The following is a 67,267-nucleotide window of genomic DNA, read 5'->3' as shown; positions in this document are numbered from 1 at the left end:
TTATTGCCTCTTTGGTAGGTTGCGCCGCCTCCTGAGCCGACTGCTCGGTTGATAATGTCACAGCTGTCATGGAGTTTCAAAAGTACCTTACGCCACCTTGAACGTCATTTAATGCCTTAATGAATAAGGTCAAAACAATAAAGAATAGCAGTTTCATAAAACTGCTCAAACTGCACCTAGGAGTTCGCCAGTGTCGTACGTTGGTGTCACCGTTGACCCAGCAGTTCCGATCTCCCGAATCAGGTACATTTCGGGAACCCAGCAGGGCAAAGACACATAGCGCATGCAGAAATACAGATGACGAATAGGTGAACGACAGGCGCCCATGCTCCTTTGCGTTACACCAGCAGCTCACAAACCCACACAAAGCTTTCGTGCACTACAAGCAGAGCCTGCCACAATAACCACCCCCCTCGCCAAGGGCTACAATACCACGTATGTACACAGCATACACCCATGCACATACATAAACACATCCCGCGGCGAAAGATGCACGTCATGCCGTTCATTAAAGCTGGCCGCCTGGTCGCCGGCCCAAGCCCTTCCCTCCTCTGTACCGCCTAATCGCCACAAAGGGGGCCCTAATTAAGCACCCGCACTGCGGTGGAATGGGGGAGGAGCTCCAACCCGCGCCGCACACTGATCACACACACACCCCAACCATCACCACCAAGCTCCATGACCATCATCAACATCACCACTTCAAGCCGCGTTCAAGTCGTGTTCGACGTCATCCAAAGAGACGCATACATCACCGCATCCACATCCTCCACACTGCGCCCCTCCTTAACCCCGGATCCTCCCTTCCCCTCCCCTTTGCCCTTTCCGTCACTTCCTCCCCTCCGCACCCTCCCCCGCCCTCATCCGTTTGCCTTGCGATTGCATGGCCCTCCATTCACGTGCTCCCTCCCCATCATTCGCCTGTCGCCCGTCCCTCCCCTTTCTCCTCCTCCCTCTCCCTCCTCCGCTGCCACTGCCACTGCTGCTGCTACTACTCCAGCAGTCGTACCAACAGTCCGTGTCCCTCCACCTCCCCAGGGAGGGCCCAGTGCGCCAGGTGGTGGAGGAGTGAGGACATGGGCACCAGGAAGGGGCGCAGCAGGCTGCGGAACAAGCTGATGCTGCCTGAGGGACACGCAGGACATGTACTATCAGCTTGGAGGAGCGGGGCCGGCCATGACGGTTGGGGGTCATAGGGTTGTTATATCCCGGCCCACACATGTGTGTATGTGTTTGTACACATACACACATACGCGCAAACAGGCATCTCTATCCTTCCAGCCACTATGCTTCGACAACGTAGACATTGTTCCCTTATATGAACACGCACTCCAGCTCTAAGGACACCACGTGTATGCGTACAGACGTAGGCTGCATAAAACACAGGGGTACAGGAGCCGCACCTGATCCCCCAACCTCCCCCGGGTCGGTCGCCCCGTTGCCCTGCGCCAGTTGCGCCACCACAGCCACCACGTGGCCCAGTCGTACAGACACCACGGAGAACAGCTGGGGGCCCCCGGGTTGCTGTGAGCCACCCAGCTGCACACGTCGGGTTGCCCGGGGGGGTGGGTGGGACGGGTGTGTGAGGGACGTGGAGGAAAGGGGGGGGGAGGAAAGGGGGGCGTCGGCGTGGAGTTTGGGAGAGTGACGGTGTAGGAGAGTGGGAATGTGCGGGTGCGGGTGAATGAGGCGATTCTGGAGCCCCGTCGCGGATGGGTGCTTATGGATCGCAAAGGGCACACAAAAAGGCCATGGTTTCGGAGCCGAGGGGGCCTCAGTGCCCCCCCACATCCCAGCCCCACCTGCACCTCCATCGCCAGCTCCACATCTTCCAACTGGCGGAATCTCAGAACCAACATCTCCTCAATGCCGCCTGGTCCACCTGCGGCAGCACCTGCAGCAGCAGCGCTGCCGCTACTGCGACTGGTGCTGGTGGGCTGCTGGGACGAGGGGGGCTGTCCAGGGCCCTGCAAACCCCCCTCCTCCTCCTCTTCCTCTTCCTCCTCATCGTCTGTTGACTGTCTCACCTGGGGAAGGGGTGGAGGGGTTTAGGGAGGCGATGGGGAAGCGAAGGAGGGGATCGTGAAGGGGCAGGAGTGTATAACGTGTACGGCGCAGTCTCATGCCTCTTTCCCCTCCCCCTTCCCCCACACAGGCACACTACCACGTCCCTGGACTACCACTCGGTAAGGTTACTCGTCTACCATCATGCTCCACAGCTCCCGCCTGCGGCCCATTCAGACCCTCTCTCTCTCTCTCACACACACACACGATTACGCACACACATACACACATACATACAGTCACACAAACCTGCAATAAGGCCAATGCGATGGTGGCCGCATCCCACTGCGGACACTTCTTCGTGTTTCCACGCAGTGACGGGGGCGGCAGGACCAGGTGCTGTAACGGACCCACGGAGCGCAGCTTGGAACCGACACCTCCCCCCGCCCCCTCCTCCTCCTCCTCCTCCTGCTGCTGCTGCTGCTGCTGTTGCTGCTGGTACCCTGAGGCGGCCTTCGCGCTCGGCTGCGTCTTCGGCTGCATTCCTTTCGATTTAGATGCCACGCCGCTGCCACCGCCGCCGCCGCCGCCGCCGCGGCCCCTGCCCTCGTCCTCCCCTCCCTTCCCGCCCACCACATCCCCTAACTGCCCTTTCCCCTTGCTGAACCCCTTCATCGAAACGGCCCCCAGAAGGGCCCTCAGCAGCGCACTGGCCCTCCCCTTGCCCTTCTTAATGCTGCCGCCGCCGGCGGGGGCGGCCACGGCCTCCGAGCTGCCGGCGCCACCGCCGCCAGCTGCGTGCTTCGCTGCTGTGTGCGGAGGGTCCCCCATGAATGAGTCCACGTGTACAAGGTAGAGCCAGCAGGGGCACAGCCCGGCGGCAGTCAGGTTGTCCATGGCTTCCTGAGCGAGGCGGACCAGCAGCTTCAGAGCCTGCAGCGTCAGCAGCGTGACGGCTCCCCCGGGCGGGAGCTGCAGGGCAGGTGGCCGCTGTGAGGGTGCGGGTGAGGGTGCGGGTGAGGCTGGCTTTGACTTGGCCGTTGACGTTGTCGCGGCGGTGGCCGAGGTGGTGGCTGCTGTGAGGGCTGTGAGCTGGGGGCGGTGTGCAGTGACGAAGGCGTCCAGAAGAGCCTGTGGGCGTGGGTGGGGTTGGGGTGGTTGGGGGCAGGGAGACCGACATGAAGAGAAGTGGAGAGTGGGCGCTCTCGCCGGTATGTGTAGGAAGAGGGACAGGAGAAGAAAAAGGAGGGAAAGAAAGAAAGATAAAGAGGGAGAGAGAGAGGGAGAGATGAGGGAGAGATGAGGGGGGAGAACAGGCTCACCCACCCACCCACTGCCACCCACCCTGGTCAGGTCACGTGCGGGCCCCGGGGCCCAGCCGGCGGGTACACTCAGAGCCAGCAGCACATCCGTCACCGGGTCCTCCGCCAGGTGCCATTGCTCCGAATCCAGGTGCCACTGCCGTACAGCCAACCGCGAGCGGTAAGACGTGCCGGTACGATCTGTTTGGCCGGGGAACGCACACACAACACAACACAACACATCTCTGCGTACACATGTGAGTACGTCCGCCATAGAACACACACATACATACACACATACATACACACTACTGGTATGCGGCTGCGGCGGGGATTGGTGTATTGGCTAGGAATGAGCATTCCGGGTAGTAGAGCAGTCCGCCGGCCGCTGCACACCTTCACAGGCCTTGCCACCACCACACGAGCGGCGACTCACTGTTCACGGGACCACGATGGCTTCCCGCGCCCAGGACGATGACGCCGCCAGGGCCTCGGCCTCCGCTGCGGGAGTCTCTGCCGGGACCTTCCCCGCTGCCACCACCGCCGGGAGTGTCATCGTCGTCTGACGGGAGCCCTCCACCCGTGGCCTGCAGCAGCTGCAATGAAGCAGCAGGCGTTAAGAGGTTGTGATCGGTGGCGCCCTAGGGAATAAGGGTCACCTGAATTGCCCTTGCTCTTTTCTCCATCGTTCTCTCTCTCTCCCTGTCTCTCCCTTCCCCTCTCTCTCTCTCTCTCTCTTACATATACACACACGCAAGGATGGAAGGTGCACCAGCAGGAGCTGGATGTGCCACCGCCAATGGTGCGATGGCGATATTGGCAGCGTGTTCCGAGGTATAGGTACGATTCCGGCGTACTTTCGCGCAGCTGGGTGGTTGGCGTTGCCGGTGTGCAGAGCCGCTGTACTTGGGCGCGGGTATTGCGGAGGCCGACTGCTGGGGTTTCTTGACAATATTAAAACTACCTTTCCTTTAGCTTACGCATTAGCGTGAATGTGCGGCTGTAGTGGTTGGGGACGTCAAACTGTGAGGTAGCCATACCGTGTGAGGTAGCCACATGAGCAGGACCCATTTGCAGCACTGGTTTATTGTTGCGTCCGCAAATAATCCAAATCTTACAGCCATGTGCATTATGTCAGGTGGTATCTAGGAGCAGTATCGACGCACCATCTTGTTCACATTGAACAATTGGGCTGCGAAAGTTGCGCCTTCGTGAATGTTGCCGCAGTCCAGTCTCCTGTAATCCTACCGAAGTATATGTACAAAGCATGATTCCGTCGCCGGCAGTGGTCAGGCGGATTCTGTCGAGCCTCATGTTACGGTAGCTGTCTGAACCGCATTTTGAAACCCCAGTCGACGTACTTGGTACAAAAGAAGGACGCCATTGCTCAGAGAAAGAACGAAGATTCGCATAGTACGATGATGCCTCCCGCATTGCAAGGGGAAAATAATTGCGCTAACTCTTGTTGTCGGTTACAGTTCCAGGGACGAACCTGCAGGGTCATCCGTGCGCAGGTCACACATTCCTTACATTGCTTTTAGCCGACGTTGCAGCTCCCGGCGATTCATGCCTCAGAAACCGCGCCATGCCGGTGTTCCGTACGTGCTGCCGTTAGCAGTTTGAACAAGGCACCCGATACACACAGAGCTCTGGATTAACATTTCTGTTTTCATAACTTAGATATCATGTTAAAGCTAAATGGCCAGACTTACAGATATTTAGCCCTTATTTTCTTCTTTCTGCCTTTTGATTCCTCACTGATCTAAAGCTGTTCGGCTACCGTAGGAGTGCAGTTTCACCATGTCTCTCGAATTTATCATATGGTTGTTTGCATTTTTGTTACAGGCGGCTATGCTGGGCCGGACCATGTTCGCGGTAAGGCTGACTGCTCAAAAGCCTTTGTTAGGACAGGAGTCATCCTTGCTGGAAGTGATCTCTGCGTAGCCTTCTAGCCATTGAAGGATGGCTGGAGGACTAGATTGGACATCATAGTGATCGCCGTTGCAAACTTTGCAGCTCATATCTCTGTCGGACCTGGAGAATGATTTTATCAACCCTTACGATTTGACTCTGCGGTTGAACCGATTCGTGGTAAGGCACGGGTAATATTGGTTTACCCCGGGTGGGGTCACTAAGGCGGTTCTTACTTCTTCAAAGTTGCCTGATTCCTGCAAACCATGAAGCTCGAATTTATGGATTGCAGAGTAGGCCTTACCCCACGCCACCCACACGGACCCCGAGCAACCGGGCGGCAGAACACGACGGTGTGCCACTAGACCTTTCCCAGCCCTCCCAGCCCTCACACAAACTCTTGGAGATCTCCCAGTAGCTCCTCCTACAATCAAATCATGCCCGCTTACCCTTAATAAGCGCACGCATGCTACACAGAAACGGCGGACATGGGCATGCCGTGCCCCTCTTTGCAACACTCCCAATCCCACAGGCGCTCGAATACGTGGGTCAGGTGCTAATAACTGCGTCGCTCCTCCTCACGGGGAAATGGTTCATCGGGGTGCTCCAGCTGGGCATGCTTGGGTTCCTATTGCATAACTGGTCCACGCGCCGGCACGTGGTGGATGCCACGGACGTGTTCCGGCAACTACCTGTACAGAAGAAGGTAATCACGGGATCGGCATGGAGGCCAATATGGAGGTCGGGATGGGGCTGACATGGCAGTGATAGACCGGGTCCATGGATGTGGCTGGGCCACTTAGTTTGGCGACGAAGAAATCGTATTGTTAGAGTCCAAATGTTGGGATAGATGTGCGGAAGAGTCGGAGGGAGCAGTGTAGGGGTATCCGTACCCCACCCCATCCCGTGATCAGGGCGGGATAAGAGATACGAGACGTACAGATCCTATTTGGATAAGTGTGTCTCCTCATGCCCTCCACCGCCTGTACATGATAACCCCCCCTCCCTGCCCGCCCCTGCCATGCGTTCGCATGCGGATGCACACTTGGCGTGGATCTGGCACTTCAGCGCCGGCTGATTATGTTCGGCAGCTTTCTACTATACTTTATCATTATAACATACCGGTGGGTTTTGGGTGAAGATGCCGGTTGCGTCGGGGGATGGGGCTCGTGTCGGGGGGAACGGCGGTGCAGGGACTAGAGCAGCTTGTGTCATAGTCGGAGAATCCCTCACCCGGGGAAAAGATAGGGGAAAGGGTTGGGGTCGCCTCTGTCCAATGCATCTGTTCAAGGGGTTTTGGACGTTACCATGACGCGTCTTGGTCCTTGCGTCTTCTAGGGAATACCGGGGAGAAACAATTCCAGAAAATGGCCGAACTGTATCATAATAGTGTCCGGAACTTCGATACGCAGCTCAGCTCAAGTCTCCATCCTCGAGGGCCTAGGGAGTGGCATAGAGCCAACATGACGCACCAAAGCTAGTGGGGGCCCGGGGAGGCCGGCAAGGGGCGCCTTTCGTCTCAGTGAAGCTGTAGCGCATTGACACACGGAGCAGAGGCTTCGTGGTTCGGGCGGGCGTGGGCTTCGTGGACAGTTACTCCGCAAAACCCCAATACACGCATGACTGCTCCCTACTCAGACCGGCTCATAGGCTTTTGTCGTCCTCCCTTCCCCCAGGTTGATCGAGTCTGTCATCCACGGGTTGCTGACTGACGAGGGTCGAGCGAACGCCAAGGTAAAGGTGGGGGGGTTGCACGGGCGCCTGGGGTTACGCATGGCAGCGGCTGCTGGATCAGGGTTCAAGAGCACAAAGCCCGGGCAGCTAGGGCAGGGACTAAGAGTGGAGTAGAGTGGTGTGGGCCAGTTCCCTGGGGCACCCGCGAGGTCATGGCTCATGGAGCTGAGCTGTCACTGGGGTCATCACCATTTCATGTTACACTGTTCCTTAGGACGGTCTTTTAGGCTTGCACGGGCTACTTGGGTTGATTGATTATGCGGTTGTGAGATGGGCATGCGTGGTCTCGCTTATGATGTAAGGAAGGGAGGCAGGCAGGGGGATCTTGTCGCAGCCAGTTGGGTGAGTGGACTCATAGAGTTGAGTTGGTTGGCCTGAATGAGGCCGTCCCGCGAGGAGGCGCAGGTGGTTACAGGGCCCCTGCGCTTGGAAGTTTTCACTTCGAGTGGATGTTATTGACTTGACTTTACCCACAGCCAACTCTACTGAACCTGAACCGCACCTGCACCGCTATCTCCCCTCTCCCTCCTGTCCGCGTCCCCTTCCACTACGGAACGCCCCAAACACCGGTTGTTTTCCGGCTCGGGCTGGTTGCATGTACTCGTGGTGGTGAAATCGTCCTCCGCATCTTGGTCCTCCTGGTCTTGGTCTTGGTCTTGGCCTTCCTACCTTGGGCGATTTAGAGGTTGTTCCAGGACGCGGCGGCCACGTTACACGGGTATTGAGGATCCCGCGATGGGTTTGAGGAGCACGCACCTGCCTGGAGAGCACTGCACCAGGGCACACCAGCTCTTAAAAGCCCATGTAAAAGAACTGGGCATTCGGCCTGGCCAACCTTTGGACTGCCTTCCTCTGCTGTGAACGTGTCTAGGAACGTTCTTTTTCAGTACGTGGTGGCGGTGGTGGTGGGCCACAGCGGCTCGTTACTGGGCTTAAGGGCTCCCAAGGGGCTACGGAACCAACGCCTTGGGGATTGAGTTGAGTTTTTCGAGGAGCAGGTGGACGAATGCGACCCTAATGGCCCCGCAGCTAACAGCCTTAAGGTGGACATGTTGCAATGTGCGAACAAGGCCTGAAATAGGCGGAGGACGAGGGACGCATAGGAGGGACAGGACACCGCCCTGCGTGCTTACGGGTTTGTGGACGATGGGCGGTATGTCGGTAGGACTAAATCGGTGCACATGTCCTGGGGCTGTGCCTTTCCATGGTAGGCGTACTCCGCATGTACCGCTTGCTGCAGGTGCAGCGGCTGGCTGCAGCTGCACGTTGCAAATGCTCTTTTGTTGGACGGCCGGCCGATTGCCAATGGGCCAGTTGGATCATCTCCCGACGGTTACATGAGCATGTACCTCCTGGCTGGCTGGCACCGTCAGACCTGTTGCATCAGCAATAAGCAAGGCGGCAGCGTAGGAGGTGCGGGAACCTGTGTTCCTTGCATGTTCGAGGGGAAATGCCGCAGCAGCGTGGGGAAGTGTTGCTTGACACCCAATCTGAAATCCATGATGCCGGTCTCTTCTGGAGGCGGTCACTGGCTCACAGCTGTACCTACGATACGTCCACGCGAGATCCGGGGCGGGCCGTACCGGGAATGGAAAATGGGCACATGTATGCAGGGGGCTTGCGTCCCCGTGTGGGCGCTACAGGGGGGCCCTCCGACGTGGAGCCCCGCTCCGGAACCCGGTAAGAAAATCTAGGGCCCTCATCGTGTCCACCTTGCGGAGGCGTATCTGGGGGGACCTCGCGGAGGATATGGGCCCCGCAGAAGAGGACAGGCGGTGGGTGGACAGCCGGTTGGGTCCCCGTAACACGCAAAAGAGGGGGAGGATCCGTGTTCACTGTTCATCCACTCGGGCAGCAAACGCAGCTGACGGCAAAGAAGTACCCTAGGGTCTTCCCTGTGTTGTGTGCCTTGTGCGTCCCGGCTGAGTTCGGTCACACATGGTGGAAAAGAGGTTTGTGGATGCTCGCTAACGGGCGGCGTGGAAGGTAATCACCGACTTTATTTCGCCAGTGAGACGGAACTGCGCGTGGTTCGCTGGTGGCGGTGGCGGTGCAGAGGTGCGGTGCCGCCTGTCAACGACCGGAAGGGGAGACTGGCCCCGGCCATACTGCTGATTACGAAAAGGCCGGCACAATGGCTCAGGTTCATTTGGTTCAAGCTTCCCTAAACAGCCAAACAGACCTACTATACCAGCATGGTGATCTCACAGCGTATCGCTGGAATCGTACGATTCCAGAGCCAGGGAAAAAATACGCAGAACGTGGATTTTTGAGTCGAGGGGGAGCAACGGTCTTTGCGTTGCTGCCGCCTATTTTAATCACCTGGGCTCCTGTATCCTAGTTCCAGGTTTCATACATGGGTGTTGCTTCCTAGGATTGCCAATCAACTGCAGCAACCAGCGGAGTCCGATATTAGCGTTCCGTCATGAGATAAGTCAAGGGAGACAGACCCGTGGGTCGTTGGTATCAGACCCCTGACTTTAGGCACCAGATCACTTATCTTGCTTCACCACTTCCGCTTCATATCTATCCGTGAGAACCTGATTAAATCGCAATGTTTGGCAGGATGGTCGCGTGCCGCACCTGCAGCGCTGGAATGATGATTTGCTTCATGTGACAGAGCTCGAACCAATTTCCAACTGCCATGAGTAATGATGCCGCAAAATTACTGAGGTAGGCAGTAGTGGCCCCGGCGTGAAAAAGCAAAATAGGAAGACGTATTCTGACCCTAGGAAAGCCTGTTGCTGCTGGCGCCAGGCCACGCACAAGGATGTCCGCTGCGGCGATGCCTACTCGCTGCCGCTTACGGAGTAGCGGCACGGCTGGTGGTGCGAAAATCCCTCTTGTTACTCTTCCCCTCAGACAGCTCAGCCGCGCTGATCCCTGTCGGCGCGCAGCGCCAGCGCACTTGCAGAGACAACGGCAGACGCTCCGACTGGCCGCTCTCCGAGACTATGACGAGGATGACCTCTTCAGCGGCAGCTTTGTGACTCACGGCTTGAGAGAATTGGACTTCTTTCGGAACGAGCGCATCATCAAGGTTGTCACTGGGCCCAGGACGTTAAGGAAATCTGCAGTAGGGCGACCTCGAAATGGGGAAAGTAGCAGCCAGTGCTTGAGCACAGGCGCGCGTCCAGCCGTTGCCCTCTGTGTTGTGCGGCCCCTGTCCAGCTGACCGAGACCTTTGTATAAATTGATGTAAAACATGGTAGCATGTCTATCTACTGACGATGCGATTCATTTGTAGATGCCCTAAGAGTGCCGACCACCACCACCATGCGTGTGTAACGGATATACTATACTTCTGTTGCCGGCGCTGCCACGGTTACTCCGCTGTGCTCGTGCTCGTTCTTGCAGACCCAAACGGACATGCTTCAACAACGGGACGAGGAAATCGCCGCTCTGTGTCGCAAGTTGGCCGAACAACAGCAGCAAATAGAGCAGCAACAGCAGCAAATAGAGCAGCAACAGCAGCAAATAGAGCAGCAACAGCAGCAAATAGAGCAGCAACAGCAGCAACGGCAAGAAGGCCTGCGACAACGCCCACAGAATTTTGAGGCGCTAGCGGGAAAGCTGTTCAAGGTATCTTTGCTGGCGGCCTGCGCCGGGGCGGCCGTAAACGCAGCAGCAGTAGGGGTGAGTACCTGTGTGGTGCTATGCGTGGCAGTATCGACAGGTGTGACGTGGCGTAGTGGCGCTGTTCATCCCAGTGCCGGATGCACCTCGTTGTTCGGGGTGTTGCCCGCCTAGCAGGGCGGGGAGCATGCCGAAGTGAGGGACGAGGGAAGGGAGAGGGTGAGGGAAAGGGTGAGGGGAAGGGTGAGGGGAGGGAACGTTATAAGGGAGAGCGGGTTGCGCTTTTGTGCAGTGCGTCGGGTCAAGACGGGGGACCCCTAACAAACGATTGCCTGCGCATGAGCCTGCTGAGCCAGGCGTCGAGGCTATGCTCACAGCCACCACCTCCCCGCCGTGCCCCACTTTCCGTCCCTCTGGTGTCTGCTGTTACTGCTGCTACTGCTACTGCTACTGCTACTGCTGCCGCCCGTCCCGATTGGCCGCTGCTGCTGCCGCGGAACCCTCAGGCCCTCTGCTTCATCTTGGAGCGGCGGGCTGCCTTCGCGACGGGTAAGGAGGTGGAGCTGCTGCAGGCCAACAAGCTGGATCTCAGGACCACAGGCCAAAGCAACTGCAATAACCCAGGCAACCCAAGCAGTAGCAGTAACAGCAGCAGTAGCAGCAGCAGTAGCAGCTGCGAGGGGCCCTACAGCTCATTTCCTCGTCCAGCCGCAAAGGCGGTGGAGGCCGGAGTGGGGCCTGCGCGTCTACAAGCGGTGCGCGCTGCCCTAGTAGCGCTTGTGCGCGTTTCGGACCCTAAGTCCCCTCCAGATGAACTTCGGCTGAGTGAAGTGGCCGTGGCCCGGAGCGAGTCACAAAAGCGTTGCCGGCCAACGGGCCCCCAGAACCCGGCCAACCGTATGATAACCCAATTCCCAACTGAGCTGGTAGGCTGGGCTAGGATAGACTGGCCTGTTGGCGCTGGGTAGTGACGCTTCCAAAGCTAGCGCTTTTAAGGTATGACGCCACTGGATGCACGATGACGTTCGTGGTCCTGTTGCCAGGCGCGTTGTTGCCCCTGCACCTCTTCCCGCGCCTCCCGACCTCATCTCCCCATCTCCTGTGCCGAACTTTGTCGTCCATTCCGTGTGCAGCGCGACGCCGGTGTCAGCAGAGCCCCGGCAGACATCCCGAAGGTGGCGGGGGGCAAGGGGGAGACGAGGCGCGAACTGCCCGAGGGATTCTCGCAACCGCCTGGTAACGCCCCCCCTGGAGGAGCAGTAGCGGGACAAGGGGTCCTCGATTCATCATCACCATCACCATCATCACCATCACCACTATCTTCACCCGAAGCGGGGTTGGAAGCGGCGGGGAAAGCGGAAGGCGCGGACAGCTGACCCGGCAACACCCTTTAACGAGCCGCCTCCTCCTCCTAGCCAAGGTGGTCGTCTACGAAACCAACCTGTCCGAGGAGCTTCAGATCCCGGTGGTGCTGCTCGCGCATGACGTCATCCGCAACAACCCTAGGTTAGGAGAGGAACTGGCTTTGGAGGATTCCTTGAACGGAGCGGCGCGTGGGTGGGGGGCGTCCTACATGTGGAAGTGCATGACCGTCCAGGCTAGCTCCGTGGCTTGGGTGAAGCGGATTGTGGAGCGACTTCCGTATGAGTGCAAAAGAGGGTTTTATGAGCTTTTTGTGTACAAATCAGAGGTAGGGAGTGGGCTAAGGGAAAGGGAAAGAGGGAATTGCAGTTAGGGCAGGTCGACAAGGCCGTTTTTGCCTCTTCGAACAAGAGCTGTGTTCTGCGCTTCTTTGTTTGTTGTGCTGATGGTTGGCCGCCTTACTTATGGTGGGTGTGGGTCATGATGGCTGTAGTCAATGAGGATAGATAGGTACGGGAGCGGCCCTCAACTCAAAGCAACCTGTTGTGAAGATGCAAACTTTTTGAAATCCATCAGCAGAGGCAGTTGTGGTTCAGAGACATCCACAGTCTTCACAGCGCACTTTTGACCGTCAGAAGTGCCCTTTGACCACAGCCATCACCACCACCACCACCACCACCACCACCAGCAGCACCACCACCACCACAGCCACCACCAGCAGCAGCAGGTGCTGCATTCTCCACGGCCGCTTTACGAAACACGGTACTCTATAACTGACGACCCCTTACCGCTACAGCTTCAACCCTGCTGCTGGTGCTGCTGCTGCCGCTGCTGTAGCTAAACTGCATCATGTGTTCCAAGCAGAAGGGGATCGGGCTGTTGGAAGGAGCCCGAGGGCTGTTTCAGACCCTAAAAGCCCGCAGACCGAAGGCGGGATTTACACAGCGGGAGGCTCACGTGTCTCAGGGGGGTTTCCTTAGCAGCTATAACCCCGTCGTGACACACGGCCACACACGGCTCTCCCTCTCTCCCCCTCGCGACCCCCGAGTCCCCCTAGGACTTGCGTGCCTTCTTTCCCTTCTTTCTGCCCCCCTCCTCTTCCTTCTTGCCCTCCTCCCTAACCCCCGCCGTTGTTTGCCGCCGCCGCGCCATCCCCGGCCCCTCCGTCCCCTTCCCCCTCCCGCTTCCTCTTGCTCTTGCGCTCCGCCTGATCGCCCTTTTTGCCGTTCCTTGTGCCGTCAAGCGGCGCCGAGCCATCGGCTGAACCGGCCGCCGTCGTCTTCTCCTTCTCGTCGTTGCCATTCTTCTTCTGCTGCTGCTTGTTCTTCGGGCTGGGTTGCTGTTGCGGTGGGGGCTGGCCACCTTGCGAACCTGGTCCTGCAACAACACCAGCAGCAGCAGCAGCAGCAGCAGCAGCGGCAGCAGCTGCAGCAGCAGCAGCAGCAGCAGCAGCAGCTGCAGCAGCAGCAGCAGCTTCCCCGGCTGCCTTCAGGGGATCGCCTCCGCTCTCGGCGGCGTCTCCTCCTCCTCCTCCGCGCTTCTGCCGCTTCGCCTTCCGCACAGACCTATTGGCAGCTGCTGCCGGCCCCGTCGCCGCCACTGCGCCGCCGCCGCCCGTACTCAGGCTCGCACCCGCGGCCCCAGCGTTCTCGCCGCCGCCATCCCCACTGCTGCCGCATTTCTGGGCGCTGCGCGCCCGCTTCGCGGCGCGCTTAGACGCGGGCTGAGCGGCGGCCGATGCAGAGACCACTGCCTGTGTTTTCGCGCCGCCGCCACTACGGCTGGTGACGCCGAATGCCATACCGCCGTGACAGGCCATCTTTCGAATCTTGCAAATTTTCCCGGAGCTCAGAGAGACCTGCTGGAGCAGTCCGACAGGAAGAGGGGCAATATATATTTAGGTGTCAGCCTCAGCCGTCGGAATCGAACCCGCGTCGCGCGAGAGACATCCGGCATAGTTCCTCACAACGGAACGCTGTGTGTGTGGAATACTGGCACAGGTGCGGGGCCATGCGGTCAGCCAGCGCATGACCAGATCCCTCGTCCTATCCACCCACCCAGCCAACCAGCCATCCACCCAGCCAACCACCCACCCAGCCAACCACCCACCCACCCAGCCAACCACCCACCCAGCCAACCACCCACCCAGCTACCTGTTTAAAGAAGCGCCCCAGGGAGTCCTTGTCCTGTTTCCCCGGCAGCTTCTTGAATGCTTCGTTGGCCACCGCGGGGGTCTTGAACACCAGCAGCAGCTGCGGTTGGTTGGTTGGTTGGTTAGTTGAGGGATTAACAGATGGATGTGCGTACATATACCCGCCCGCGATGGACATCCATACATACAAACGCACGTCGTGATGTGTCCCCAAGACCCCGTCCCCAACACCCGACCCAGCACACCTGCGTGGCGTGATCCGGGTTTTGCTCCAGGCGGTCGAAGCCCGGGGCCCCCGCCGCCGCCAGCACCCCCCGCAACTCCTCCTCGAGCTCCACCTGCCCCCTACCCTCCCGCAGGCCGTGTACGAGCAGCTTGGCAAGGTCGGCGGGGGAAACCCGGGTTTGGGGGGGCTCCAGGGGGCCGGAGGGGACCGCCATCTGCAGCTCCCGCATCACCAACTGTGTGCGTGTATGTATGTATGTATGTATGTATGTATGTATGTATGTATGTATGTATGTATGTATGTATGTATGTATGTATGTGGGGGAAAGCGCGGGCGGGACGGGGATGTGGGAGGGGGCGTAAGTTGACGACGTATGTGTTGATGCCTTAATGTGGGGATTGGCTGGCCAGCGGATCAACGCACGACAGCGAAGAGCACAGGGTTGTCCCCTTTAGTTCCCCTTTGGGGCGTTACGTTACGTTATGCGGTGCTGTGGGTTATGGCGGGGACACGTCAGCATGTGGAGGGGGCATGTGCACCCTAAAGACCGCAACAAGCGGCGGCGACAAGTACGACAAATACGACAGGGAGTCGCACACGCTGGCTCCACACTCTCACGTGCATGCGCACCAACACCCGTACGCGCGGTAACCGGGGGGGGGGGAGGTGGGGAAGACATGAGCGTCTCCCCTCTCCCCCCTGTCAAAATTGCTCGTACGTCACCAGGTCATGTCGTACTGTTTGCTACAGCCCACCCACCAACCCACTGGATGCTGATGTGCGTGTGCCGGGGCATACCACTTACTACGTGTATGCGCTACGCGCCTAAAAACGCACACGTACATACATACATGCATAGATAGACACACATACACCGGCCCGCCTACTCACCCTCATGGTCACGGCCGCATCCTCCCTGGAGTCGTGAGCCCCGCCCCTTCCCTTCCGCATCTCCAGCCCCAGCAGGCCCCGAGCCAGGTCCTTGAGCCCAGGGGTGGCGTTAGGTAGGCCCCTGGGTGGGGTGTGTGGGGTGTGGGGTGGGGGTGGGGGTGGGGAGGGATGGAGATGGCAATGACGTAGTGGTGCTGGCGGTGTTAGCCAGCAGGGGCTCAAGATGTGGAAAGGGCTCTTCCTTGCATGTTGGCTTAGCTAGCTGGCTCGCCAGCTAGCGGGGTGGCGGGTCGCTAGCGAGGTGGGGACGGGGATTTGAGACTCAGCCACGTCCGCAGCTAAGCGTGTCACCGCTAAAAGCTCCCTCCCCGCAGCCCGGGGTCAATACCCTGACGCACCCAAACACCCACACCCACACCCGCACACGTACGTACATACAGACATGCACATGGGCCCCTGCGCGCCTAGGCATGACGTACATGAGCGGGAATATGAGGGACGTGTCAATGACAGGCTGGTGGTCCAGCTTGAGGGCGGTAAGGTCGTGGTGGAGGGAGTGACCCACAAGAACCACGGGTCGCTCGCCGCCACCGCCACCGCCCCTGCCCGCCTCCAAACTGCCATTGGCGCCACCCCGGTCGGGTTGTAGAAGCTTCCGTACAGCCTTCTGCGCGTCTGCGGCCGTCACCGTCACTCCCTCCAAATCCGCCTCAGTAACGCCTACACATCATCAGCAGCAGTAGCAATAGCAGCAGTAGCAGCTGAGGCTGCCGCCCAATGCTCCCCATCACTGGTGCCCAGGCCAGCTACCAGAATGTCCCCGAACATACACACCCACCATGCAGCCGGATCCGCCTGTCCCCCCCTCCTTACCCGCCATGGGATATCCTAAAACGTTTAAATAACCACCATTATTATTATTATTATTATTATTATTATTATTATTATTATTATTATTATGTCCACCATTGCCCCCTCACCCGTCAACGCCGTCCTGAGGTCCTTGATCCGACCCGTGGGTCGCACCAGCTGCCGGTACACCACCTCCCCGAACTCGTCCACCACACACACACCCAGCAGGGCGGAGTCGTCCTCCTCCGTGGCGCACATCTCGCAGTCCACGGCCAGCAGCTGGGGCCGTACACCCGGGGAGAGATGGGACCTAGGGGGCGGCGTGTGTGAGAGTGTGTGTGTGTGAGTGTGAGGGTGTTTTTGTGCCGCAAGGAAGGTAAAGGAGGCTCTCCATGTGTAGGGATGTCTGTTTGTCTGTCTGTCTGCGCATGTTGCACTCATGCGAGGGTGGGGAAAGACAAAACCCTCTTCACCCCGCAGGGGCCCTCTCACCGCTTCACCCGCACCCAGCCTGGCATGTACGACGGTAGGTTGCCGTACAATGCTTCGTACTTGTCGTGCGCCCGAGTACGGCGCACCAGCGACCAGACGGAAACCTGTTGCGGCTCCACCTGCGCTTCGCGAGGCGTGTCCTTCTGCTGCTGCTGCTGCTTTCGCTGTTCGTGTTGCTGGGCTGCAGGGCTGGTGGTGGTGACGGTGGTGGCGGGTTCAGATGGCTCCAGTGGCGGCAGCACTCCGCGACCCTTGGCGGAGTCCTAGCGGCTCCGAGAGAAAGGGGGACGGGTCGGGGTTTGGGGGGCATGACAGGAGGCCATGAGGGGAAGGGGCGGAGGGAGGGAGGGAAAGCGGGGGCCGAACGAGAGAGAGGTGTGTAATGGTTGGCGGGTGGTGGGTCCATCTGCGCGGCGGAGGGCTACACACCGGCAAAGGGTGCAACCGCCACCCGCAGCCAGCATTCTCACAGCCGCGAACGCGGTCTTCACACCTGGCGTATTGCCTGGGCCCATTTCAGATAGCGCTGCGCGAAGTCCCGGGGGAATTCGGAGGCAGCGGTTGCTGCTCCCTGAGGCGGCGGCGAGGGAGCGCCATCCGGCTCCGGTGCGAGGAGATCCGCAACGTATGCCTCGAGTACCTGTGGGAGCGGAGTGGTGTGGGAAGGAGGGTTCGGGAGGGCGGGTGAGGGGGCCCCCGGCAAATTGGAGGCGGAGGAGGGAAGGGCAAAGGGGGGGGGGTCTGCTGCTGTTGGCTTGAGCTTGCAGAGAACGTCCCAGGGAGAGATGTATGTCTAGAAGCTGGCAAGCATACCGGTGCTCACCTCTCTCTTTTGCTTCTTGGGATCTGACCCGCGGCCCTAGACACGGCGAGGATGGAAGCGTCCCGGAGCCGGACACGTGCCCAATCGGGAAATTAGGAAACAGTGATTGTTACATACATATGTAAAGCTATGCAGGCTGCATTGACCGCTAGGGACGGCGGCTGCTTGGCGGGATGCGGCGGCCGCACAAGCATACCTCACGACGCGACTTTATGAATTCTCCCCATGCACCGCTCTTTCCTTTGATGTTATGCCTTTGGCACGCTTTTACGAGGCTGACAAGGTCTTCAAAAGTAGCCTCGACAACAGAAGTTGGCAACATTTTTCAGAGAAGACATTAGTTATGAATGACTCATAGCATACGAAGAACGTAATTGAAATATGAAATGCTTGCGCGATTGATGCCTCGTGACGATTGGAACTTGGAGGCTTGGTTTCCAACTGCCCAGCCGGTTAGCCAACGACTTCAGGGCTCGCACTCAAGCTGCGGGTTCACGGCCTCAAAGTGCACCTGCCGATAGATCGGGTAGCAAGGGCCAGCACTCATCACTCGTTAGGGTTCAGCAACCTTTGGATTGGACCGGGCAAAGGTTTAGAGTAACTGCGCACACGTTCGGCCAGCTTTGCGGCTATGGCAATTGCTGGCAGTTTCTTTTCATGACTTGCATAATTATGCATGAAGCTAAGAAATGCCAGGCTTTGAGGATATTGTGTTTTAGTCATTGTAGCGTGTAGTTGTACTCGTCACAGGATACCGATAGAAAGCTCAGATAAGATCATGATGGCGTGTAACTCATGGTGGTATTATTTTCATTGCGATGAAAGCATGGTACCAGCAGAAAACGTTTTTCTACGGACTATTGCAATAGGTGGAGTAGCGCATGTGCTACCGACGCCAAGCACGCTCGCTGCAGTTCGTGCTTTTCGTTGAACTTCCGCAACAGATGATGAACACATAGGTGCGCTATATCCATCCCCATAGAGCATCCTCGCAGCTGGTCATCCTTTCCATGGCAGTTTCTGGGAAATGAGAAAGGCCAAGAGGCGGCGGCGTGCCTAGGTTCACTCTCAGCCAGGGTTGGAAAACGTAGTCGGAGACCCATGCAATCCAATGCAAGTTTTGGAGCTGCGTCACTATTCATGCACAAAAAATGCTAAAATACATTGTTGCCCAGAACCGCGGCGTAAGGGGGAAGGGCAGAGGACCTGGATTCATTCCCTGGTGGGAAAACACAGCAGCAAAGTTGGAGGGCAATGTTAAGATTGGTAAAAACTTGGCTGGTTGCTGCTCCTAAAGAACCGGAGTGTCTTGTGTTCAAGTACACACGTTTCGGTTTATTAGTTGGTGCATGCACACAGAGGACCGTGCAGACCCACAGAAGCCATAAGCCCGCCAGTACATCCATCAACACGGCAAACATTTGCTAGGTTAAAGGGTGCTTCAATATAGCATGGGTGCGCCGCCGCAGCCGCCGCGGATGTCACTAGACGCCTCTAACGCATCGCTACCACCACCACTACCGACTTTATGACACCTAGCAAAGCGACCAGTCTTGTAGGTCTATTTGCCTTTTGTATCGAATCTCGCGACTTTGGGCGTCCGCGATGTTCCTTATAGTTGCCTGTGCAAGCAGAAGAGAGACGAAGACAGACGACGAAGAGGTGCGAAGAGGCGAGGCGGAGTTGGCGGGAGGTTACGAAAGTTTCGCACCTACTGGGCTTCTTCCTCATGACCCTCGGCAAGCGCTGCCCTGTCCTACCGCGGCCCGAGAGTAATGGCTGGCTTGCACCAATTTGGAAAGCTCTGAAGCTCCAAGCTGGGGTTGAGGTCTTTATCACCTCGGCCAAGGAAATGTGCGTCTTGCAAAGAGGTCTTCCGCTGTATGAGATACTTGTCGAAGTCGGAATCCCTCAGTACCGGTACATAAAATTTGGATTATGGCTTTGTCTAATGTCCAATTTTCGTGCGTTTTTGGAGTTAGAGTCTAGCTCACAAGGAAGGGAAATACGAAGGGATGCAAACAAAGCGGTCCAACTATTGCGGCCAGAGCCCAAAGGCAAGGTAGAGGAGGCAACCATTCGTGTGAGGAAACGGTGTCTTAAGATGAACTGAAGGCACCATCTTGTTATATTACCCGCAGTACCTTCACTGCAGAAACTTAAAGCATTGTGCAGCGGGGAGAGCCACCGGGCAAACCGCGCTTCGAGCCCTGCTGTGCATGAAGAGCAATTTCTGCGTGCAAGTAAATGGCTAGATAGCATTTCAGCAGTTCGGCATTTTTGCGCATTGATCACCAATGCACCCTCAGCTCTTTGCGCGCACTTGGATCTGCGCAAATGGGCAAATATGCTCGACAGTGGAATGGTCTCGCGGCCTCGCACGAAGTCCTTAATGCCTACCAACGAGGAAACGCTGTCAGGATTTGAAACGATATTATTTACTTGGTACATATAATATAGATCCTATAGTCTTTCTTCAGCTTACAGCTCTTGAATAAAACCTCACTCTTTTCTCATTGATTCGCCCGCCTAGCATTGCTCTCACTCCTACCACTCAGGTGTACTTGGTCACAGTTTTTTCGTCTGCTTCTCTGTTAGAGAAAATTATGTGTGATGGCGTCGACAACGAAGGCGTTTGCTCGAGAGTATTGTACTGTGCTTTGCGTTGCGAGCATGGAGTGCGGCAGTGGCATAATTCAGGATTCGACGAATCTTATAGGAAATCTTAACTCCTATCTTATTGTCCTACTAATAGCGCCAGCACCCAAAAAATTTACGAACCCTGTAAATCCCGTACCATCACTCAATATAGGCTTACTTTTACATCATGCATTGACGGGTGTAATAAGAAATGCTAGTTTGCTTGATTACCTATGCTGCCATAAGCATTTAACCGACCCAACGGACCGTTCAGTTGAGTTAGCGAGGCCGTACTAGTTGCATGGGAGCTTCCCGTCTCAGGCTTATTTAACAAATCTGCATAGATATTATCCATCATCGAAATAGGCTGCTTTCATATTGCAGAACATTTTAGCGAAAATGCATCGCCGAACTGAACCGAGGAGCTTGCGGACAGCAATAGCCGTCACGGCCTTACTACTCGGAACAAGCATTTTACAATGCGCTGCATTAAGTGACGCGGGTGAGCAGAATTGCTTATTAAAGTATGGCAAGGATAGTAGCGAACCGAGGTATATGATCGATGGACTAGCCAGCCACAAGGGCTGCAATCGACATTTGTAGCATGCAACTATAGATATTTGTAATGACATAAAATTATTTGCTTGATTATATTTTGGCAATGCAACGGCCTAAAAGCGGAGCCTTTTGAGCGGTTGCCGTCATGGGCAGAGGCGGAGGCGCGTGCGACACCTTCTCCCCCTAAGCATACAACCTCGGGCTTCGTTGCCAACCTATTTACGCATTATTTTCTTTGCTTCGATGCCTGTGCATGGTCTGATTTCCACCCTGCTTTGATGTATTCTGGATAACCCGTTCTGTGCCGCGCCTACCTCCTCGAACTCCGTAGAATGGGACCGTCGACAATTACAATCTGGGAGCCCGGGCCGAACTTTGCGCCCACCCCGGCCCCCCCCACATCCCTTTCCTCCACCGCCGCCACCTTTCCCTGCTGGTGCGTGCTGCAAATGAACTACGTATCTATTACACCTACATCCATACATCTTCGGTTAAGATGTATGGATGTGAGTACTGGAAATGAACATCGTCAAATAGCTCGTATCTTGTCTGGGTACGTGTCTGTTAGGGTTCGAGTGTGAGTGCGTTCAAGGATGTGCGTGTGTCTCCGTGCACACATGTGTGCATCAGTGTGCATGCTTTTTCCCCCTTTTCTGCTGTATTAGAGGAGCAAAAGAAGACGCTAAGGACTCTGGCTTCCCCATCCCCAGTCGACCTACAGCGCCTGTCTATTACCATCACTCGTCCCAAACCAGATCACCGCGATCACAAATGCCCCATCCACCTAGCCAGCCAGGCAGACATCTAGCTAGCCAGCCAGGCAGCCAGTGTTGATGGGCTGAATGTCATTTCCCCGGATGATGTCCAGACCTCCACTTGTTCACTCCGTGGAGATGTCAAGAACCCGAAAAGGCCACATCCTCAGACCCTCACTCCCAACACCGTCAAACCTGCCAACGAACCCCGCAACCACGTGCACCTCTCTTTCCCCCCTCCCTAGCATCCTATTGCACATTGAATCTTGATCTTATTATGTATATCTTGATCTTCTTCATCCTCGCTGCCGCTGTCCACCCTCCCACCTCCTACCTGCCGCCTTTGTCCGTACGCACAGCCCAATCCATTCGTACAGCTCAGGGAACCAACCAGTGCATCGATGTGGCCGGTGGTCTAGTTGTCAACGGCGCCCGGCTGGTTCAGGCCAGGTGCAACGCCAGCTCGCCCACACAGAAGTTCATCACCCTTGATGCGGGTAGGAGTACACGCAGCGCCCCAATTCCAAGATAGAGAACAACAAAAGGGCGTGCAGACTGCTGGAGAGACGTTATGAGCCGCTGGACCCCTCGTGCATGCGAGGGGCAGCAGGCGGCCCGAGGGTCATATAGCGGTGCAAAATAGCGAGCAAAGACCCTAAAGTGACTGTGCCGTGGCATAACCGAGACGCGGGGGACGGAGCCGTAGGGCATCCCTGTGCGGCAGCAATGCGAACCCTGCATAAAAGGAGGTTTTCCCCACAGCCTTCTGTTAGTGGTGGGGCGCTTTGCGGAGTTTGACTTGGTGGAATGCGTCTGGTCTTGCCGTACAAGAAACGCTCACAGCATCAAAGCGCATTGCGGTATCCGTGCTTCACACACCATGCTGTTTGATGCCGTACTTAACGTACAATGGCCATGACGCAGGCGGCGGCGTATTGCACATCTATAGCGATGTCGACCGTACACGCTGCTGGAACGCGTGGCCACTGTACGACAGGGCCCCGCCTAGCGATTACGGCTCAGGCTCCGGGACCCTGATGTTCAACGGCGCAGTTCTGATGTGGGATTGCGATTTCACGGACCCCGCCACGCAGTTCAAGCCGACGGCGCAGGGCTCAGGGTGGGTTGTGGAGCGTGAGATTAGAGTCAATTGTCTTTCCGTGTTGGTTGTGACCGTTAAGACGTTGGGGGTGCTGGTTGGGAGCTGTAGCTTGAGCGGCTGTGCATGCTGACGCTGACGCTGCGTGCTGGTTGCTGCTGCTCGGTTTCATCGGGGCACCGCTACTACAACCACCCGGGTGGCTGTATGTGGACATAATGATTCTGTTGACCCAACTGTTAACCGTCATCCCTGGCAGTGGGAACCTGCAGATGCCCCATGCACATCTCCCGACCGCCGCAACCGCTGCAGGTGGTCATTGCAACCCCTGTTTTCGAGCATCAACTGTGTGGGCCTCAACACGACCACCGTCGCGGGCAAGACCGAGACCCGGCTGGTGATGCTTCCCTGCGGCAGCAACGTGGCGGCCCAGACTCTGCTGTTCACGCTGAGTGAGTGGAGGCACCGTCGATGGATGGCGAACGGGAGCTAGCTATCAGCCGCGTGAAGAGGGGGGGGCTGAGGGTTGCAGTCTTGCAGATAGCCCGCTGTGTGTGCGTGTGTGTGTGTGCGTGTCTGTGCGTGTGTGTGTATGTGTATGTCTGCGCGTTTGTATGTATATCACATGTGCGCGTGCATATATATATGTACGCGTTTATGTGTTACATCGCACCTGATCAAGGCTAATGCTGGCCAAGAGCAATTAACCCTGTGCTATCGGAAAGACCGCCGCAGAGCAGCACTCTTATTAAGGGGGGGGGGAAAGAGGGGCGGAGGGGCCGCTGTCCCCTTACAGCTCCACCTATAGACTGCGTCTGTGAGTGGGGGTGTATTGCTTGTGAGCCCGTCCAAGTTCGCATCTTTGGCGTGAGGGTTCTCGTTTGCGATGCAGTGGATGGTAAGGCCCTTTGTGTTGTTGCCGCCACGGTAGCAGAACACCATTGGTTGATCAACTCATAGATTGATTATTCATCACTTCATAGCAGTACTCACGACCGGCATCCTGCGCTATTGCTCCTTGCAGACGCCCCATCGCCGTCGCCGCCGCCGCGGCAATCACCACCACCATCACCATCGCCACCACCGCCGCTAGCGCCGAAGCCTTCGCCACCGCCGCCGCCAGCGCCGAAGCCTTCACCGCCCAGGAAGTCCCCTCCCCCGGTGAAGAACCCTTCACCGCCGCCGGTATTGCCTCCCCCCAGCAGCCCGAAGAAGGTCACTCGCTCTCCTCGCCCAACAGTCGGCTAAATCACAGGAAAAGTGGAAACCATGTGCAATGGCGGGGCAAGTACGGGAATGGGAAATGGCCACAAAGACAAAAGCAAAGGCCAAGGCTTACAGGCACTGTCGTTCAAAGACTTTGCCATCGAGACCATTTTGCAGCTAGCCAACAACCCTGTTCTTGCTCCTGCGCCTTTCACTGTTTCGCTCTTAGACGTCCCAGCCCAGGCAAACATACGCCAAACCCTGTGTGGATTACGCATGCTGGAGATGTCCCAAGCTTTGAAAGTACATAAAAATGCACGCAAGGGGGAAAATAACGCGACAAGAGAGATAACGGAGTGGTTGGTGCTGGTTCCGGTGTGGGTGCCATGTGAGGTCGGAATCCATTGCCACCGGCGATTTATCCCACTCCTACTCCTATTCCTACACTTGCTCCGGGTGGACTTAACGGTTCCGGGCTGTGCTGGCCCAGCGGCAGTGGCGGCCCTAGGAGCTCACCCGTCTGCCCGGCAGCGGCACGGCGGGCTGGGCGCTGCCGGCTCTACCTCCATTGCATTGAGTAGTAGGACACGCCATGACCTGGGAGACGCCAAACTTACCTCGCGGATGGCGGCTGGTTGCTGGCGAATGTGCGAGTCATGGTGTTGACCTGTTATGTGCGTGGTGTTGTGTCTGTACGCATGGTGGCTGTACAGCAGATATCAGGAAGCAAACACGCATGCATTCAGAGCGCCGTTTATTGCTAACCGGCGGTACAAATAAATATACATAGGGTACAATTGTGTATGTTAATGTTGCTATGACAAGGGGACGGTTGATGCCGCAGGAGTAGGTCTTCGCCGCGGAGGAGTCCGTGGCGGGGCCTTGGACGGGGCTCTGTCCTTCGAAAGGACGTACCGAAGGGGGCTCATTGCTTTTTCGTACTCATAACCGAGTCCTGCATGCGAGCTCGAAAGCGATGAGCGCACTGTCGAACAACCGTGTAGTAGTGCTGTAGTGTTGTGTGATGGCCTATCACGCAACCCAACTCGTCGATTGCGCAGCTTGCTGTAGGTGGGAGGTGTTGGGCCCCCGAGGGGAACCACCACGGGGAACCTGCAGGGCCATCTGCCGCTGCACACTGCTAATTGATGCACATATACTCACATACACTTTCTCTCTCTCTCTTTCGCAAACACACACGCACACACATATTCTCATTGCGGGTTGCACGTGCACACGTTAAGATGCATAATCTGGAAGGTTTGGTGGTACGACTTGGGGGTATTTTTTGCGATATGTACATGACCACGTGGGACGGTTGGTACGGTCACGCGCATCTATGATGCAGGCCGCCGTCAGGCTGAGCTGTAACACGGCTGGGATGTAGGGGCGATACACTATTTGACGACTTTGGTTAATTCTAACGACCGTGGTGAAGTTTGAAGTATGAGCTAAGCATTAGTGTTCTCACAGCAGGCGGTATGATGCTGTGTTGCATCGTCAGGGGATGCTGCGTTACGCGTTTGGAAGGTTACCCGCTCTGGGTAAGACCTGCAGACGAGTCGCTGGTTGGCCGGCTGAAGGAGTGAATGCCGAGGAGTTTGCAGTGCGGGATCACATGCACATGCATGGAATCTCGGAACAAAATTCTGTGGGGTTCGCCGCGATCTGAAGTTAACATTTTCACTTTCAGTGGGCATGCTTAATACAGCGTCAAGCAGGGCATTTTGTGCTCGAAGGCTCGTAGTTGCCCTGGATTGAGGATTGAGGATTTCGGACAGTTATACCGTACTGTCGATTGGTTTAATCCGCTGCCCCTTCATCGCCCGCCTACTAGACCTCCCAGTCCCATATTGGCTGACCACTTTCCAGGTCCTTGCAAGCAGGCTGAGTACCAAAGAATGCTTCCATGCTGCCGGAGAGTAACTTGTGAAGACCGTCACATTTGCCATGTGCTGTGTATGCCAAGTCGACTCATGGCTGCCGTATATGCTGAGGGCTGTGTGTTAGTGGTGGGTGCAGGGAGAGCCTGCCCAAAGGCGAAGCCTGATTTTCAGCACGAACTTCTGTTCATAGGCTTGTTTGCGTTAATGTAAGAACAGCGGTCAACTTAGCTTCGCCATGTGCTGGGTCTGCCAAGTGCTGGGGCATCCATACAAACCAGAGACACCCGGGTTACCCTCATGCCCACAGCACACTAAACATTCATCACCCAACCGACGTAAGCAGAATTTACAGGACCTTCCCTTTCCACATCGGTCCAATATCTTGGCCATAAACGGCTTTCATTATAAATGCCATGACGGCACCATGGCCACTTCACTCACGGCATCCTCACCTGCCTGCATAAGGGGCCTCACACTTCCCCTTCTAGAACCATCAACATCATGCTCTTGAAAGGTGGAGCCCTGCAGCTCCTGGTCCGTGGCTGCCATACCTCCGTTGCTGGTATCCATGCCCTTGGAGGGGCCCTTGGAGGGGCACCATGACCTGCAGCTGGCACCATAACCCGGCCACTTGTGGCGCCATGGCTGGGAGGCGGCGGCTCATACAACGCATGGCTGGGTTGTGCAGGAGCCCCTGCTGCGTTGAAAGATTATTTGCAAGTAAATCTCAAAAACAACACAAAGGCCGTGACCATTAGAAGGGCCTGCAATGTCCAGCACCTACTCATTAACATCCAAGTCAGGATTTGAATCTCCACTAATAGCACCATGCGCAGCCGCTTTCTGTCACAGGTGTCAGTCGAAGGCAGGATGGAGTTAAAACTTACAAATGGACTCGAGATCACAGATCATATGGTAATCACCTGTCGCTCTGCGACCTTCCTGCTTGTCACAACACGAGCAAAGGGTATTTTGATGTGGAAAGGGTTACATCTCATATGTTTTGCATGGGGGCTATTACTTACTCCGCAACCCACTCTGAGCAGGTCTTGTCAATCTCCTTGGCTCACATCACAAGCACTACATTCCGTGCTCGTTAGTTGCATGACGCAGCCTACAAGTGGCAGGCCGTCCGGATAGCTGGGGGCCGCCCGACCTTCCCTTCATCCCACACAGTGCCAGCACTGGCCTTGGCCGCGCTCAACTGGAACGATGGCCCATGTTTGGAATTCACTCTTCGGCCCTCCTCGCCACGATTGCACAACATGGTGCACCAGGCCCCTCCAAAACTGCCCTGAAGCGCGGCACATGCCATATGCCCAATTAAGCTTTGGAACAATTTTGTGGCTGGAACGTTGGACGAGGAGGCCGGCTTCTAAGTTCTTGGCCCGCGGCCGCCTCTCACCGGTTAAGAGCATGGTGCTTTCTCCACTACTGCAGCCGCCGCCGCTGGGCGGGCCGCTGCTGTGCAGTGGACCTGCAGGCGGCCCCCATCAGGTGGCGAAGCTGGTACAGACCGAGGTCGGGGTTGCTGAAGTTAACGTTGCCGCTGTCGCACTGCCGAGAGGACCGACAGCTTTGCTCTATTGCTCACGGTCTTGCCAGACCACGGGCTTCCGGTGCCGGGCAAGGGGCCGCCTTAGTTACATTTGCAGGTTGGCCGTACATTATGTCATATAAATCGTCTATCTGCAGATGCCACGCGTTCGGTTTCGCAACATTGTAAGCACGCAGCGTGGCAGGATGCGTGGTATATGAATTCAACAATGGCGCGCATGTCATTCCTTCTTTAGCTTGGTGGCGTTGCAAAGGAACAAGACGAAGAAGGTTTTTCGTTTGTGTAGTTTAAGCTGGTGGCCATGGACCAGTGTTTTTTTTAAGTAATATATTACTTTTAAGGAATAAAGAGGCCTTTTTGGCCTTTGGAAATAAGGAACAAAGTGAGGCCGATCCGTACATTTTCATTCCTTCAGCCAAAAACGTCCATTGCTGCCAGATTGCTCCGTAGTGTGCAGAACTTAGTATTATCGATCATAAAATAGATATGAGGGGCCGTAAGAAGGTCAAGCCCGTGAGTCAACGCGGCATAGCAGAATGTATGACCGGTCCTTCCATAGACAAACACGCAAAAGGCAACGACTTGAACGCTGAACAAACACAAAAACAGCAAGATAAGTCTGAAGTTTTTCCTGATAAAGGCGTTTGGGACGGCGGTGCTGTTGTCGGTAATGCATCGGCAATGTTGCTGCCAGCGGTGACCGATGACGGTTCCGTGACGCACTGAGGAAGTGGCTGGACAGCAGCAGCAGGGGCCGGTACATGATGAACCGGTACAGTCCCAGTGTGCTGTGGTTTGCAGTGGCGGGTGACGGCCTTTGATTTGCTATGTAGTTGCTTGCTTTGGGCCTTTGCTTGGTCGGATTTACTTTTTGTTCACAAACAGTGCCAGAACTATCTATGCATGTGCATGAAGCGTGCGCACATGAACGAAAACGCGCCAACGCATTGCGTGCCTCTTGGTCTATGAGGGGAGTTGTAGCTTATCGGGGGGGGTCTGGGGGGGGGCGTAGCCCCCCCCAGCGCCCCACTCTTAAGGAATACATAACGGCGACGCTAGCAACTTTGTTACTTAGGTTGGAGTAAATTGAGACCCCCCCTAAATGAAAAAAAAATCACTGCCATGGACCCTGACACTTGGGACAATTCTTGGGAGGCAGTGGAGTGTCGTTAGTCCCAACCGAGAAGGGTTTTACCTTGTTCACACGCGTGGGAGCTATGCGGCGCCACGCAGGTGTGTTCCAGGGATTTAATGATTTCGTCTTGAAGTATGGTGCATTTCCTTCCGCTGGTTTGTACGGCATGTGCAAATTCGTAGATATTGCTGCCACTGGCTGCCCTCCGTCATAGGGGTTTCGCAGGTCGCAGTGGGTTCGCGCAATGACCGCCCCGTCGCAACGCCATGAGCGGAGTACGATACATATAACTGCATTGCTATTTGTTTCGGTTCGTTACCTTGGATTGTTGACGTTACCCCTTATGTTTGGTTTGGTCGATGTGCGCATTCCTAACGTGGTGCAGTGTCGTGGGTTCGTTTGCTTTGGGCCTGCAATGTGGCGTCGTGGGTCCATTTTTTTCACATTATATTGTTTGTGGCGTTATGGTGTTACGTGTTTTGATTTTGGTGTTTTGTTTGCTTACAAATATCGCATTGAAGTTCGCTAGGAAGTCATCCTGCGGATGCGGCATGGATGATTACTCGCGCTGCAATTGTGGCGGCCAAAGGAACACCACAGCCTCTCTACGGGGAGCGCTTTGCGCGGGAACATATCTCCAGTCACCTGGAAGGTGTCTGAAGCGGCCCCCTGGCGCAGGGATGCGTTTCTGGCGCTTGCTTGCGTGCTGCGCTGCACTTGGTTGAAGCTGGTGGGGTGGGACGATTGAAGCTGGAGGGGTGGGACGATTGTGGGGGTGCCTCTGCTCCGCTTGCAGGTTTTTTGGTGGTCGCCTGATCTGGGCTTTGCATCATAAAGTTCATGCGATGTACAAGTACGATGCACTGCTCGACAGCACTTTCACTGTCACAGCGGATTTCGCAGTCCAAGTAGAGGAAGACGCCGCGATGCAACAGGAGACGTGTCTCTCAAAGAAGGCTACAATACAGTTATATGCGCTGCTGCTGACGAGGCGACTAATGCATCCGACACATTGCCCGAGCACATCGGGACCATATGCCCATGGGCATGCATCTGCCTGGCCCGCAAATGCCGCTGCTGCATGCTCCTCCGTAAACACAACGACTGTCGCGCTTAGTACGGCTGCTTCAGCACCAGTGCAAAAGCATTCTTGGCCCACGTCAATGCATATGCCCATCCAAATTCCCAAGCATGCACATCGCGTGTGCGGCTGATCCTGTTTTGTCGTCGTCAAGGCAGATCAGGACCAGCCGCAGGCTTCGGACTGCGACGGCATACCCTTAGCCGTTCTGCAGTATGGCCGATACGGAAACACCACCATTGCGGATCGACACAAACCGAGCCAAACCATGGCTGATCGGCGCATACCGAGCCCGGAACGGTGTTGTACACGGAGCGCTGAGTCCCTCCACCCGCGCGTTTCAGCAGCAAGGTGGGGCAGCCCACCGCCTGGTCCAGCATCCACCTCATCTCCAAGCAGCTGCAGCTGCAGCTGAAACGCAGTCGACACAGCCACCGTAAGAGCAGCAGCAGTAGCAGCAGCAGCAGCAGCAGCAGCGCGCTGTGAAAGAAGGCCAAGCAGGAGGCTGTCAGCCATCCACCCGGCCAGCCAGTAAGCCATACATCCAGCACTCTATTTGCCCAGCACTTTGGCCTTGTCCACTCGCTCTTGTCGCGCGCGCAGGTTCTCGGTAATGGCCAGCTCGTCGTCAGGGTTGATGCCCGTCATGCGCATGTCCAATAACTGCGGGGGAATCAGGACGCAATGAGAAATGGAGGAGCCGCAGTAACAAAGGCATTAGGATCTACAGGAATAGTGGCGACAAGTGGCTTAAGTGCAAAAGGACACCCTAACAGCAATTATTACAGGGAGCCCCAGACTCCAAGGGAATACCCTATTAGGTAGGGCCATATCAGCTATTGGTTTAATGTTTATCGTGCGGGACGAAATTCATCGGTTGGTTCTTTACTTCCTCGGTATGCATTGCATCTTCACCTGTCTCCGCTTCAATTCTGGTCGAGAGAGAGTGCGACCCGCTATCCATGCGAACCTACCCACGCCATCCTTCATTCCCCTTTCCGCACGAGACCCGCAGACGGTCCTGAGGGTCCGACCGTCCATCCTTACCCGTACGGACGCATTCTGCTCTAGCGCCCTCCGCACGGCGCTGCACGGCTCCTCGCCGTAGTGGTTGCACGACAGATCCAGTTCCGTGACAGTGTTGTTGAGACGCAACAGCGCCACCACCGCCGCAGCCGTACCGGGTCCCGCCGCGTTGGCACTGATGTTTAATCGCTCCAGGGTGGGTGCGGTGCGCACGCTCTCCACCACCGCCTTGCAGCCCTCGTCGCCCATGCGGTTGAGTCGCAAGTTCACGGACAGCAGACACCGGTTGTTCTTGAAAGCACGTGCGAGCGATTTGGCGCCCTCGGTATGAATCTGATTGTCATGCAGCTCCAGAAGGCTGATGACGGAGTGGCCGTCAAGCAGCTTGGCCAGCGCGCGCACGCCGCGATCGGCGATCTTGTTGTGGGAGAGGTTGAGGTGCGTAATAGACAGGTTTTCTACAAGCCCCGAGGCCAGCATGCGAACCTATGACGGCAAGAAATTCGTTCATGGGGACGTTAAAGCTCTAGAAAGCAAGGGAGAAGCAACGACGGCAGGAAACTTGCACCATTAATTTCAAAATTCAAAAGGGGCAACCAACATTGATGTTGTGCAAGGGCAAGGGCGGCGGATCATGACGGCGGGTGACACGCTGGGGACGAGGGCCTTCCTGATTAGGACAGCTGGGTTGATTTCGCTGCCAATGGTGGATTGGCTCAAACGCGAACCGACTTAGGTGAGCGCGGGGTTCAACTTTCAGGCGGGAGCCCGATTGGGGTCGGAGCGGTTAATGAATATAAATGCTTTAAAGCTTTCCGCGGTTTAAACGATCTGGGTCGGGCTTTATCTTCCATTTCCCACTTCCATTTCGACTCCCTCCCTGGGTTCACGGTGGGTTGCCAGCTTGCTTGATGCCCCCAACACTCCCCCCCCATCCCGGAGTTCCTGCCTTGTCGTCATCCAGGGAGTTGTTGGAGAGATCCAGGTAGGTGAGCGTCTCCGAATGCTCCAGCGCCTTGGCCAGCGAGCGGCAGTCCGACAGCTTCATGCCAAACAGCGACCGGTCGTAGTCCATGCCCACCTCCTTCAGGTTGTAGGAGATGGCCAGGGAGGAGGGCGTGCTGCGTGCGCAATGAAGAGGCGCCGTGGAGTGGGGCGGACATAAGATGGATTGGGGGGAGGGCGAGAGAGGCGGCCTTGGAGCGGTAAGGTGGTTGTAAGCAGGGGTAGGAGCTAGGAGTCAATGGAATTAGGCCAGCACCAGTGGAAGGAGCAAACCCCCAAGGAATCCCCAGCACCAGAAGCCCTTCACTCACTTGACCATGCAGTCAAAGAGGATTTGCAAATCCAGATGCGACGGCAGCTGCCGGATGTGTACCGTTTGTACGAACCGCCGCGAGTACGTCAGCAGCCGCTTGAGACTGCTCAGGTCCGTTACCGCCGGATCGTATCTACGGCGAGCGGCGAGCGTGTAAGCCAAAGGAAATCAGGTTCAATTTTGACAGTTGCTCAAATTTGGAATCCCCTAGTTTCTACACGGGATAGGCCATACCAACGCAAAGGCTATTTGCTTCAAGCTGGACGCAAGGGGCCATCGTGCACTCTTTCTCAAGCCTTCGGTTTCGTGCAAGCCTCTGTGGTTAGCACACACGCGGACCCGCACTGCTATGTCCTTGCCGCCAGGAGGAACCAAAGGTGTCAGATGACGGGTGTTCATCCAGCTGAACGACTCGCAGGTGTGGATTGACACGCATGGCTTCAAGTCATTTCTGGCCGACCGATGGAAAGAAAACCGAGACTTACTGCTCCAGGAACTCCTGCAAATTCCTCTCAAAGAAGAGTTGCTTCCACGAATAGCCATGAGCGGCTACCTGTTGTAATTGGGGGCACACATATCGAGCTCTTTAGGGCTACCCTCCAAAGGGTTTCCAGAGGGGTACAGAAGTAAAAAGGGGAAGCACAGCAGGCGAGAGAAGGGAAGAGGACCCTCAGAGGACACGTCAGCGGGAAGCGCGACCTCCAAAGATGCCTTAGGTGTGTCGTCAGTCGTGCTTATGTCAAGCCGTGACACCGTGCATGCCAGGCCCTGGCAACACTGGCACCGGAAAACCCATCTCACCTCGCAGTTCTTCCATCTAGCCTGCGATCTACGCCTCCAGTAGTCCTCGTCCGAAATGAGCTACAAATAAGAGTATGATGTCAGGTGAAATGCGTGTTAAATATTTTGCCTGGAAGGGCGACCGTGTGCATGTTACGCGCCCCATACCGTGCCAACAAGCTCCAGAGGCAGGTCCAAAGGCAAGATGTCGATAATACGCTTGACATATTTATCTGGCAGCGGTCCAAAGGTGGGGCATCCCTCAAAGTTCGCTGCCACAACCTTCACACAAATGTCTTTGAGAGGTGTAATCAGCAAAGGTGCAGACATGGTGTCTCCCTAAGCTATTTGAGTGTCATATACCAGTTCTCTTTCCCTTATGCTATGCCTACTCCCTTTCGCGGAGTTCGCTGCCGAAACATGGCTTCGTGTAGGTTATAATTCATTCATCTCTAGCAGGTTTCCACAAAAACGTTCATGCTGCAGAATTGCATTAGTTCCGGACAAATGTTTTTTTGTTTCGAAGCCCTGTGGTTTCGGAGTCGCCATGATGCTTGTTAGTCAGATTGGAGCGATGTATTGAAATTTTCACAAGCCCCTATCACAGAGCGACGGCGCGAACCTAGCAGGATACATACAAGCTCAGGATCTTGCAGTTGCGTCATAATTGGTCGCTCACTTGTGCTGCATATCAACTCTCAACAAGATGTCATCACAGTTAAATGTAGCACGGCGTAGCGCTGGTGCGCGTCAATCTCGTCGAGATGGCCTTCCGTTTACTCCCTATCGGCCTTCCTCCGCAGCGCGTGCACCTGGCAGCACACCGTATGGACAGGCCATTTTTGCTTTACGCCTGCAAGAGCAACGAGCCCAATGTGGTGCACGCTGCAATGCGGCTGCTCAAGCGACGGAAGCTGCACCGGCCCCTGCATCGGCCACTCCCGACGCTGCTGCTGCCGACCCAGCGACCATGGACATCCGCATTGGCAAAATTGTAAAGTGTGAGCAACATCCGGACGCTGACAGGTATGATGGATAAGGAATGGTATGACTGGTTGACCGCAGGGACCTTGTGGTTGATTTTGCACATGATGATGTAAGCTTCTTGCGATCGTTTCAATTGCTGTGTTTAGGTTTGTGCCTATGTCGTAACCCTATGCCAGACATTAACGTATGTATAGGTCATGTCTTTGGTTTAATCTTGTACGAAACGCCGACGAACATCCTAGCCAGCACTCATACTCGCTCGCCTTGCTTTCATGCCTCCTCCCACAACCCCTTTCACCTTCCTTGCACAGCTTGTACGTTGAGCAAATCGACGTGGGTGAGCCGGAGCCGCGTACCATTGTCTCGGGTCTGGTGAAGTTTGTGCCACTGGAGGCAATGCAGGTACGACTCGCAGTGCTTGCCGAACAGCGCAAAACTGTAGCCAATCCTAAGAACTTGGGAACATTGGGGCTCCTGGAGCTCCCTCAATGATGATAATATGCAACCTGCTCAGTTTTTCCCTTCTTTGAAATTTCCCTCTTGAATGGCCCTTACGATTTCCCTACTCGACCCTTTCTTTCGGACCTCCCCCCATTCCAGGATCGGAAGGTCATTGTGCTGTGCAACCTGAAGCCTCGCAACATGCGAGGCATCAAGTCCAACGGCATGGTGGGTGGGATGTACGGCTCCATTGGATCAGCCTACTTCTAAGCGACCCCAGAAGTCAGCAGTCTGGAAGCTGATGATTAATGACAACAACGCTACTGCTGCTGGAACTGTTGCCTATAACATAAAAACGGAAGAAAACATTATAGTCCCTGCGCCCGTTCCTCCTCTGCACCCTGCCTCCCTCACTCCTTATTCCTCTCTCCCTCTCGACACCGGGTGTATGTACACCGCCCAACGGGCTCCGTCCGCAGGTGCTGTGTGCCTCCAATGACGCACACGACGTGGTGGAGCCGCTGGCGCCTCCCGCTGATGCACCCGTAGGCGAGCGGGTGTACTTCGGAGAGGGAGGCAAGAACCAGGTGCGTACGTATGTATGTACGTGTGTTGGGCTGTTCGTGGCGACTTGCTGGTGTGGACGGACGGACAGACAGACGATTGGTTCGCGCCCCCGGACTGGGGGTCGCCGCCAACTTAGCTGTCGCTTTGCATCGCCGTTTGCATCCCTGGAGGGCTGAAGGACGGCTACCTCCAACCCTTCCTTCGTTTCGATCTCCGCCTACCTTCTGTTCCCGCGACGTTGGGGCCTGTCTGACCGTGTTTTCCTTACCTCCGTCCCGTGCTGCTGTCTGCATCCCGCCGGCCGCAGGGGCCTCCCGCTGAGCCCAACCGGGTTCAGAAGAAGAAGTTGTGGGAGGCGGTGCAGCCGCTGCTGAAAACGGACGGGGAGGCGACCGCCAGGTTCCGGGATGAGGTGATGCTCACGACCGCGGGGCCGGTACGGGCAGCCACTTTGTCACATGCCAATATTGCATGATGACTTAATAATGATAACACAGCTTGATGCGTGTTTTTGTGCACAGCACGACAGCTATCTGAAGTATTGTAGGGTTCTAGAGGACGGCACGGGATCAAACACGTTTGTGTATGCGGTGAGGACGTGTGTTTCACGAGTTGTGAACGGGCGCTGCAAAGTTTGTTCCCGGAAGGGACATTGCGGTTTTGTATATTGCAGCTGGCAGTTGATTATTTGCTATTTCATTTATTTCTAGGGACGTCGATGCCGGCGGGCTGTGGCATGTATCGCATTTCTTTAAGAAGACTTTCCTTTTGGTTCGGCTTTGGTAACGTTCGATATAAGATGGGACTTGACATGGTAGAATTTATACCTTCAACGAAGTAACAGTAGCACAGTACATCTTCGTTCCGCCATACACGCACTCTCAACATAGCAGACATGTTCTGCCGCAAGCTTACCCACATCGCAGCGGGTGACCGAAACCCCCTCCAAAAGGATTCCAAAAGATTGCCGCAATGCATGCCGTAATCTTCGTTGCATGGCTAAACAAAGAAATGAAGTGCGGGCAGCAATGCCTGTCGAATATTTTTCCGTACGGCACTATCCGGCCGCATAATTCATTCGGTACGACAGTGAAGCACAAACCCCCCTTAATAATCCGCCATTCGCCCCCAATCGCTCTCTTCCTCGACGTCTACCGTCACCTCGTCACATTATGCTCTCGTACAGCTCAACCATTACAGTCGTCCGCTAGCCTTGCCAGGCTAAGCGCAATTCCCAGCGTCAATGGGTGTCGACCCACATCACCATTGCACACGCCAGCGAGGTTGGTCGTCCGCTACATACGTTATGCAGGCATAACGTTCTGCTGGAACTGGCCCATGACGTTACCTGCTCACATACAAGATGGGACTTGTAATTTTATGATGGATGCCGGGTATATTTTTGAAGCAGTGTGCGGTAAGCGATGTGGGTCGCGCGTTATTCACCTGGGGGGTTGTAGTGGCACGCGTAGACGGTACGCAGCGAGCAACCGTTGGCGGACACAGCTGTGGCGCAGCCAAGCTCAGTGGTGCCCATCCACAGCATCTGGGTGGCATGTCCGGTGGCCTCAGAAAACCCGGGGCTGCCGAAGTTGTACTGATTGATCTGTCGTGAAAATAGACGAGGTAATGGAGGGGGTTAGGAGAGGGTGATTGAAAGAAACAGCCCTACGGACGGCCGTGCTACGCCGCCTTCTTGCCTGCAACCCTGTCTCACTGCCTCACATAGGGAGAGGACTCCCCATATGTGGAGTAAACAATTGCCTGGTCCACTGTCCCCAGTCTCTTTGTTCGGAACGCACCTCCTGGTACCAGGCGCTAGCTGCCTGAGCCCAATCGCTGTAGCCTGACATGAAGTAACGCAATGCGCGGGAAAGGTACGGTGAGAATTATCCAAGACGGCAAAAAAGGAAAGAACGGCCGCAGCAGCGCAAAGATAGACATAAAGCACAGAAGCCTGAGCCGAATGACCCAGATCGCAAACTTGACCGGCATCACTGGTGCAGAACCCCAACTGCAGCTGACCCAAGTTCCTGGGCACGATGACCAGGCACGATGTACAAACTCAGGAGGCAACCATACCAAGACACATCCGTATCCAGCTTTCAAAAAGTGTCGAGCTGGCAGCGCTGCATGTGGCAATATCCAGGCGCACGTATATGCCCTTGGCGGGAAACCCTCAACCTCGACACAGGCACAGGACGCCTACCCGCAGCCAGGTTCTCCCCCACGCCCTGGGTGCCGCTGTGGTAGAAGGCGCAGCCACCAGCCAGGTTGTTGGCCCAGCTCTGTGCGGAGGACTCCAGGGAGGACGACCAGGAGAGCGGCTGTGCGTGGTGAGAGGCGCGGTACTGATTGTGAAGCGATAGAATATCGGTGCCTCCGCTGGCCGCTGGTGCGTTGGCGGCGGCTGGGGTGTCGGCGGCGGCTGGGGTGTCGGCGGCGGCTGGGGTGTCGGCGGCAGCTGGGGTGTCGGCGGCGGCTGGGGCGTTGGCGGCGGCTGGGGCGTAGGAGTTGACAGCTGGGCCGTCTTGTACTGGGGTTGGGCCTTGGCCGGCAGGGCCTGAGTGGGAAGGGCGACGCGCAAGAATAGAGAATGGGTGCCATCTGATTTGCCAGGTGGGTACATTACGGGAGTGTTCAAAGGTTAAGGGTGCATTTCCAGTGCGGATTAAGGCCAGGGATTAACCCTCTGTCCTCCATCGATACTTGCTCAAACGCCTAAGTTGTTGGCAAACTTACCTCGCCTTTTCAACCTTTGGTTCCCTTATGGAACAAAACTATGTGGTAAGCTCGTACCAAGGACTTCCGTGCCCTAATCCCTGGCCTTAATCCGCACTGGAAATGCACCCTAAAAGATTTCGCAAGGCGAATGGCTTAAGGAAAAGGAGGCGGAATTGAGCGGATTGGAGGATCTCTACGTTGGGATTCATGCCAACGAGATCGCGCTGAGCGCAAATAGAATTAAGGGAATTGCAGGGGAAGAGCCGGCTGATCGACTCGCGAGCACGTAGGAGGAGCAACAGGTAAGAAGTAGTAATAGTTACAGGTAAGGAGGCATGCGTGTGTGTGTTACATGGTTGGGGGGTGCGTGACCCCATACCTGTAAGACTACCCATACGAGCCGAAGGCCCAAGGGCAATACTACAACGCCTAAAAGCCACGGAGAAAAGGAAATGGCATGCGGCATGGATTTCACGTGGTGTAATAACATGGTTTGACTGGTCCTAACTAACCTCTATTTACGGCCGAGAGACAATTGTGTAGAGATTAGTTATGGAAAATGCATAGGGCTGCAATGTCGGTATGGAATGCCGCGCTTGGATATAGGCTCACCTCCCGGCGTGACCATCGCTTCAAGTTGTGCCAGGCCAGCACCCATCTGCGCGGGAAGACGCAAAACACATCGCGACTTAAGTAGGGGATGTAATTAAGTCCTCTTCTTGGAAGGAACTAATTAATATATAATTTTCCTAAAGAAAGGAATGGGAGAGAAGCTTATTGACGGCGAACCTGCTCGCTATGCGGACGCCCGTAATGGGATACCTAGAAAGCCTTGCAGAATGCAGAACGCCGTAACAACTTGCCTGATTATTCGACAATGCTGCACCGTAAGATTGATACCACTGTTGTCTGGATTGGAGCAGCCCCCGCCGACCGCCCACGCTTGGGGCAGCACAGCAGACCGCCGCGAACAGCGCAAGCATAGCCAAAAGCAGATTTAGCTTTATGGAAGACGGTGGCTTGTCAGCGCTTGACGCGGTGCAGGAAGCAGTCGCCATGTTGGCCGTCGGTGCGTTTTGACGATTCCGAAGCGTCGCCGTGTGCCGACAACGTAAGAACTCGGAGCCCAATAAATAGAACAAATGGATCACTCGATTTAGACTATTATTTTTTATTATTTCATAAGTGACGGCTCCTTTATATAGCTGTGAATGCAAAGGTTTCGCGCGTTTCTCCCTGTCGCCGTACAATTTCCCTCAGCATGCGGAACACCGGCCCAGTTACGCAAAATGTACAGGGCGCGAGAATTCATACGCCATTGAGATAACGCATACATGTAACGTATTACATGCTGTAGACGATCTTCCTGTGTTGCACCGCTGAGCCCGATGGGGTTCAGGAGAGGAAGTTGTGGGAGGCGGTGCAGCCGCTGCTGAAAACGGACGGGGAGGCGACCGCCAGGTTCCGGGACGAGGTGATGCTCACGAGCGCAGGGCCGGTACGGGCAGCCACTCTGTCTAGCACATCACTCATGTCAACCAAGATCGCATGATAATGTGGGTGCAGCGCGGCGCGCCCCCAAACAGCCCCAAACCATCATCTGTCCGCTCAGTCATGTATTTTATGAGCTTGAAGCCACCGTCCAAAAATTAGGTTCGGGAGGAGCACCCACGATTTTTTTTCCCTTCACCTCCCCTTTTTTCCCTATCAGGAGTCCTGGATGCAAAAAGGACTCGTCGATTGCATTTTGCTCGTTTGAATGAGGGCGGGAACAGCAAAACCCACGTGAGGACTTCTTCCTGGGCGGTGGAAAAAATGATGATGGACAGGAATATTAGAAGCGACCGGCAGGACCGCGCAGTGCTGGAACACAGGCCCATACAGGTCCACACAGGACCACATGTACCCCCACATGAAGACTAGTGACAAGGAACATCCTTGTGTCGAACGAAGTAAAGCGGCGGCACTGCAGTGCGCCCCCCTCAAGAGCAACAGATTCCATGGCGCGTCCTGGAGTCTCGTGCTGGCCACGACATAACCCAGAATCGAAAGACGCGAAAGGCAGAGGTGTAGAGGAAGAGCCCTTACAGCATGTGACCCAAATCACACTCTTGGGGGCCATAGCTTCGCGACCCATATAACAGGAGCACAGTGCAGATCGGAGCCGGTCTTGGCCGTACCTACGACACGATTTTGCGGCTATCATGATGCAAGTTAGTGGTGGTTGCAAAGTATTGGTTGTACGGAATACCGGCGCTTCCGCTGGCCGTTGGGGTGTCGGCGACTGGGGCGTTGGCGGCGGCTGGGGCGTAGGAGTTGACAGCTGGGCATCTTGTACTGGGGCTGGGCCTTGGCCAGCAGGGCCTGAGTGTTGCGGGACAGAGGATCACTAAGCGCAAAACTAGGGACCGAAGAAGCTGGGTAATCACAATTGGACCTTTTTTGGAGCGGCGCGTAACAAGAGTTATCGGCAAGGGACGCTTGATGAATGCAAGCCTGTTCACATCTGTCCAGTATTTTTTTGTCACACGTATATACGTGTATGTAACCATGTAAACCCATGACGGCATTAGACGGCATTTGACGGTATAAGAAACATTATACGGCACAGTTGAACCATTACTTTGGTACCATCGCGACTGTCGCGACTTAATGGAGCAGCCCGCCGACCACCAATACCAGAGGAGTTGGCCATCAATAGCTTAAGGATAATGATAGAAAAAGGTTATTGATGGGGATAGCTTCGCTGCGGTTAAGGCTGTACAGCATGCAGTCTCCATGGTCAGTTGTTGACCCTTCCGAAACGTCGCGCTGGGGTGATGAGATGAGCTCGCAGCCCAATACATAATTCACCTCCACTAAACTTAACTGAAAAATATATGGTATCATTTAATGATCCCAGGCATGGTTACCGTTTCTCAACAGCGTTTCGCGCGTTCCTAAGCGCTATCGTACAATTGACCTCCACATGGGGAGGGAAGGTGGCCCCAATTGAGCAAACCCGTACAGGGCCCGATATAATCATAGCGTTACAAAGCAATACTGCAAACGCAGAGTAGTCATCCATCGCAACATCCTGTTCGTTCAACCTTCTTAATACAGCTTTTATCGCAAACAAGCCGCACGATTTCTATTTGCCCAAGGTTCTAAACTTTTGCTAATTACATCGGAGACATCGCCCTGGCATTACAGACGTCTCTGTTACCCTGAATAATGCGCCGTGTGCAGTCCAGTATTCATGGGGCCGGGCAAACGGTCGTCTTGCAGCCCGCTTCGCCGGCTGCGGAAGGCCTTTTCGGCCGCCGCCGCCGCTCTTCTATGGTCTTCACGCCTTGTCCGCCTGAGACACCGACGCGTTCCAACAGTTTCCTGAAGCTGCAGCGTGCCGCTTCATCTTTTTCCTCTGCAACCGGTTGGGACAATTTCTCGCCTGCGGGCGAGGATGATGACGTTGCGCACAGGCTTCAAGCTGCCTTAGGCAGCCCGTCCAAGGTCACGCAGACCTCCTTCAGTCCGGTATGCAGCCGCGATGATCTTGAGAACAGAAGCTTCCGAGACGAGGCCAACCTCGTCAACAGCGCCGCCGCCGAGAGCATTTCCTGCTTCGTCGCCTGCTGGTCGCCCCCGCCGCGCCGTGCCGCGCCGCGCAGCTCCTTACCTGAGCTCACAACCGCGGCCGCGGCCCTACCGCATCTGCCACAGCTCAAGTCCCTCCACTCCTGCAGATCCGCGGGGGCGCACCACGCGCCACAGACAGGCAGCCGTAGCTACGGTGAGGACGCGCGCGGCGCCTCGTCGCGGCCGCTTCCCGGAGCCTGCGCCAGCGACTGGCTGGGAGCCGCTCTGGCCGCCGACATGTCGGAGGCGCCGCAGCGGGCGTCGCCGCAGCCTTGCGGCGGTGGCATCGCTGCCGACTCGTCACCATTATCGGATCGGAGGTGGCTTCAGCAAGAGGACATGTGTGCTGGGACTGGGGCTGGGCCGACTCCGCCGGCGTGTGAGGTCGTCGGCGGTGCACAGGTGCAGGCGCGGACGCCGAGCCGCCTTCACCGAACCCGACGCGTTGTACGGGACATGGACCACATGGTCGAGATGGCTTAAGGTTTCGGAGCCAAGTGAACGGACCGATTTCTGGTCTGCGCCTTTTCACCTGGGGCTTATTCGGTTATACGGTTGAGGTGAGGGGTGTCGTCACAGCTCACCCCGTGCATGCGCAGGAGGCTGGGCGCTGGGGCTGCTGTTCCATCCTGGTCCTCGAGACGGTGGCGGTGACGTGGCGTTTATGTATTCCTAGGGACGCAGGTGCAGAGGTTGGAAAGAAACAACGGAGTATGAATGATATTGGGTTCGAAAGTGAAATAGCATTACGGCATCGCGGCAGCCGCGCGACGGCCAAGCGCCGTGACGGCCAATAATTGGGTCAGAGTCCGGATTGGCGGCGCGGCGTGTGCTTCGTGTCTTCAGTGCTAAAGAGATTGTGGTGATAGTAGAACACTGCGATGAGGACCCCGACATGCATGTCCCGTCGAGGCGTAATGAGCGTTTTGCACAGCAGCGCGCCCTGTTTGCGGGTGAGTCCCTCGCGGAAGGGGAGGAAGGAGAACGGCCGGGCGGGGGAAATGATTCTGTGGAGCGGCTGTGTTGTTGGAGTTTGGGTGTCGGTCAATTAGCATTGTTAGGGTTGCTCGGAAGGAGCATGTACAAGGCGACAAAGAGTATACTTGGCCAGCGAAGAGACAGTAGTCATTGTATCTCTCCCAACAGGCATGGCGCGCACGAATCAGCTCAGTAGGGGGCAGATAACACCCCCAAGAAGTTTATCTTAAATTCTTTTCACAGCACTGTTAGGAGTAACATGTGGATGATGCGAATGCTATGGACATAGATTGCCAGCCAGCTCGCATCATCTTTCCAGAGACACATTATTGTTTTTCGATTTTTCAGCTAGTTTTCAGGAGGGCGGGTGGTAGATTGCGAGGTGGGGCTAGGTAGGAGCTAGTAGATTGTGTAGGGAATGCGCCGCTGGGTGGGCCGCGTGCCCGCCGTTAAGGCTGTGGGATTATCCACAGCTTTGGGGAAGCACGTTGTTCATGGACAAAAGTTGGCATAAGGAAAATTTTTTTATCCCGCTGCATTTCTTTCTTGTGAGGTTGTGTGTGTATCCAAATCGCGTGCTGTGGGTCCACGCAAGCACAATGAATGGTAAGGTCTACTTTTGTTGGCCATTTGTTCAGCGGGTTTGCGGTTGTGCACGAGGGTATATAATTCTCTCGGAGGTTGCAGCAGTCGGTTTCTATGGACTTTCGCAGTGAGCATGAAGCATAGGTCCGTCGCCATGCCGGAGATTTACAACCGTTCTTTTCGTGGTAGTTGTTGGCGCAGTCGTTCTGTCGTAGTACAGATTGAAAACATGATGGTCATGGCCCGGGAGGGGACGCGTGGGAAATGAAGAAACATGCAGCCATGTGGTACATGCTCCCTTGGCCTTTATTAACGTATTCTTGTATACAATCTGTACATTAATTTCCCGGATTGTTCAGGTGTGCGTACGTGGCTTGTAGAACAGGACGGTAATTCTTATTTCTGGCCTCTATTGACTAGGGCTTTGCATGGAGCTACGTGATGCGCATGCGGCCAATGGCTGAACACTGCAGTGGTCGTCGTCATGAGGTGGCATGCCACACGCCTCAAAACTGAAGGAGAATATCTTTTCTACGGGTCCGTCGACCCGTGGGGTTCTGGTGTGCTGCCGATTATACTGCTTGCGGTGCAAGCAAGAACTTGTGAAAATATGGAAGATCGCGCCCCATGATAGAAATTGCAGAGGATGATTTGCTTGAGGCTTTCCCGGCGATGTAACCTAAATATATGAAATGGTACAAACCGCGTCAATATGCTACATGTTCATAGCGGAATAACCTTGATACAGGAGAATTACAATACCGTCGTTACTCGTATGCCAAATGGAGACAAAGACGAACATCCCTTCGCGCGCTCTTAAGCCCCTGCAAACAGTCCCTCAGCACTAGTTATAACAGTGAAATGTATCGTGACGCTCACATCCGATGTGGGTCACGCTACGATATTGAGCCACTGCTGTCCCCAATCGCTCTAACCGGCACTTACGCCTTGAACTATAACCGACATAAAGCCGGTGTCACAGCGAGTGCAACATCCCCCCATCAAAGACATCCCGTCAGTCCAGTCAAAGTGTAAGCGTCACACTTCCATCCAACAGGAGGACTACAGTCAGATGGGTACAAGCGATGCGACCATTGCCCCTGTGTGCATCATCGCAACCCCCCACACGCCTTTCAGCGCTCTTGACACTGCACGAAAAGACACCTCCCTGGTCACAGGTCCATATTCAAGTACATAGTACGTGTGACTGCCCAGACAAGACGCACTGCTGTCCAGGCGACACGCTATCCAATCGTCAGCGCTCCGAGGGAACCTCACGCGGTTCTGCTACGTATCGACCGGCCGAAAGAACCTCGTCCGTCAAAAGGTACGCAGGAGTACGAATGTGATTCACTTCACGTCATGTTACAGAACACACGTCACACTCCATCCTGGAAAGCTTACACTCGTACGGCCGTAGCCAACTTGAACATGCGTGGGTGGTGCCAGGACCACTTTCCACCCGGTGCAGGGCGGCAGTACAATGTTCAGGGCTCCACATTACGCGTTATCTGGTTCGTAAGCCAGGGTGTCCGAGAGCACCGCCATGCGGTTGAACTCCTCACGTTGCTTGCTTTTCACCTGCAGTTGATAACACGCCAATACAAGGAAGCTAAGTCGAGCTGTGGGGACGTTACTGGACACGCCGAACATGCGTTCGGTGCGAAGCAGGCACAAGCATGTGAGGGCATGCTTGGCTAGACCGCGATGGACAGCTTGCCTTGTCGGCTTCTAGGCCGAGAGCTTTGGCTTTGAAAGGAGTCACCGGACATGGAGGGCATTTCATTTCCAAAGCAAGCTGAGATTAGCGTGCGGCTGGTGAAGGGGAAACAGCCTTGACGCCAACTGCTGAACACCGTGCACCGGGCGCAACACCATGTTATGTTGGCTTTCCAACGTCCCCGTCCCCGCCACCCCGCGTCTGTATCCATGCAAGACTCCCAAGGAGTTAACGCTTGGCATGTCCACGTTTTAGGTGGCTCAACGCACCTCATCCATTGCTTTGAGCGCGAACACAGTCGCCAACAGACTCAACAAGAAAGAGAAGAAGATGAACGTGGCTGCGGCACGCTCAAAGGACGTCAGTTTTGCAGGCTCGCCGTCGTACTTGATGCCCGCATCTACGGAAATGGTTGATGCGGGAGGGAGGGCTTTAATCGCAGGCGGATGCATCACACCAGGATGGATGTCATCCTAAAGGGCACCTGCAAAAACTGTCCACGCCACCACGTCCACCCGTTCAGCCGACGCTCCACCCGTCCATTCTTACCCGTGCACAAGTCCACGAACGCGTGGAAAGAGATCACCATCTGGGCCGCGTTGTATGCGAAGAATGCGATGATCAGTTCACGCTGCGCGTTGACTACGCCCGCAAGGCCAAAGATAGCAAACATGTTGTTGGCAATCGAGAGGTAATATGAGAAGCCCATGGGCGAACGGAAGTCCAGAGGGGATTCATAGCCGGCCACCCGGGTTGCAACGCTGGCCGTGTCGGACAGGTCCTTCTTTTCCTCCGCGATGAACTTGTCAAAGTAGTATGCCTGCATACGGGTTTTCGGGAGGGAACATGTCCGCGGTTTGGGAATCATTTCCAAGGGGTTGGCCAGCCCTTTCAGGAGGTGTCCCGTGTCAACTTGATTGGGCCAGGCAGCATACAATCTCCTCCGGTCAGGATATCACCAGCAGCCCCTTGCCGAGCGGTGAACAGGTACACGGTTAAGATACGCCCGCCCAACGCCCCTGCAACAAGTGCATGCCTGATCCTGACAAGGCTCCTGGCCCCAAAATTGAGCGCATATCGAGCAACACACCCTTATGTCAGGACAATCCTAAGACTAGGACTGTTGCAGTCTGCTGTTTCTTGTACTGGTAGTAGCTGCGCAAGCTGCTCTAAGATGAACAAGTCTGCAACCGTGATGGGCGGAGGATCGCGTACAATCCCCAAGATTCATTGCATGATGCCGATCTTTTGTATAGCTGTAGGATTTCCTCACCTTGTAGCCCTCATAAACTGCCAGAATGCACGCCAAGTAGTTTGGTGCCACAAGAAGGGAACAATTTAAGGGAATTCTCAAGTGAGGGAAGCCCATAAGCTTTGCAAACGACGGAGTCCGCAACCGCACCTCCCAGCAAGCACAGGCCAACTACAAGCTGAGCTGCTGAGATGCATAGGACACCGCTGCCGCTCCGCATTTTCCACATAAATAATGAGGGGGTACAATGCTTCAACACCTACTTCAAGACTTAGCGGGGAGAAAAGATAGTAATGTCAGCAGAAAGTGTTGAGGAGGAAAAAATACAACGGCGTGTTTCAGATTGAACAAGGGGGCTGTTGGACTTAAGGAATTCGTTATGTCCGTACATACGGTACCAGCGGGCTCCGACCTCCTAAGGGCTGGTTGAAAGGGCATGTGATGCTTGACGAAACTACATGATTGTAGCTTGAAATATTCCGACAAAATATTTCAAGGACATGAAGTCAAAGCGCTTGGCGACCACTTGGTGGCTACATCAACGAGCAACAAGGAGCCCAGACGGCGACGCCGCAGACGGCGACGCTGTGCCGTTGGCCTGAGCCAGTCAGCGGTTTGAATCAATCGGAATCTTACAATGCTACATTAAAAAAACGGTCGGCTAAACAGACCGTATCCTCACGTCGTAGCATGTCCTGCAAAGTTTAAGGCAAGGGTCATGCCATGCATTCACAATCACAATGAGGGACCAGAGACGGCTTTTTGTGAGAAGCAAAACATGCCCGCATTTATATGCGCTCTTACCGGCTTGCCGCAAGGACCATAGAGCCGCTGGTGGGACCGCGGCTGGTAAGTGCGTCCTTTGTCCTGGCTGCTTGGTGGGCTTTTTGTTCTGCAGAACACGGAACGAATCGCAGTATCTCTTTAGCGGTAGTCAGCGGTGGCCTCCCTTTTGATCAACCTGTCGGATTTATAACGAAGGAATGACCGCCGCCAGGTTTTAGCGTTGCATTACGTCGCATCATACTGCTGTCCGGTCCAGCCCACATTCGTTTCTCAGACTATGATGCGAATGTATGCGTGCGCGCGCAGAGGCGCTACATCCATCCATCCATTTATCTATCGATACATGCAAACGTACAGACCTGCCCGCCCACGAAACCCACTATCCAACTAACAACAAGCACAAGGCAAGCAGTCCTGCACGTCGCGCGCGGGGCTAACACACACACACACACACACACACACACACACACACACACACACACACACACACACACACACACACACACACACACACACACACACACACACACACACACAAACGCCCCGCTTTTCACGGCACGCGCTTATCCAGTCCCAGGCGGCGTACGCATTCATAGCACATTATATGAATGTAACAATACCCCTGTTCAGGCTGCAGCAACATCACAGCAGCCAGATTCCCCAAGAGCCCTGTCACTCCCCCAGCACAGATAGGAACGTCAGGTGAAGGGGGGACCAAGCAAGCACGCCGTTCATGTTTCAGAAGCGCGCATTAGGCAGTGTAACCCCTTCGACGTGGCACAATCGGATATCGTGCCACATAAAGCGCATCGCGCCGCCTTAACCTTCGGCGGGCGGCTATACCCCTCTAGATGCGGCTGTACAACCAGCCTGGCTCCCAGCTCTTAGATGTTGTCGTCATGCCTGGGACCTCACTGACAGACTGACAGACAGACAGACAGGCTCCCTCGCTCAAAACTAACCCTCAAAGGCAACCAGCAGAACAGCAGCAGCACCACCAACACCAACACGGCCTCTGCTGCCTGACAACCGATCTTCCCTAGCTTTTCAACCCGCCGACCCCCCTCGCAACTGCCGCGCATGCACGTCACGTGAGCACGTTCTCGGTCCAGGTCCTGATCGGGAGCTCGCTTTCCTGCCTCAGAAAGGTAGCCCGCCAAAGCACAAGAAGGAAGAAGGCACAACGCACAAGCTGCTCAACGGACGGGTTACTAGCAGCAGCAACAACGGCAGCAGCGGCGGCCGTAAGGGGTCGCAGTCCTACCGGCATCACAGTCAACCCGTTAAGCCCGCGCATCTCAGAACCTAGCCGCCGGAGCCTCAAAAACGTCCTGCTTTCCGTCCTTCCCTTAACACATACATACGTACATACACATAGACATACACATACAAGGTTACATGTACGGGTAGACGGATGGCGACAGCGGCCGGGGGCTGAAGCAGACGCGGCACGTGGGCCATGGGGGTCTTGGCGTACGAGATGCTTCCTTCGACCTAGCGAAGAGCCAGGAAAATTACCGTACTGGGTACGACAGTGATACGACAGAGACATCTTCCGAGAAGGCGCTGTAGCACCCACAGCCTCAGAAGGAGCTGTAGCCGCCTGTGTCTGCCGGCGTGCGGGACACGAAAAACAGCAGACCGCTGCCCAGGATGAAGGTGACCTGGAAGATGCCGGCCTGTGGAATAAACAGGCGGTCATAACATATCATAAAGGCAAGAAGGCGACAGAAGAGTTTTCATGCACGCATGTGGTAGTGGAAGGGGAGAGGAGAAGTGATGACAGGACGGCGGTACGAGGTGAAGATTCAAGTCTGACACCACTTTGCTTGTTCCACCGGTCGGGTTGGGTCGGGTTGGGTTGCGCTGCTTTCCAAGCCGCGGTGTTATATTGTGCGTGGGTCAAGGCAGGTATAGCTTCGGCTAATAGCGGCTGCAACCTCCGTAAGCTCTGCGGCCTACAGGGTCAGGGGGAGAGGGATCCACGACACGACATGGCTCACGGCACGAGCGCAAGAGAGCGCGCAGCACAGCCCACCAAGTCCCATGTCCAGTCCGCCCTCGACGATACCGGTCACGAGCTATCAAGAACAGCAAGCGCCCAGTGTTGGAAATGATCGACACTCATATACCAGGCAATTGTAACCACAGTAATAGGACCCGGCTGGGGTCCGGCGCTTTGCTGGTCTTAACACCCAGGACCGGTTGGCCGCAACAGCATGTAAACTAACGGTAAATTAATCAGCAACTTAAAAACAAAATATGACCTGGTCATGTTCACGGAACTGCTCACCGCCCCAGGCCATTTATCCGCCGAGGAGAAGTTGGGATTGTGTGCTGCGGCGGCAGCAGTGGGAACAGCGACGAGGGGAGGGATGTGGGTAGGAATTGAATAGAAGTGAAAAAAGCTGCTGCACGCTAAGTGCCTAGGGGCGGCATAGATTGGCCGCGATGGCAGCAAGCGCTGGAAAGATCCCGTACATTCGGGTGCAATGTCGGGGGTCCAGGGGCTGGCGCGTATTTTTGAACCGGAAGGACGTGCGGTTCCAGGGCATGAAGGAGCAGAAGCCCTTCGGTTTGGATTGTGCAACGTTTATCGGAGTCGTTCAGCCATCCAACCTACGTACATACATACATCATCCGCTTATCCATTACCCTTCCATTTGCGCCATCGTTCTCCTGCCTAGTGGCATCACATCATTTTCGCAGAGCACTGTGGACAGGTGGGTTTCTGACAGTGGGCCTTCTGGGTGGACGCAGCTGTACGTCTCTTCCCCTCTCTCCCCCCCCCCGGGGCAACCCTCGTCTCTGGTTTAGGCACAGGCTCACTACACAGACCTCTGCCCCGCCTTGGAGCCCCCCCCTGTAGCCCGCCCTCAGCACGGCCCCGTGGATCCAGACCCGCGCCCAACGTCCTTTCCTTCCTACACAAGGAGGAAACTGCTCTTCCAGGCACCACCACGTCGCCGGTTCGAGCCCTGTCCGGGGACTTCTTTCTTAAACCTATCCGTCCATCCAAGTCAACCGCACTGCACAGAAGCCGTGGCTGCCTCATTTACCGTAATGCGCAAGCATGACCCACACCGCCGCCACGATGGATGCGAAGGAGACGATGTACGACAAGAACAGCCACAGCCGAGACCTGCAGCGGGGCACGCGGCGCGGCACACGTTTGATTTTGAACGCCGTGTGTGCTGTTGACCACTGTTGACACATTGAGGCGCAAACGAGTTGAAGACGGTGGCTCTGAGAGGGGACCCGTGAAGGAACGCGTGCGAAGGGAGGGACGTAATGTGAGACCTGTGATGAAGGTCAGTTGCCTGCGTTGGCAAGGTGCGCGGCGGAGCACCCTGCCTGCCTCCTATACCTTGGTGCGAACCAACAAGGAGGAGGGACGCGGAGTCACGACAGCAGCACGGGAGAGGGGGAGCAGGGGAGGGTGGACCTAGATCAGCGGTTGGGGGGTACGTGGTGGCGGGGGGCTCACAGACGGTGGGGCTCAGAGGTGGAAGGCTGCAACGGGCTGCTTCTGACACCGTGTGGGGCGTGTGGAGGAACCCCGAGGCAACCTCTGATTCTCTAAGGGTTTGATCTGGCCATGTGCGAATACAAGTGGCTTCGTAACCGATTCAAACAGGAAATGCAAGCATGCACGGCTCTTCGATACGGCAATACGTACCTGCAGTACGTCGCGTCATCAAAGGGGTCGTACTCGATCATGTCATCCCGACGAATGCAGTTGATCATGATGAGTGCGAGCGTCGCGATGATGCCTGGCAGGTACTGCAGTCGTATACAGTGCACGGCATCCAGGTAAGGACGGTACGCACATCATGGCACACGAGAATCATAAGCAGAACATGTAGGGCCACGAAAAAAGGCTCTCCTCTGGAATATGTTTTTTTTGAGACGTGCTGCCGAAATCCCTTTTGACTTCGCCGCGTATCTGACCTGACCCCGAGGCCCCTTACGAGTTGGCTAGTCGGCGCATGCTGCGATCCAGCATGCCGAACTTATTAACATTCAGCACACTCGTGCTGTTTGAATTCCTAAGGCTTTTGTGGCTTGTGCGGTTGTGTATTAAGAACCTAGGCCCGCGGTCACGATGCCGTACTCGCCACACTGGAACCCGCGCCAGGGCCCAGGCCAAGACCTAGACCTCGAACCTGACATAACACGCTGCAGAGACGTATAGATCCGTCGCTTATAAATGATGTAGAGGCTTGTTTGATGTTTAGGCGAGGGTCACTGGACGCCGGGGAAGCAGCGACACAAGGTGCGTCCAACGAAGCGCCGTGGTATCCGGCCCGGACCAGGCATGATGAATGTGCACCGACCTGATCAAATGGAACTTTGTGATGGCTGATGCAGACGGCGTCAACCCAGAACCACCAGCCAGCTCCGAAAAGTGCTCCGGATGCAATGGGTCCCCACGTCCGTCCCCGCTCCTCCCACCATTGGATAACCGCGGGAGATATGTAGTATTCAGCCCGTAAGTTGCACATAGCTGTGACTGAACGTTCTACAACGCCACAAAGTGTCGTCAGGAGTAGTGTTGTGCGTGGATTGGCACCAAATCCTCAAATGTTCTAAATTGTCAATGCTCTATATCGTAAGGCTTTAAGTCTAACCTGAACATTTTTCCACCATTCGGCCATCATTCGCAGCATTGTCAGCTTCTAACTTACATAACTGTAATGATGTTGAAAAAACAAACCACATGAGCAGCCATTTTCCGCACATATTGCCTGTTTTTGCTACAATAAATTTGTGCAAAAGTTAATTGATGCAATTGCATATAGTCTGTAGATTCTTCAGGGAAGTATCATATTCTGTGCAGAGCTGCGCTGTGACCTTAGATGCTTTCCGAGTTCGTATTACAACAACAAACGTTATGATACTCAGTGGTGGCCGGCCCGTCCTAACTGGTGGCCATGCATCGACTGCACCGGCGGCTAAGCCGCACTTAAGCAGCAACCGAGTATGCAGCCAAATCGTGGATTTTAGACACCGAACACACCATATCTGTGCTTGCGCTAGCGTTCAGGCACAAACATCGACTCCGAACATCCATGGTCCATGGTTCTTGCCAGCGGGAGGACGGGGAGCCGTGCCCGCATCACCAAAGGCCGCTTGGACACCCTCACCGCAGAAACAAAGTTTAGACTGCGTCCCGAGTCTTCCGAGCGTTGTGTGCAACGCCACATCGTGGGGCCCCACAGGCAGCTCACATCGCATTACAAACTCTCGCAAGGCTGCTGTGGAACACAACTATGGAAGTGTGCAGCGCCACTCTTTCAGCTCCTCTTCCTTCTCTCCATCACCACAACCATCACACCCAGAACCTAAAGTTTCAGCAGCAGCAGCAGTAGGCGAAAGGGGTCCCCGCTGGGCGGAGCAACGCAGCGGTTCTCGGATCACGTCACATAGCGGCAAGGGCGCAAGTCGCAGCGGGCGCAATGGTGGGCGCAATGGCTCTCCTGCGGTGGTAGATCAAGAACCCCAAGCAAACGGCGGGGCCCGGGAGCGGGCACGTGCATTAGCAACTGTGTCAGCACCGCCGCGAATGGCGCATATGGCCGCTGCCACTGGCCCTGTCGCTGCCCCAGCGGCTGCGGTGACGGCAGCAGACGCTGTACCACATCAGCAACCACAAGAACAGGGGCAGCAGCCGCAGCACGAGCGGGTGGTTCTCCCAGAGGCAGTATATCCGACTTTTGTTCCCCGCAATCCGGGTATCCTTGACGGGCAGTGGAACGCCCGCGATGAGGTCATGGTGCGGAGGGCGCTGCGGGATGCGGCGGAGGTGGTCGCGCAGAAGAGCCAGTCAGAACGAGGTTGGTGAGAGGGGGAGGCACTGGTGAGGGACGCAGGGGGGAGGGGAAGAGGGAGAGGGAGAGGGATGGAGTTGAAAAGGTATGCTTGCAGCCACCTAGCGACGGACAGACTCGTGCCCCCCAGGTCTCCCCAGTTGGGTTTCGGTTTGGGTGTCGTGTACGGCACCTCGTTCTCCATGGGCAAGCAAGCATTGGCGAGCAAGCACACATGCGAGCGAGCACATCATATTCTGGTCTTTCACGGAGATGTCGACAGCGTACAGATGTACGCACTCCCGTACATTCGTGTACGGTAAAAACGTCGTTCTGTCAGAAAGAGGCGGTCGAATTCAATATCTAGTTTATGTTGCAATAAGTTATGCTAACCCTGGTGTGCTATTCCTGAGATTTTCGGAACAGAAGGCAGTATATATCGGGTGCATTGAAAGCGCTTTTGGGGCCACGTACGATTGAGCGGGTGCTCCAAAAGGACGTCTCACATACGGCATATATGTGTATTTACGATTGCAGGCAGCATCACCATCCTTGGCAGTGAATTGACCGAGCTGGAGGACCTAGCGGAGCGTTACGGACAGCCGCGATTTCGCGCCAAGCAGTTACTGGAGGGAGTGCTCAAGGGTGCCCACAGCGTGGAGGAGATTACGGCGGTGCGTACTGTACGGAGCTGTACTGTACGGAGCTGTACTGGAAAATATGTATTCTTCTTCCGGCGCCATTCAGCCCCATTCCCCTGTCTCACGCCCTGTGCACCCGCCCGCCCGCCCACCCGCGTGTGTAGATCCCGAAAAGCTGGCGCGCTCAGCTCCTAGCCGACGGAGTGCGCTCCGGCCGCTCCCGTCTCCACCACTCGGTCGGCGATGAGGACGGCACACGCAAATTCCTGCTGCAGGTGCGGCGTATAGTGGCAGACCAGGCAGCGAGGCCACCGCTGCGACGATGTCCACACAGTAGTAGGGCGGATGGCGGCTTTGCGTGTCAATAGTTTAATTGTTTTGGAGTCGCTGCTGCTTTCCAGCTCTGAATATTTCCCAATTCCAAATCCGTGCTTCTTCGCACCTCTCCCCCGCACCCTTGCATGCGAGTACTTCGTCGTGTGCTTTTGCCACGGCGGTGTTCCGCAACCACCGCAACCACCGCAACATCCACGATTTTCGCCTCATACACCTACAACTCCCTTCCCTTGTCGACTGCAAAGCCACTCGCCCCTGCTTCGCCCCTGGCACATCCCCAACCGCACATGACTGGCGGCTGATTGGCGGGCTGACCGACGGGTCGGGTCCCGCATCGGTTTGGGGCTCCATTCCTGCCTGCCTGCCTGCCTGCCCGGTGTTCGCAGCTTCATGACGGCCGAATTGTAGAGACGGTGGGCATCCCCACGGAGGATCGCCTCACCGTATGTGTGTCCTCGCAGGTAGGGGGAGCCTGCATGCAGTCCAGTCCGGACTGGCGGGCGGACAGACAGCATGTCGGACTGGCCTGTTCAGGAAACCCAGACCGCCTCGCTGAGAACACATTAATAGACAAGTGTTGGGCGGTGTCGCGGATGGGAGAGGAGGGGAAGTAAAGCCCATCAAACCGATATAATTTAACGGACAAATGGCTTTTTGTCGGGATCTGTCCCCCAACTTCAAGAACGCCTTTTGGTCAGTTCTACGTCTGGTACACTCTTGCCCTGGCAGCACCTTCACTCGTTCGTGGTTCGTCTGTCCCCCGACGCACCACCCACTGCATGCCCGGCAGGTGGGCTGCCCCATGCGTTGCACGTTTTGTGCTACAGGCAAGGGTGGCTTTGCTCGCAACCTGGCGCCGCATGAGATTCTGGATCAGGTGCTCACAGTGCAGGAGCAGCTCGGCAGGAGGGTCAGCAACGTGGGTGGGTGGCGTGGCGTGGCGCGGCGTGATGATGCTGTTGAAAAGTTGCCGCGGTTGCACTGGCTGGGGCCGAGGGGTGTTTGGGGTCACAGCGCGGCAACCCTTAAAAAACTTTTGGAACAGCTTGCACTCACCGCGCCATCTTCAGACATCATCATCTCGCGCCCTTCTCGTTCTCCGCCCTTGTCGCCGCGGGCGCCTCCCTGCAGCTGCCCATCCCATCCCCTCCGCGCCGCCTGCCCAATGCATGCGGGTGTTGTACGTCATGTCGGCAGTTTGGCATCTTTGCAGATGCTCGCATCATCATTCGATTCCCATCCACTGCATAACTGAGTTAGCTTTATTTTCGTTGCGACCCCGCTCAAAGGCCATGACTTGGCGCTGTGGTGGCGGCTGTAACTGTGGCTGTGGCAGTTGTGCCTGATGACGTGTCCAGGGGGGTTGTCCGGTCCTCTGACCCAGTTGTGCCTGATGACGATGGAATTGTCCGGTCCTCTCGTTCCCGAGCGAGCCCCGTTTCACGCGCTCCCTACCTGGCTAACCACCTGCCTACCTACCCCCATGCCTCCCTACCTCTGACCTGCCTGCTGCCCCGGCAGTGTTCATGGGTATGGGGGAGCCGCTGCTGAACCTGCCCGCGGTGGTTCGCGCCTACCAGGGCCTCAACCAGCAGGTCGGCATTGGGGGAGCCTTCATCACCATATCTACAGTGGGTAAGTGCGGCAGGCGGGGAGAGGAGGGAGGGTTAAGAGGAGGGCGGGAAAGGGGGAGTGGAGCACCTTTTGGGCGCAGCAGCCACCACCTGTGCTGATTTATGATGCCACCTCGCTTCCCCGGCTTGGACGTCGGGCAGTTGGTTCTTTGCGTCCTGCATATGTATGATTGCCTCCTCCCCTCCTCTCCCCTCTCCCCCCCTGCCCTCCCGCTGCACCGTGCTGCTCCTCGTCTGGCATCTTGTGTCAGGTCTGCATCCCTTCACCGTCATACTGCTTCTCATCCGTACATTCTCCTCTCCCCCCATTCTGGGACTCCCCACCCTGCTCACCAAACCAAACACGTACAACTCCCCGAGTTCTCTCCCAACTCCCCCTCCCTCCCTGCCCCCTCCCTGCCCCCCCACCTGCCCACTGCCCTCCTCGGAACCCCGCGGACCCGATCAGGTGTCCCCAACGCCATCCCCCGCCTGGCCGCCTCCTCCCTCAAGGCCACGTTGGCAGTGTCCCTGCACGCACCCAACCAGGCGCTGCGAGAGAGGCTCATTCCCTCAGCCAAGGCCTACCCCTTGGAAGCCCTCATTCAGGACTGTGTCACGTACTACCGGTGAGGGGGGGAGAGGGGGCGGTGGGAAGGGGGGAGTGCACGCTGCTGCACCTCCTCCGAGCTATGGCCCTTTGGGGCCGCTGCCCTGAAGAACAGGGGGAAGGGGGGAGAGAAGAGAGAGGAAGGGATGTGTTTCTGTGTTTTTTGTTTTTGATGCTTCAGCTAAACCTCCGCAGCACCACCTCACCCACTGCCGCACGCTGCCACGCGCCCAGAACCTAGCCCAGGCTGTCGCATCGTTTTCAGATATAGGCATGATTCCGCTAACGGATGACCGCGTGGAAAGGTATCGGGTGGCTAAGGGCATCTCCCAATCCGACAATGCCCGGCCCTTTAACACACGCCAGGATTAAGAGCTCCGGAGTAACCAACCTTTCTTTCATATATAAGTGTTTTTTGATATACCTTGTAGCAACACAACAACAATAATATCTTTACCTCACCCCGCCGACGCAGCATCACGGGTCGCCGTGTGACATTCGAGTATACGCTGCTGTCCGGTGTCAATGACGAACTGGAACACGCCCGAGAGCTGACGGCGCTACTTCGCCGCCACGACCTCATGTCCCACGTCAACATCATTCCCTGGAACCCCGTCGATGAGTCGGAGTTCGTACGGCCCTCCCGCAACCGAGTATTTGCTTTCCGCCGCGCTGTGGAAGCCGCTGGCCTGGCGTGCACCGTACGGGAGACGCGGGGTCTGGAGGCGGCGGCTGCGTGCGGGCAGCTCCGGAACCGGTTTCAGAAGCAGCCGCTTCCTGACTTCCAGGAGCCTATGTGAAGACCTGTAGTGCCGATGGTAGTGCCGGCCAGGGCCATGTACGAGGCCCGGACGGTCATGAGGAATAGCGGGCGCAGCCGAGAGCAGGAAATACGGCGATATGGGGGGTGGGGATTTGCATGGTATTACGTTTGCAGCGGTTTGGGGGGTGGCGAGTTGGTGTTTTCCGGCGGAGTGACGGAGGTTGGTCCCATGGGTGTGATGGCCCCTGCTGCTGCAGCTGCTGTCGCTGGTCATAGATAGGCGCTGGGTGGTGAACGGCGGGAACCGCCGCGTTTATTTGGTGGTTATGTAACCGCAGGCGGAAGCTGTGTAGGATATTGTAGTCGAAAGGGTGGAGGCGGGGATGGGCGCCTGTGCCCAGGGAACCGCCATACGACGGGAAAGGTATGTTACTCTGCTTACTTGCAGTATTGAAACAATGATGAATTGGCTTCTCGTTCCGAAACAGCGTTATGTCGGCTTCTCATGTTACCCCATGCCCACACTTCGGCCTCGTCCCAAGTGTACTTTCACCGATCAGACCCCCAAGCTTTCTCATCTCGCCTACCTACGCCATTATCATGTCCATCAGCAACGACTATAATGAACCCATAAATCCCGTCGGGACTCTTGCGAACTATGTCTTAAGGCTACGGCGAAGACACTCGCACGCATGTTCTCCCTCCTCTCCATCTCCCCGCCTCGCAATCAGCAAAGAAACGGCGGAACCCCGCACCGGGGCTGGTGCTCCTCTCAGCGGCGGGCGCAGCGGCAGGAAAAGCAACATAACCCAAAGTGTGTAAAGCGACACCTCCACGACAACAACAGCACAGCAGCAGCAGCAACGGCCGAAATGTGACCGGGAAGCGATCCATTTTGCAATCATCCCTCTGCAGCAACAGAACCCCCCCCAATCCATAATCCATCTTTTGACAGAGAAGATGCCAGCTTCACTCTCCTGACATGCTACCGAAGTGGCAACTGGCCACCGTGATGTGCGATAATGTTACAAACTTTAGAGCCATGCCCCGAACTCAACGACTCAACTCCAAAAACACGACAGCAGCAGAAGCTCTTAAACGGCTGGCGAGATAGCAGCAGGCCACACAGCTAATCGCAAACAGTCAATAACCTAGACAGGCTCCCTCATCACTGCCGCTTTCGTCACGTACTAGCCAACGCGGATCGGCTAATCCAATCGGATAGCCCAAACCTCACCCAGCCCTTCCCCATCACGGATGTATGCAATGCGTGCATGCGCAGCAACACGAAGCACGACAAGGTCGTGCGCAACGGCAGCAACTCGGTCCTGACTGTTCTCAACACTAACATTCGGCAGCAGCAAAAGCAACAGCAATAGAGCACAAGCAGGACCGTCGCCAAAAAACCTCATCGTCTTAATCATCATTCCCACAAGGTTATCAACATTGCCATCTTCCAAGCGAACAGCTACAGAACCCCGGTGGACGGACCTCAAGTCATTTTATATGTCCACTGCACCACACGTCACCATCGCCACATCGTCGCATTATCGTAACAGACCCCGGCTAATGATTCCTTCTTAACCATAGCGTTAGGCCACAGTTCTCTCCGTCACCAAGCATTAAATACAGGAAATCAGTGCTACACGTGCAGACACACACCAACAATGTCCCCCACTTCCCGTCGCGATAAGAGCCTTAAGCTTCTCTCCCCAACCCGCGGTGCCTGGAAGCTGGGGGCCCCTGCTTCGGGTGCCCTCACCCACAGCTGCTGCCATCAAGCTGCTGTTGTTGCTGCTGCCGGAAACCTCCTTCCTCCATCCTTAGGTTTCCACGCCTAGGTTCCCCTCCGGCCCGCTAGCGACCGACCCAATCATGCAGCTGATGCTGGTCGTGCCAGGCAGGCACGCAGGCAGATTAGCATTAACCATCCATCACGGCCGCAGTTTCTATGGCCCACGACCGGCGGCTTCTCTGCTGCTGTCACCTCGGCCCCTTCTCCTCTCCTCATCCTGCGGCAAGAGCAGCACTCTTTCTCCTCTCCACATCTCTCTTTCCGCACAGACTCTCCCTCGACAGTCCTTTTCGCCTTCCAGTAAATGCACGAGGAAACATTAAGCTGGCTCCCGCTCGATGTAGCGCGAGAGAAAACGACTCGCAGGCGGGATGATGATAAGGTGGGCACCAACATGAACTCAGGCACTCACGGCTACAAGAGGGCAGAGGCGCCCAATCCATGCACAATAACGAAATACATCTTGCGCTGCGCAGGGCGGCATCACCCTCAACAACTAAATAGCCGTGTTGTGTTACTTCTCAAGGCACCTTGACAAAGCCCAGCTTTCCTGGTAGGTGACATCAACAAAGTCGAAGCTGGGGGGAACGCTAGTGCGACGTCACAAGAGCACTAGGACAAACGCGCTAAGCTTCAGCACCAGCCGCGGTCTCTGTAATACCAAAAAATCAGCCTCTCCTCAAAAAAGAGGCGCAACGATGTCGCCGCAACCGCCCGCCAGGGCTACAGCTCCGCTACCCCGCCTTGGCGCTCTCTCCAGCGCCGCTGCCGCGGCTGCTGTTGTTGGTAATGCTCACGCTCACTTGAAACATACCGTTACTGCTTACGCTGTTACTATCGCTTTTGCTTTTGCTGATGCCGTTGCTGACGGTTGTAGAGGCGGAGCCGCCATTGGTGGCGTCATATAAGGATGAGGTTGAGGACGAAGAAGGCGAAGAGGGTGAAGAGGAGGTGCTGGCCTTCTGGCTCCCCTCCGTGTCCTCATTGCCCGACCCCGCCTCTGCCTCCTCAATGGCCGTCTTGGCTAGACGACCCACATAGCCAATAGCCAGCAACGTCACCCCTAACCCTAGGGCCACCTGAAAATCAGGAAAGGCGGGAGGGGGGAGGGAGGGCACCGCCGTGTGCACTTGCATCTAGAGAGTCTCAGCCTCGCCATTGGTACCGTAGCCCCTTTCTCCTGCCCATCTATGCTTCTCAATACTCCCATTCTTTGGATTTAGCTCAGCCCCCTAACGAACGGTAGTATGAAGGACCAAGAGCTCTATCCAACGAGCCCTACGGCCATCCTGCGCAGCGCCTGACGTTATGCCCTCTCTACACTACCTGCGTCCCTCCGTCTCTCCAGGCCGCTGCCGATCCCATTCCCCGCACCTGCCAGGACTCCACCCCCACACTGCCCTCCCCGTCCATCAGTGCCGCCTTGCCCAGGTGGCCCGCGCTGACGTAGGCGTACGTGCCAGGCAGCATGCCAATCCAGGATCCCGCAACGTACGACCAAAGATCCACGCTCGTGAGGCCGTACAGGTAGTTTGACGCTGCCAACGGAAACAGCGGACTGAGCCGGAGCAACGTGACAAACTGCGGACCGGGGACGGAAGCAATAACGGAGACGATTGGAGCGTAAGGAGCACGGAAAACCACCGGGAAAAAGGACGAGCAGTACGGCGTATCAATACAACAAAGCTGTCCCAGCAGCCATATGAAGGGGGATGTATTTGCTTAACGTGACCTGCACGGATAGCAGCAGCACGCAGAAAGCCGAGAATTAACACCAGGAAATGCACCGTGACGCCAAGGCGGCAGCTCAGGGATCTTGTTTTCGCTGAGTAAGCCACGTTACCCCACCCCGAACACATCAGAACACCCGGCACAGCCCCAAATCCCAAACTCCAAAACCCCGGAACCCTCCAAGACATCCCGCCAACAGGGATACCATCGAACAGGGATATCAGGTTACCCGACTCCCAAAATAATCTACTCCCTTCCCCAATTGAAGCTCTAACCCGCCCGGCTAAACCCCGGACCTTGAAGCCGTCCCGTGCAATCGCTTTGTCGATTGCCGCGAACTTCTTGTTGCGCCGAGCCCACCGCAGCACCCTATCCCGGGCAGCGTAGCGGGCGATGAGGAAAGCGATGGTGGCGGCGAGGGTGCCTGACAGGGAGGTGATGAGGGTGCCGGCCACGGGCCCGAAGATGACCCCCGCGGTCATGGTGAGCGGTATGGCGGGGACTGCCAGCACCTCCAGTCCCGTGTAGACTGCCGCATAGGCCAAGTAACCAAGCGGGCCCCAGCTGTCTACCGCATCCATGAAGAACACCTGCATGTTCATGAAGAAATGTGTATATGGTTTGGAGATGTTGTGAGAAGGGTATTTTCTGGTCTTCGATGGGATGTAAAAGGATGGCGGTGGTATGGACGAAAGGCGGAGGTTTGATCATGGGTGGCTGGAACTGGAGGCTAGGCGCATTCGAATGATGCTAGGCTTGGGGAATGAAGGATAGGAAAGGGGGCGTACGTATTCGTAAGGAGGAGTGGGTACTTGAGATGGCCTAGAGCCGTCTAGCACGTTGGGAGCGCTGCCGGTTCTTCGCCGTCCAAAGCAAGTTCACAGGCAAAAGCCCAGTTTTGCCGGTGATAAAATTTACTACTGTCCTCAACCTTCGCATCCGTATCGCACGGGAATTTCGGTGGAACTTCCATGGAGGAATAGCATCCGCGACTGTCATATCCAGGCCTGGCTGACTAAGCGACGAAGGCATCCACACCGGATAGTGCGGGCGAGCACGCACCAGGAAGTCTCGTATGACATCTTTCAGGAGAACACCAGCACCCAGCAGCAGCGCGATGCCCATAATAGATCCAAGCCCAGCCAATGGACCGAGCGCCTTGGGTGAACCTTCCGGCTCCGCCTCCGCCTCCGCTTCAAGAAGCGGAAAAGAAGAATCAGTGTCTGAATCGCTTTCGGATCCAGATACGCTAATAACAGGCCCAGCGCCCTCGGACCGCTCTGGCCTCGCCATTAACTGCTGAGGCCCATACCGCGCAGCTGCCCCTCTATTTAAACTAAAAACGCGCAAGTGGTACAAAGGATGTATGGACCTAGGGCCGATCCGTCGTATGGCTGTCTGCATGGCCTGGCGCGGCAGAGACATTCTGTGGTGCCAGGCCCGCGGGCCCCAGATCGTAAGAAGGATATCCTAAACAAACAAAAGAGGGCAAGAGCAAAGCTGCGGAGAGGATGATACCCTTGAATATCCTATTGCTCCTTCAGGAATCCCAAGCAGTTTGGAGAAAAAAAGAACGATTGCAGTTCACAAATAACGTACTGGCTTGAGCATAACAGATTTGGAGGCGAGGAACATGCTGACATATCGCCGAAAAGGTTCCGCCGTGGAAAGCGTCATCTTGCAACGGGATTACACTACAGAAATCCACACAGAACTGCACCTGTCCTTGTATTATAACACTTTGGGTTACGAGGGTTCAAAACCAACATAACAGTATGAATAGACAACTCTTCCTAACTCGAATGCTACCAGAAGCAAAACTTGGCAAGTCGCCATAACCTGGTCAATTAGGATAGGAAACAGCGCAGCAGAAAATTTAGGATCTACCTTTCCATCCTCACGATATGATAACACCTTTCAAGCCAAACCTGTAGACGTGTATGTCCACAGCAATTGGGCAGGCACGCTTGCAGTTTTCATACAGAAAAACCTGGCTCAGTCCATTATCCAAACTTCAAGAACCTCGCTATTCCCCTATCCATCACCGCATCGTTGTTCCAGAGCTCGGTCTCTTCCTGAGCCTACGCATGCCATGCGGCCGCGTACTTTCGGCCGTCGGCTCGAAGCTGCCCCTGAATGGTAATCACAAGCGATCTGGGTCCACCCATGTTCCTGCACCGAAAAGGGATGTCCAAGTCACCAAGATACAGCCGGGAGGGCACGCATGCTTCCCCCCTTGGAGCCATGCATGGATCAAGCAGATTCGTATGGCTCAAAAGCCATTTGGAGGAAGCAATTCCACCTTTGCCCTACGCTCCGCACCCTACCAACAACCAACTTTACCAATGCCCAGCGCTACCTGTGCTCATTGAGGTATATGCCCTGCCAGGTTCCCAACGCGAAGCGACCTCGGGACACCGGCAGCGTCAGCGAAGGACCCATTAGGCTGCTCTTCTGCGGGACCGGACGGGGACGGGACACAACCAAGTCAACCATCGTCACCACCATTGACCAACGGGTCAGAAATTGCCGCGCACCATGAGGGCTTAGCAGTGAGGGTAATGCGGTACCCACCCTTCCTTATCCCCTTCTTTACAAAAAACAAGTCGCTGCAAAGTGGTTACACCACACACGCACACGCGTATCTGAGGTCCCGAGGATTCGCCCGCGGGGGCTCTCCCCATACAGGGCCAGGTTGTTTTTGTCCTCCTAACCCCAAACCCGCGCAGTCAGCACCCACCACATGGGCCGGCATGTCGTCGGGTCCCTCATCATCATGGCGGTAGTGATTGCCCTCGGGTGCCAGGCGGTTCAGTGCGTCCTGGAGGAAGAGGCGCAGCATAGCATGGCGTGGCCGAGGGGATAATGGAAAAGACACGTCGGGCAGCTCGCGGCGGGCAGGAGAAGGGATTTATGGTATGGGGACTAGGAGGGCATTAAAGCGCGGCACAGGGATTATTGTGACTGAGGTTTGAGCGGGTTGGGGTTGAGGGCTAACAACACATTGCCCCCAGTTGTGGAATGTAATGTACGTGGGCGACGACGGCTTCACCCCGTGCGCAGATACGATATACTTCTTCAAATTTTCCTCGTATCCAGGTGTTCAGATTCTAACCTCTCGTTCCGTCTCCAGCTGTCTGTCTGTCACTCTCTATCATGGTTCCTGTCCTTCCCTGCACGCCCTCTTAACGCCGCGTTGCGTTGAGTCATACTCACATGCCCACATCCCGTATGCCCCCACATCCCCATCGCCCACACGGCCCCCACATGTCCCATCCGTCTACCTCTGGTATCTGCTTCTCTTCATTCGCCAGTGGTTCGTCTTACCCCCACATGCCAACATCTATCTCACGCACGCACATTGAGGTCCAGGGGCACCTCGGGACTGGCGTTCTCGTTGATGGTCAGAGAGGCGCTCGTGTGGAGAACTGAGTGGAGTGGGTGGAGACCCGGGCGGCAGGGGATCGGGGAAGGGGAAAAGCCCTGAGGGAGTCTAGCATGGAGGGATGCCTTTTGATGCTGCCCAAGAAGCCAAGCAAAAAGGTCATCCGTAGCAAGGAGGTTTGCGGATCGCATACGCCATCGTCGTCATTACCATGCGGCGAGGACTTAGCCCCGAGTCCGAGGGACAAAACCCCAAGATGCGGTGGGACACGTGGTCAGGTCGGCTCATTTTAGTCCGTGTATGGCCTCCAGACAAGTGCGGTCAGGGTTGGTGCGGCAGGATGGGAACGGACAACGGACACTGATGGCCACAACAACAGGACAAGGCCCCAATTTCCCTCCAGGTCTACAAAGCCCGTGCCTGCATTTGCACGGATTACTACGTGAGATAGGATGCTGCGGATTAGGACAGGATCCGATACTTGGCTTGCGCTAATTGTACCGCGTTGACGCTTGGATCTGCGCCTAAGAAGATAAAAACGTAAATTGCCTGTGTACTTACTGAAGATGTTTGCCAGCCCGATCTCGTACGCCGCCAGCTCCGGCAGTGCTTCGTAAATTTTACGTGTGATGACATGGCAACCGCGCGGGTGTTGCGGCAGCGTGATAGTCTTCTGGAACCTGGATCCAGATTTTGTGTTTCGCAGTGTCCACAAGGCGTGTGTACGGTGACAAGCCGAGCAGGTGCTTCTTAGGCAGAACCGCCCGGGATTGCTGTGTACGCGCATGGGTAGGTTCTGCTACCCGTTGTCAGCTAGGGGTGTATCGACGCTCTCGAAATGCTTGAAGCGCTACGCGCGCCAGAACCAGTGTGCGCGCTTGACTGCGCTATGGAGCAGAGGAAAAAATGGTGCGAGCTTTGCCATCGGAACGCAAGGGGGCGGAAAGAAGTCACGCTGGGAGTGGGGGAGCGCAGCAGGTGGCAGCACTGCGACGGCTGTGGACGGGTTCCCGCCCTTTCCTGCTACTCCTACGAAACGCTTATAAATCACTTACCACTGAGTTGCTGGAACCTCCGGTGATTGGGTGGTGGTCACAGGTGAGGATGAAGTGGCGGAGCTTGCGATATCATGGCGCCAGGTAACTCTCCGTGCATTGTGAAACAAAGAGGCACGTTTGCAGTTTGGGCATGAAATCATCGTCATGAACGCAGGGGTGCTAAGCCCAAACCGACTCGAAAGAGTCGGGGTGCGCTGAGCTAAAACAGTGCGCGATTTACCCACAATTACAATTGCCATCTTAAAATTTTTCTTTGATAGTCTACTCACACAATGTTTTGGGCGACTAGGGATGTTGCGCTTTTTCGAGAGAGAATGAAATGAGTCGTACTGACACGGTTCCGGTTCACGTGTCCAACACATCTGTTACATATAGGCCCAACCATCACAATCAACGTTAGTTGTATTAATAGTAAGCACACACATCGGGTAGCTTACTGCCGGCGGTCGGAAACGCTTAGCGATTTCTTTGTCAGCTTGCTTTTACTTGCAGAGCGCGGGAGGCCAGAGTATTATGTAGCCCTTTTTGTAAAAAGTGGTGGGAGAGAATGAGCGGTCAACCGTTGCAAGGCGCACCGCAGCTGCGTGGCACCATACCGGCCAACACGCAGCAACCTTTCGCAACGATGTGGCCCAGCTACTACGCCCTTGGAGCCGGTAATAATCCTGCAGCTGCTGGTAGCGGGGCACAAAACGCACATACTGCTCCGGACTCTTCCCAAGCGGACGATGTTGAAGCTCAGCAGCGAGAAAGGGAGCAGCGCATTCTTAAAAGAAAGCAAGCAAACCGGGAGTCCGCAAAACGCAGCAAGCTCAAACGTCAACAGGCGGAGAGGGAGCTGCAGGAGCATGCTCGTCGCGTCGACGAGGAGCGCGACAGCCTTACTGTCTCGCTCGCATCAACTCAGCAGCGATACACGGATGCCCACGCAAAACACCTTGAGTTGCGCCGTAAAATTCAAGCATACGTCGACAAGCAGGCAGACGGCAGCAATGCAGGCAACAACCGGCCAGGAGGGTAGGGTTTGGGCCGCTTACGCGCCTACGCGGAGACACACCCCGCGTTCCAGGGGGGAAGGTGAAAAGGTCTTTGCCCTCTCATCGTCGCCTCGGGCGTATGGATGTCCCTAGGGGTATTTTGAAAAAGCGAGCATCGGTATGATATAGGTCGTATTATAATCGTGGTTATGGCTGGCATTTGCGCTTTGGAAGCGTGCGCGCCTTTGGCAGATTCCGTATTGTGACTGAAATGCTTTGCTGTGGATGTGCATCTTTGCGGCTGCGTCAACAGCACTGCGGTGAAAAACTGGTATTCGTGGTGTTTCCCTAGCCGTGGGTCAAAGGCACCGCATGCTCCCGGAAGGCGTGCTGCGGATGAATGATCTTCCTATGTCCTGGACCTAGAAGATATTGTCGTTGAATTCATGTTAACATATTCCCGGACAGCCTGGGCTAGACACGTTGCCTGGTCGGGGTGTTGCTGTACACGTGCATGTAAGCACGGCATTACCTTGCAAGCGGAGCGTCAACCTCGTCTTTGTGAAAAGTGCAAACTAGGCAGAGACGCACGGACACTCGACTTCCTTCTCTGCTGGATGGGACGTACTGTTCTACCTAGCTTTGCAATCCCCGATTGTTCGGCGGCGTTGACGTGAGCTCAAGCAGCTGCTGGCAGACCCCTGCTTGACTCAGAAGTACCACGGGGACTACCACTGCCACGAATCGTCTTCAACAGCCTTTCAACTCCAATCGAGATGACTGGGAAGCCTTCGTTGCAGGCCAACTGGCCGGCTGCCTGGCATGAGGGCTTTGTGGATCCCTTACACCCAAAGTTGTGTCGCTGCAAAGGTGGGGTCTCCAGGCTTCGCCGTTCACGCACGCCAGGGCATTTCGGTGTCTGATGGTGGGTTTCATTCCTGCAGAGAGCGGCAACTTGAGAAAAGAAAGACGACGTCACGCATCGTCACCGAGACATCGAACAGCGGATGCAGTGCTGGCTGCAGTGGCCGCTGCTGCTACTGCTGCTGCTGCTGCTACCCTTGCGCTGCCTCTACCGCTCTACTAGGTTTGTTCAAGGTATTGTTATTTTAGGAAAAAAAAGTTGAGGAATTACAGCGGCTTATTAATAAGGGTGTTGTTCCGCTGGGTTTCCGGCCTTGCTAGTCGGTAGTCTTCTCGTGCAAAAGATTGCCACGGCATATTGATTTAACTGTATGGTGGGCGCTTTATCGCAGTTTGTGTTGTTGGATTCGAACCAACAACTGGGTAGCCCTCCCTGAAGAACAGGTTATCGTTTGATGATGAGGTGTGCACCATGAGATGCCACTCCCGGGCCCTATTGGACACCGGAGGTTTGCTACATGGTGTATTACTACATGTCGTGACGTGTGCGGAACATGTGTGTGTATGTATGTATGTATGTATGTATGTATGTATGTATGTATGTATGTATGTGTATGTGTGTATGTGCGCTGTGTAATATTTTGATGTTTTTTCTGTCCCATGTGCTGAACACAGCATTCTCAACCACAAGAGGAGGAGTATCGCCGCGAGTCTCAAAACCGCAAGTGATATTGGCGTGTAACCCTGCGGCTGCGTGGTGGGGGAGGAGGCCACGTAAGCGTGCGGTGGTGGTGTGGTGACGAATGGCGAAAACACGATGAGGGAATAGGCGGGAGGACCGGCCCCGTTGCGGGTCACATACATTTTGGTGTTATGACGTACTGTCTTTGTTTGATACGCTCGTCTTTCTAACCCTTTCCCAAAGATAGAGCCTATCTTCTACTGAGCAGCGGTTTCTGTCTGAGCTTTTGCAGGCAGAGGCGCAACTTTGCTTTTGTCTAGATTGTATGGCTTACTCTGTCGCGCCACGACAGGCACATGTTGAATGCTACTGGACGCAACTGTAAGGGGAAGTTGGCCTGCTCTTGGCCCTATCTGTGCATATGGACTATGCACCTTCGAATCGCGTTTAGATTGGTGCGCGATAGATTGGTATACTATCTGTCCTTGCTCGATATGGTGTGTTGAGTGTGTTGTATCCTTGAGCTGGGATGCGTCCTAGTACGTATGCGGGTGTGTTATTTTGTGATGCGACTGTTGCTTATGTAAATTTTCAGGTACCATCATGGCGCGTTTTGTGTCCATGTGTTTCATATCGGAATTCATGCGGGTTGTGGTGACGTCCTTTATTTGGCATTGCGAGGAGATGTGCACGGGCGGCTGGGCTCATGTTCACGGCAAGCAGAACAGTAATTGATCTCATGTACATGAGCAACTCGCGGCTGTGAAACGCCTTAAGGCCGAGACGGCGCGTCAGCCCAGCACGCCAGTAGGGCTTGTGCTAAAATGTGCTCACTCCTTTGACTTTCCCTGCCACCTCGCTGCGAACATGGCTTCCGTGGCGGTGTCCACAAGCCTTGGCAGCTGGCAGCGTCGTGTGTTGTACACAGCACCCCTCCCGACCTAACTGTTGTTGTTGTTGTTACAGGCTGGTACAGCT

At 55.7% G+C, this 67,267-nt stretch overlaps 13 protein-coding genes across 13 annotated transcripts in view; 5 read left to right on the top strand and 8 right to left on the bottom strand.

Annotated features, from left to right (window-relative positions):
• VOLCADRAFT_118503 (uncharacterized protein) overlaps positions 1-4,474 on the bottom strand; it is a gene marked incomplete at both ends in the record, with an annotated part of 6,778 nt that extends 2,304 nt beyond the window's left edge. The window contains 7 exons of the mRNA XM_002953841.1: positions 1,010-1,125; positions 1,404-1,539; positions 1,803-2,027; positions 2,314-3,135; positions 3,349-3,506; positions 3,742-3,901; positions 4,472-4,474. Of these exons, the coding sequence (XP_002953887.1) occupies positions 1,010-1,125; positions 1,404-1,539; positions 1,803-2,027; positions 2,314-3,135; positions 3,349-3,506; positions 3,742-3,901; positions 4,472-4,474 (1,620 nt within the window). The remainder of the gene's footprint in view (positions 1-1,009; positions 1,126-1,403; positions 1,540-1,802; positions 2,028-2,313; positions 3,136-3,348; positions 3,507-3,741; positions 3,902-4,471) is intronic.
• A 504-nt stretch (positions 4,475-4,978) lies between these two features.
• Positions 4,979-9,088, top strand: VOLCADRAFT_76026 (uncharacterized protein). Its single transcript, XM_002953922.1, has 6 exons — positions 4,979-5,180; positions 5,322-5,396; positions 5,749-5,922; positions 6,285-6,340; positions 6,893-6,950; positions 7,634-9,088. The coding sequence occupies exons 1-6, from the start codon at positions 5,106-5,108 to the stop codon at positions 7,673-7,675; spliced, it is 480 nt and encodes a 159-aa protein (XP_002953968.1). The 5' UTR covers positions 4,979-5,105; the 3' UTR covers positions 7,676-9,088.
• Positions 9,089-11,610: 2,522 nt separating this feature from the next.
• VOLCADRAFT_94683 (uncharacterized protein) lies at positions 11,611-17,871 on the bottom strand (the record flags this gene model as incomplete). The annotated part of the gene is made up of 11 exons (XM_002953840.1): positions 11,611-11,774; positions 13,521-13,746; positions 14,042-14,140; positions 14,286-14,501; positions 15,158-15,278; positions 15,637-15,832; positions 16,138-16,319; positions 16,502-16,764; positions 16,995-17,141; positions 17,325-17,360; positions 17,836-17,871. The coding sequence occupies 11 exons, from the start codon at positions 17,869-17,871 to the stop codon at positions 11,611-11,613; spliced, it is 1,686 nt and encodes a 561-aa protein (XP_002953886.1).
• A 3,147-nt stretch (positions 17,872-21,018) lies between these two features.
• On the top strand, positions 21,019-24,634 carry VOLCADRAFT_106159 (uncharacterized protein; the record flags this gene model as incomplete). Its single annotated transcript, XM_002953921.1, has 5 exons — positions 21,019-21,028; positions 21,637-21,774; positions 22,202-22,397; positions 22,689-22,828; positions 24,114-24,634. The coding sequence occupies 5 exons, from the start codon at positions 21,019-21,021 to the stop codon at positions 24,161-24,163; spliced, it is 534 nt and encodes a 177-aa protein (XP_002953967.1). The 3' UTR covers positions 24,164-24,634.
• Positions 24,635-29,032: 4,398 nt separating this feature from the next.
• On the bottom strand, positions 29,033-32,812 carry VOLCADRAFT_106158 (uncharacterized protein). The gene is made up of 7 exons (XM_002953839.1): positions 32,535-32,812; positions 32,388-32,447; positions 32,072-32,139; positions 31,585-31,719; positions 31,191-31,389; positions 30,290-30,754; positions 29,033-29,905 (listed from the first exon to the last, which is right to left on the bottom strand). The coding sequence occupies exons 1-7, from the start codon at positions 32,694-32,696 to the stop codon at positions 29,795-29,797; spliced, it is 1,200 nt and encodes a 399-aa protein (XP_002953885.1). The 5' UTR covers positions 32,697-32,812; the 3' UTR covers positions 29,033-29,794.
• A 260-nt stretch (positions 32,813-33,072) lies between these two features.
• Positions 33,073-35,216, top strand: VOLCADRAFT_106157 (uncharacterized protein; the record flags this gene model as incomplete). Its single annotated transcript, XM_002953920.1, has 6 exons — positions 33,073-33,109; positions 33,170-33,392; positions 33,665-33,755; positions 33,954-34,022; positions 34,274-34,381; positions 34,669-35,216. The coding sequence occupies 6 exons, from the start codon at positions 33,073-33,075 to the stop codon at positions 34,834-34,836; spliced, it is 696 nt and encodes a 231-aa protein (XP_002953966.1). The 3' UTR covers positions 34,837-35,216.
• Positions 35,217-35,799: 583 nt separating this feature from the next.
• On the bottom strand, positions 35,800-36,736 carry VOLCADRAFT_64274 (uncharacterized protein; the record flags this gene model as incomplete). The annotated part of the gene is made up of 3 exons (XM_002953838.1): positions 35,800-35,967; positions 36,164-36,207; positions 36,565-36,736. Coding segments are annotated over 3 exons (384 nt in total), but the record flags the coding sequence as incomplete, so codon positions are not given.
• Positions 36,737-40,403: 3,667 nt separating this feature from the next.
• On the top strand, positions 40,404-41,830 carry VOLCADRAFT_106156 (uncharacterized protein; the record flags this gene model as incomplete). Its single annotated transcript, XM_002953919.1, has 1 exon — positions 40,404-41,830. The coding sequence occupies one exon, from the start codon at positions 40,404-40,406 to the stop codon at positions 41,184-41,186; it is 783 nt and encodes a 260-aa protein (XP_002953965.1). The 3' UTR covers positions 41,187-41,830.
• Positions 41,831-43,766: 1,936 nt separating this feature from the next.
• On the bottom strand, positions 43,767-45,467 carry VOLCADRAFT_94677 (uncharacterized protein; the record flags this gene model as incomplete). Its single annotated transcript, XM_002953837.1, has 5 exons — positions 43,767-43,847; positions 44,256-44,386; positions 44,536-44,806; positions 45,260-45,276; positions 45,389-45,467. The coding sequence occupies 5 exons, from the start codon at positions 45,465-45,467 to the stop codon at positions 43,767-43,769; spliced, it is 579 nt and encodes a 192-aa protein (XP_002953883.1).
• A 2,850-nt stretch (positions 45,468-48,317) lies between these two features.
• Positions 48,318-50,529, bottom strand: VOLCADRAFT_118500 (uncharacterized protein; the record flags this gene model as incomplete). Its single annotated transcript, XM_002953836.1, has 4 exons — positions 48,318-48,361; positions 49,084-49,166; positions 49,704-49,807; positions 50,362-50,529. Coding segments are annotated over 4 exons (399 nt in total), but the record flags the coding sequence as incomplete, so codon positions are not given.
• A 1,070-nt stretch (positions 50,530-51,599) lies between these two features.
• Positions 51,600-56,267, top strand: VOLCADRAFT_121224 (uncharacterized protein; the record flags this gene model as incomplete). Its single annotated transcript, XM_002953918.1, has 8 exons — positions 51,600-51,861; positions 52,372-52,508; positions 52,640-52,750; positions 53,198-53,272; positions 53,602-53,734; positions 54,333-54,446; positions 54,894-55,053; positions 55,510-56,267. 8 exons carry the CDS (start codon positions 51,600-51,602, stop codon positions 55,832-55,834), a joined length of 1,317 nt encoding a protein of 438 aa, XP_002953964.1. The 3' UTR covers positions 55,835-56,267.
• Positions 56,268-58,326: 2,059 nt separating this feature from the next.
• On the bottom strand, positions 58,327-60,924 carry VOLCADRAFT_121223 (uncharacterized protein; the record flags this gene model as incomplete). The annotated part of the gene is made up of 4 exons (XM_002953835.1): positions 60,386-60,924; positions 59,620-59,913; positions 58,967-59,173; positions 58,327-58,671 (listed from the first exon to the last, which is right to left on the bottom strand). The coding sequence occupies exons 1-4, from the start codon at positions 60,746-60,748 to the stop codon at positions 58,327-58,329; spliced, it is 1,209 nt and encodes a 402-aa protein (XP_002953881.1). The 5' UTR covers positions 60,749-60,924.
• A 522-nt stretch (positions 60,925-61,446) lies between these two features.
• Positions 61,447-63,384, bottom strand: VOLCADRAFT_35477 (uncharacterized protein; the record flags this gene model as incomplete). The annotated part of the gene is made up of 5 exons (XM_002953834.1): positions 61,447-61,495; positions 61,683-61,777; positions 62,064-62,144; positions 62,684-62,751; positions 63,270-63,384. Coding segments are annotated over 5 exons (408 nt in total), but the record flags the coding sequence as incomplete, so codon positions are not given.
• Positions 63,385-67,267: the final 3,883 nt, after the last annotated feature.

This window comes from Volvox carteri, assembly GCF_000143455.1.
Source record: "Volvox carteri f. nagariensis unplaced genomic scaffold VOLCAscaffold_39, whole genome shotgun sequence".
In the NCBI taxonomy this organism is placed as follows: Eukaryota; Viridiplantae; Chlorophyta; class Chlorophyceae; order Chlamydomonadales; family Volvocaceae; genus Volvox; species Volvox carteri.
This window is presented reverse-complemented; position numbering and strand designations above follow the sequence as displayed.

Coding starts and splice junctions, on each gene's coding strand:
- VOLCADRAFT_76026 (XM_002953922.1), top strand. CDS start 5,106: ATGTCTCTCGAATTTATCATATGGTTGTTTGCATTTTTGTTACAGGCG. Junction 5,397..5,748: donor TGCGGTTGAACCGATTCGTG/GTAAGGCACGGG, acceptor CCAATCCCACAG/GCGCTCGAATACGTGGGTCA. Junction 5,923..6,284: donor AACTACCTGTACAGAAGAAG/GTAATCACGGGA, acceptor CTGGCACTTCAG/CGCCGGCTGATTATGTTCGG.
- VOLCADRAFT_106158 (XM_002953839.1), bottom strand. CDS start 32,696: ATGTCTGCACCTTTGCTGATTACACCTCTCAAAGACATTTGTGTGAAG. Junction 32,140..32,387: donor CTAGATGGAAGAACTGCGAG/GTGAGATGGGTT, acceptor CAATTACAACAG/GTAGCCGCTCATGGCTATTC. Junction 30,755..31,190: donor CTCCGGGATGGGGGGGGAGT/GTTGGGGGCATC, acceptor TTGCCGTCATAG/GTTCGCATGCTGGCCTCGGG.